The sequence below is a fragment of the Herpailurus yagouaroundi genome, unplaced genomic scaffold (assembly GCF_014898765.1).
Source record: "Herpailurus yagouaroundi ecotype Mexico unplaced genomic scaffold, PumYag 100, whole genome shotgun sequence".
Lineage (NCBI taxonomy): Eukaryota > Metazoa > Chordata > Mammalia > Carnivora > Felidae > Herpailurus > Herpailurus yagouaroundi.
The window spans coordinates 5529883-5601971 of NW_024412391.1; the positions used below are offsets into that span (position 1 = coordinate 5529883).

Consider the following 72089-nt stretch of genomic DNA (forward strand, 5'->3'; position numbering starts at 1 on the left):
AAGGAGCAAATCTTATCCCTTGTGTTCTGTGCAACATATCTCTTCTGCCCACCTGCCTCAATGCACTGGATGGGGTTGCAGTTTTCCTTGTGAGAACCCCCTATACCCACCTCTCCTCTCAAACAATCATCTTCCGGACCTTGGAGGAACTCTTACCACTTCTCTCCCAGCTCATAAGCTTTTCCTCTCTTCTCCCTCTTAGCTGTGTTTTTCTTCACTACCCATTCCTTCTTTCCTTCTCTTCCTTCCTACACCTCAGGATCGGATTCCTTTATCTGTAAAATGAGAATAGTAATCTGCCCCAAGGTCTGATGATTGTTCTGAGGATCAAGTATATATGAGAATTGGGAGCATGAGGATTGCAGTTCATATTAAGTATAATGCATGATATTAAAGTGAGAGATTAATCTAATTGTATTCATAACTAAGGAGTCAGATTTGTCTTGAGTTCACCCCCTACCCCAGGCCTCTACTTACCACCATACATTCTCGCAATTCTGTTTTAACATTCATCTTCACAGTGATTTCTTCACTTGCGTTTGCTCTGCGGGGCATCTGTACCTCCATTTTTATCACTTTTCGACCGCTTTGGGGAACAGGGAAGGAGGATAGAGATCAGAGATCTGTCCCGTGCACGAGAGGAGCACACAATGAGCAGAGCGTAAGCAACAGGGAAGGTGTAAAGCAAAGGGGATAATGAGAGCTGAATCAATTGCTGAGCATCAGAACCCCTGGACTTTTTTTAATTTTAATTTTTTAATTTACATCCAAGTTACTTAGCATATAATGCAATAATGAAGAACCCCTGGAAATTTTTGATCCTTGTTTGCTTTGGTTGTTTTCTACAAGACTTTGTTTTGTTTAATATAGCAGCTTTGATGCTTTATTTAAAATTGAGCATTGTCTTTCTTTCCACTGACAAAAAAATGAATTTAAAAAAAGGAATAGAAGTATAATATTACATGTCATTTCTTAATAAAATCCTTCAGGTTCTGTTGACTGTCCACTAATGTGGGGTGGGGGAGGCTCAAGTCATCATTACTAGAAAATTCCATGTCAACAGAATCGTGTTAAACCAAAAACATCTCAATGCACTGGAGGAATTTTTAGAGTCATCCTTGAGATCATCCTTCTTTGATTCCTGGTGGGGCCTAGGTATTTGTATTTCTTTAGCACTGCAGAGAATTTGGACATATGGCCATGTTTGAGGCCTTTAGATGCCACCATACTTTTAAGCCACATATCACAATCTGATGGGAAAAGGAAATGGAAGCAGAGAGAAGTCAAGGATTTCTTCATCAGGGAGACCTGGGTTCAAGACTGGGAGAGTTACTTTCTTTCTCCCAGAAACTCCTGGCTGAACTCCTTGGTATTGGTGGGACAGGAGGGAATTTACGGTTTTGGCTACAATGCTTCACAGTCCCATTTTCCTAGGGTAAAGCATCTCAGATTTTGGAGATATTGCATTTCTTGTGCCAGTTGCTCTAGTGCTCAGTGTACAGGAATTCCAAAATTCCTCCAAAATTCCTCTCATTTGTAAATGAATTTAGGAGTGATAAGATGACCAGCTTAGCTAGAGTGAGTGATCAGATCAGCTTGCCCAGGAGTGAGGAGCTTCCTGGGATGACAGCCTTTTAGTGCTAACACTGAGAAATTTCTGGGCAGACGGGAATTCTGATCACCCTAATTAGTACAGCTTATTTCACCAACTTGCTGCCCCCTAAGGGCTACATGGGGTGATATCTGTGTCTGAACCTGTCCCCATTCAAAATTTCTTGGGACATTGGGCTCCATTCTACCAACTTGTCAAGACTCTGAATGTTTTACTCCAGGACAGGACATCTGGTTGTGCCACAGAGGGTACCATCAGAATCACAATCCCAAAACCCAGCATTCAAAACCCTGTTCTTGTTGAGAAAACCCCCTAGATTTGCTGAGTGTCCCTGCTTCTCCCAGACTCTGGCTCCATTTCCTACTTCATTTCCCCCAATTTTCCTGCTTCCTTCAAATATGTACCCTCAATGATTTGGCTTCTGAGCCTGTGTTCCCAGGTCCTAGTGTAGGTGGTGGGTGAGTGTGTACTTGCTTTTTTCTTTGAGCTTCAGAATAGGAAGAATGTCTAAGCTGCTTGGCTGGCTCAACCTTGGACCATGGGGTCAAGGATCAGTGATCAGAGCCTCTGATCCTTTAGTGAGTCCTACTAACATTGCTTAAAGCTATCGCTAGAACTCAGACTTGCTAAACCTGCTGTTCTAGGAGGCAAGGTGTGAGAATGTAAAGTTTACTGACCAGAAATCTGACAAAGGTGTAGACTATGGACAGGATGTGGATCAGAGCCATAGAGCAAGACTGATTGTTACTTATAGCCTATATGCACACTGGGAGACTTATTTCCATGGACAACCTAGAAGAACCCAGTGGAAATATGAGTATAGTTTATGAGACTTCCTAAGAGGAGAAAAGTGGAACTTGAAATGGGGTTTAGGACAGTCTCTGGGACCAGAGTTCTGGAAAGTTGAAAAGTTTTCAGGAAAGGATGTAGAGATTTTCAGGCTAAGATAAGATCCTTCCCTGAAAGGATTTTTGTGAGGAAGAGAAAGGCTTGGCTCACGTGTTTTCCTGAGCTTTGTTGGTCCCCAGCTGCAGACAGAGAACCAGGAGCAGGGCAGCAGAGCTGGCTCTGAACAGGAGCTGGAGAAAGTGCATGGTGGAGGAGACAGAATGTGACGTCTTAGAGAACACAGTCCCAGGTGCCCAGCATACTCCTTATATGCAGATCAAGCAAGTGAGAGAGCTGCCAAGCGGATCCCTGTGGTCAACTACCCAAATACCCTTCCCACTCATGATCTTTCCTTGTTGAGCTGAAGTTTGTTTTCCTATGGAAAAAGTCAACATTCGTCTATAGTGTTAGTGTCTGAGAAAAGAGATTATCCTTCCTCGTTTACTTGGTATGTCAGAATTTCACAGAGTGTCCAGGACCTCAAAAGACCTCAAAAGCTCTTCCCTCTTATGCAAATGTTTTCTTTTCCCTCACAATCATATGCCTGCTGTATGTAGCTTTAGCTACAGTCTGCTCCCCTAGTCTCTAGAGGCAGAGAGCCCAGCTGTGGGTAGCAGGTTTCAGATCACAGCTGTAGGAAACTTTTGGTATCCCCTTATGGTAAGTTCAAGAGGAGATGTTCTTCAAAAAATTTTGTAGGGCTGCTAGGGTGATTAGGATTCTCCTAGGGGGTTACCACCAATCATAAGAGAGGAGAAAACTAGAGGTGGGCTGCTCTGGATGATGGGGAATTGAGGCCATATAACTGGGTGACATGAAGATGCGTGTGATTGTTGAGTTCTTAATTTCAGAGACTGTAACACACACACACACACACACACACACACACACACACACACACACTCTATTGGTTCTATTTGAGAATCCTAATACAGCTGGTGTTTGGGAAAGGACAATAAGTGTTGAAAGGGTTGGAACCCATATTGGTTGCAAGTGTATTTGAAACTTTGGGGTGAAATCAGGTTCTAAACCCACAATATAGCAGGCATTTCAGATGGGAAGGACAAATGTGGAGTAGAGAAGATATGGCATCTAGGCAAGTTGTACTGAATTCTTAATGTCATTTTTGCTGGGCTTCAACATTCTTTGGTGTCACTTCACTAGGTTGTAAAATCCCGGGGTATAAGACAGATTATTGCCTATTGAACATAATTTGAAGAGGCACTTCATGATGATATTTAAGTATATATTAGTTTAAAAATCATTATTTTTTAAAGTGATGGTCACATATTGGTCAAGGATATCATGGAAAATGATATCCACAGAATAATGGAACATGGTGAAGCTGCCTTAAGGCTTAGTAGGAATGACCACATTTTATCTTTCACTCCATCATGTATGTCCAATTATAGGACTCCAGGGTATTTTAGCTTGATGTAAATGTATGCAGATATTGGTTAAGTAATTTTGACTAAATCAGCAATAGATATTTATTCTAGAAACTGATATGATTTGGGGGCCAATAAGCCAATAAATTGCTGTAACATAGTTTCTTCAATGGCTACCCACATTGCATCAAAGATCTGGATGGAGATGAACAGTATCAGGCAAACCTTGGTTTTAACTTGGTTTTAGGAATGAAGCAAGTCCACCAGCAAAAATCCATGTGTCTCCCCAGTTGACAAAGAGGCGTCAGTATTCATGGGGTTTAATATATCTGGAAAGACCAAGTTTTCTGAGGGAAGATAGAATGTAAGTAATTGTTGCAGTTCTATAGATGGAATGCAGGGAAGTGTTTAGAATGTTATTTATGATAAAAGCTTGAGAATAATATCATCTTCTTCTCCATGCTGTTGTTCAGGAAACTGATCTAGTAGATGGCTCCCAGGGGGAGAAAAATGAAGCTGAAATTGTCGTGTCCTCTAAGTAATGAACAGGTCCAGTAGGTTTCAAAAAACAAATAGAGATTGATAAAATCAGATTGTAAACAATTCAAGAAGCTCATAAAAGAGAATGTACGGGAGCAAGGGGAAGGGATTAAGGATTAAAGAGAAACTTGCCACAGGCTAAATTTGTGAAGAGAAAGGTGATCCTAGGTCTGACAGGGCTCACACAAGAGGAAGATAAGGAATGACCACAAAAGGGAGTTAAAGAAGCCAATACATAGTGAATGCGTACTATGTGCCTGACACTGTGCTAAACATTTCACATGTATTAACTCAATTTTCAAAACAATGCTATGAAGTAGATGCCAGCTTATTCCATTTTACAAATGGAGAAATGGAGGCACATAGCAAATAAATATATCAAGCCCAAGTCACAGAACCAGTAAGTGGTGGAGCCAATGTTGGATCCACGTTTTGTAGAATCTGAAAGTTTTATTTTACAATATTGGGAGCCTGTTTGAGAAATAGAATGCAAATTCTCAAATATGAAATACATACACAGGGCTTTGGAAGAAGTTGTAAGTAAGGGGCCCTAAGACTTCACATCACTAACTTTATGGTATATGTGGACAAACCAGAATTTGAATGCAGGCAGTCTGGCTCTAGAACCTGAGCTTTTAACTACTCCACTGCCTACTAGTGAGGACAAGGCCACAATGAGGCATGCCCAAATACTAATAGAGTCCCAAAGTAGGTAAGTACAAAGCCTACTCTAAGTACACATTTATCTTCTATGGCTGACCATTCTAGGGTATTTTCCCATAAAGTTGATGTAACAATCTTAGCATTCATCCTTTCTTTTATGAATTCATCTCTCTACCCATCATCTACCTAGTTCCTTCAGTTGATGTATTCTACAAATATTGATTAAGCACCTACCTTTACAGAGAGGCTTAAGGTGATGGGCATACAGAAATGAATGAGACAGAATATAATGGGGGAGGCAGTCAAAATAACAAATTTAATAGGCTGTGATCAGAATTCTAATATTAGTTTCTATTTATTGAGGACTACTAAGTATGTTATAGGGTTAACCTAAATGGAGCAGGCAGTCATGAGACCTATTTCTGTCTTCCCATAGATTTTAAAAAGCATCCAGAGCACCTGGGTGGCTCAGTCAATTAAGCGTCTGACTCTTGATTTCGGCTCAAGTCATGATCTCATGGTTTGTGGCTTCAAGCTCTGCGTCAGGCTCTGTGCTGTCAGCACAGAGCCTGCTTGGGATTCTCTTTTTCCTTCTCTACCTGCCCCTTCCCTGCTCTCTCTCTCTCGCTTTCTCTAAAAAATAAATAAACATTAAAAAAAAAAGCATCCAAGCAAACACACCTAAAAATGAAAAAATACAAATTTGATTCAGAAGTTTTGAATAATATAAAAGTTCTTTACTATAATTATACTTTGGGGGTATGGAGAAGTTTTACACATTACAGTCCACAGACACATTTCTTAGTGTCTTCCTTGATCCCCACATTTTCCTCTTAAAGGTAGCTGCTAGAGATTTCTCCTGTCTCTCTTGTCAGTGTACTGTATTCAACACCATGGTGTTTCCCCATTCTCAACACTTTTTGTACACTGAGTACTTTTGACATACGACCCTCCCTTCTGCTATACAAGATGCAGAAGTAGAGCTCTGCTCCTTTTGTCTCCTACTGCCTTGAGAATCACATACCCTAGGATTATTGTATACAGCTTCTTTAAATAGCAAAAACAACAATGAGAGCAAATATTTATACAGTGCTTACTATAAGTCAGACTCTCTGCTAAGTGGTTAACATATTAATTCATCTATTGCTTAAAAAGATCATATAACTTAAGTATTATCCTCATTTTATGGATGAAGAATTTGAGGCCTAGAGAGAGAAAGTAAATTGCTCAAGGTTGCAAAGTTAGTAACTGGCAGAGTTGGGGTTAAAAATCAAGTAGTCTGGGAACACCTGGGTGGCTCAGTCGGTTAAGCGAACAACTTCAGCTCAGGTCACGATCTCACGATCTCACGATCTTATGATTTGTGAGTTCGAGCCCCACATCCGGCTCTGTGCTGACAGCTCAGAGCCTGGAGCCTGCTTTAGAGTCTCAAAAATAAATAAACATTAAAAAAAAATTAAAAAAAGAAATATGCCTTATTTTCCAAATATAAGATTTTTCTAACTGCTGCTCTAGTGAGGTATGTTTCATCTATAAAAAAACTTCACACATTTAAAACACACAATTTGATGAGTTTTGGATATATGCATATACCTGTGATATACTATCACAATAATCAAGATAAAAATATAGGATTTTTAAAATTATTGATTTTAGCTTATTTATATTAAGTTTGGAGGATATATTCTGAGTAGTAGACAGAATAATGGCACCTCAGATAGTCTGTGTTCTAATCCCTGGAGCCTCTATGTTACTTTATATGGCAAAAAGGACTCTCTAGATATCTTTAAATTAAGGGTCTTGAGATGGGGAGATTATCCTGGGTTACCTGGGGTTGGCCCATTGTAATTATAAAAATTCTTAGAAAGAGAGAGTCAGGAGAGTTAGAGTGAGAAGAGATATGATGACAGAAGCAGAAGTCAGAGAGATACAAGGAAGAGGCTGCAAGCCAAGGGATATAGGTGGCTTCTAAAATCTGGAAAAGGAAATAGATTCTTTGCTAGGGCTTCCAGAAGGAACAGAGACCTGCTGACACCTAGATTTAGGACTTATGAGCTCTGGACCTGTAAGATAATCCATTTGTGTTGTTTTAAGCCACTAAATTTATGATAATTTGTTACAGCAGCAATTGGAAGCTAATGTATGCTACATAATTCCCATCATTTTATCCATGTGGAAATGTGGGTTTTTTTCCCCCCTAGCTTCTATGAAGTTATGTGTGTGCTTGAAAAGAACATATATTTTTTGAATATCATGTTTTTTTTTATATATCTAATAGGTCAAGTTAAAAAATTGTGTTTAAAATAGTCTATATTTTTACTAAATTTATATTGATGTTTTCTATACATTATTATTTTTTACATCACAACACTATAAATTATTGAAGGGTGTGTTGAAATATTTTTACAATTGAAGATTTATAATTTCTCTTATTTCTTCTTATTCTGTAAAAGTTTATGTATTTTGAGCTTATGTTATTATGTGTATATAAATTCAAGATTTTCATATTTTCCTGATGAAATGAACTTTTGTCACTAAAATAAAAATCTGTCTCTTTAGTAATTTTCTTGGGGTTAAAGTCTATTTTACTAATGTTAATATAATGAAATCAGCTACTTTGGATTATTTTCTGGTAAATCCTCTAGCATGCTTTTATTTTCAGTTTTTCATACTCTTAAGTTTGAGATGCATCTTTAGTAAGTAGCATATAATTGAATTTTGGAATTTTTATACAGTCTGAAAATATTAGTCTTTTAATCTAGGCATTTATCCAATTATCATTGGCATAATAATTGATATATTTGGGTTTTAATTACTGTCAAAGTATATAATTTATATTTTCCCTGCTTCTTTTGTTCTTTTTATATTCTTTCTTGCCTTCTTTAGAATCAGTAATTTTTTTACTATTCAATTTTTCTTCTATATTATTAGCCTTTGTATTATACTGTCTACTACTATTTTTTTGTGGTGAGACTAGAAACTTTAATATTTATATGTAACATGACAAAATCTAATATTAATTACATCAACTCTGAATAATACAAAACCTTAGATCATTTAATTCTTTTATCCTTATCCCCAACTTTTTATGCCATTGTTGCTGTGTATTTTAATTCTCTTTACATATTTTAAATACATTTTAAAAAATTTAATGTTTATTTATTTTTGAGAGAGAGACAGAGACAGAGTGTGAGTGGGAGAGGGCTAAGGGGCAGGGGGAGACACAGAATCTGAAGCAGGCTCCAGGCTCTGAGCTGTCAGCGCAGAGCCTGACATGGGGCTCTAACTCAGAAACAGTGAGATCATGACCTGAGCTGAAGTGGGACACTCAACCGACTGAGACACCCAGGTGCCTCTAAATAAAAATTTTTTTGTAAAAAATTTTATTGAGGCAAAACATACATAAAATGCCTAGATTTTAAGTAAACCTCAATGAATTTTTACAAAGAAATACCCCTCTGAAACCATCACTCAAATTAAGATACAGATTATTTCTTGTGCACCAGAAATCTCCTTCATGCCCTGTCAAGTCAATACCACCAATGTTAAACCAAAATTTCTATTTCTTTTTAAAAAATTTTTTAACGTTTATTTATTTTTGAGACAGAGAGAGACAGAGCATGAATGGGGGAGGGTCAGAGAGAGGGAGACACAGAATCTGAAACAGGCTCCAGGCTCTGAGCTGTCAGCACAGAGCCCGACATGGGGCTCGAACTCACGGACCATGAGATCATGACCTGAGCTGAAGTCGGCCGCTTAACCGACTGAGCCACCCAGGCGCCCCCAAAATATCTATTTCTATCACCAAAGACTATTTTTTCATTTTCCTGAACTTCATATAAATAAAATCATATATATTTATATGCATAATACATACATACATACATACATACATACATACATACATACATACATATACTAGTTGGGTTCTGACTGCCTTCTCAACATAATTTCTGTGGTATTTATCTAGTTTGTTGCACTTAGCAGTAATTAAATCTTTTCCATTGTTTTTAAATATTATATTATCTAAATATGCCATTTTTTAGGAATACTGTATGGGTTTTGTGTGTGTGTGTGTGTGTGTGTGTGTGTGTGTGTATGCTTTTAGTACAAATGTCCACTCATTTATTTTGAGTATTTACAGTCAGTTCTGTCATAATATAACATACGTGTTCTTATAAATCACTGCTCTAAGGAAAATGTCACAATAAAACCCATAACACTTATGAGAAAAATGGGAGTAAGGACATAATACTAAAAAATATTGTCAGTGATACAAAAAATAAAAAGAAGGACCTAATGTTTAAAAAATAGTGTAATATTACACGTCAGATAATTACACAAACACTAATGAATATGATACTTTACCTTGAAGAAGACATGACATTTCATTGTGGAAGGTATTAGCTTGTGGGTTATTGTGAAATGGTGGGCAGAGGATTATCTGAAATCAGGTGAAAGGTAACACCAGATATGAGTAGGTGTGACTTTCCTTGCTTTGATATTGGCCTCTGATCTTCCACAACCTTTAAATACTTGGGCATGTTTTGTTTTGTTTTGTTTTTGCCTTTGGATTGTGGGTCTTTCAAGGTTTTCATCAAAATTGCAATTGTTATTTCAGTGTGTTGCTTTCCTCCTCAATTAACTTTAGGATCATGGCTGGAAACTTTTTTGTGGCTTTCTCATCTGCATGTGTGGTTTCCCCCAAGGGCTGAAGGCTTTGGAAATTATAGTGATGTTTGAAATCACTAAACCAGCAACTAAGAGCACTAAAAGGAGCCACTTCTACAGGATTTGGTGATTTCTTTTAAGGTCCTCAGATATAAATAGTATTGTCTTTTTTTGTTTGTAGTCCTTGGCATTTGAACCAGGACACTTAGATATATTTGGGATGTTGAGTGTGTGTTTGTTTATACAGAAAAGGTTGTAGTTACAAACAGATAATAAAATACAACTTTGTAGGATAACACACCCAGTGGACTGAGGTACCTGGTGGATGTTTGAGTGTATTTTGGGTACTACTTAGTGGATTGTTTCAGCTGGGTACAGGTTCTATTATTCCATCTTGTGTTTCTTTTTTTTTTGTTGTTTATTTACTTATTTTGAGAGAGAGAGAGAGAGAGAGAGAGAGAGAGAGAGAGAGAGAGAGTGTGTGAGCAGGGGAGGGGCAGAGAGAGAGGGAGAGAGAGAATCCCAAGCAGGCTCTGTGCTGTTAGTGCAGATCCCCACACTGAACTCAATCCCATGAACCGTGAGATCATGACCTGAGCCAAAATCAAGAGTCGGACACCCAACCGACTGAGCCACCCATTGCGGAACAATGTGCAAATTGTTCCCTAATAAATCAATCAAACTGAAACAAATTCAAATTTTCAAAATGAGTGTTATTGCAGAATTGACTGCAAGTGGGAATGGAACTGACTGGTCATGAGGCATCCAGTGTTTATAGGGTACCAGTTGTTCATCTTTAGCTAGTGCCAAAAAATCTTCCGATATTCATCCCGCCAGCGGTATGTATGAAGTCCAGTCACTCCGCATCCTCACCCACAACTCTATTTTGTCTGTTTTTGTTGTTGCTGTTGTTGTTTTAGTTATTCTGGAATGTGTGTAACTGAATCTCATTGTAGTTTTTATTTGTATTTACCTAAGGACTAACGATAATGAGGCCATTTTCACAAGCTTATTTCCTGTTTATATACACCCAATGTGAAATACGTATGTAAGTATTTTCCATGTAATTATAAATTATTCCTCATTTGGAAGTAGGCAAAGTAGCAGAGTAGTCACAAACACAGGTCTTAACACCAGGTAGACTTGAGTGTAAAGCCTAGCTGTGCCTCTAGCAAGCAGTGTGATTCTGTACTAATTTCTTTGCCTTTCATGTTAAGTGCTCAAAAATGGCGTTTATTACTATTTTCAACTGAAGCATGTACTTTCATCACGTGGATGTAGCTTAATTTTCATGAAGAAAATATACTGGGGGAATTTATCTGAAGTTGGAACCAGAATAGTTACTATAGTGAACGGTTTTTTGGAGCCTTTCTCAAATTTGGATGTTTGGCCAAATCTTTATTTTTTTAAGGTTTTTTTTTTTTTTTATTTTGAGAGAGAGCACATGAATGGAGTGGGGGGGCAGGGAGAGAGAGAGAGGGAGACAGAGAATCCCAAGCAGGCTCTGCACTATCAGTGCAGGGCCCGACTCGGGGCTTCATCTCACAGACCATGAAATCATGACCTGAATGGAAATCAAGAGTCAGATGCTTAACCAACTGAGTCACCCAGGCGCCCCTGGTCAAATATTTAGTAGTGGCTGGTGTTACAGGATCCGAAGTGGGAAGGAGTTTGTAGGCCTGAATAATGAGGAGATGTCCCTTGGTAATGAAATCAGGAGTATCTGTTTATTTGTCAGTAGAAATTTGTGCTTCTATGAATATTTTACTAGACTCAGCAAGATTTCTTCTTGCAGATTTTTTAAAAGAGTGTAAGCTGTTGTTCTCAACGCACCTGACTCACACAGACTAAAACATTCCACCCGGCTATTGACTAAGTCAAGGCACTGGTTTGCTTCAAGGATTTACATTTTCCTGAGTGTGGAAATGACCTTTCAGGATTCTATGTCTGGTACTGTGTGAGAATAGGGTACCTTCCCACTCCACAGACTATGTTACACCTGTTCACTCTTCAATTATTAAGAAGGAATTTAAACTGCCACGTGTTATATTTTGGTTCAGGATGATTTTCAATCTTCTTGACCTTCCCTTGGAGTAACAACAGCTCCCATTCATGTGCTATTGCTGCTGGGTTAGTGATGCAAGAGTCAGAAGGGTTTAACATAAGCCCTGTGCTCCTCCTTGCCCAGGATGCCATATTTTTTGACTGGCTAACATTTCCCCCTCTCTGGGCCATTATACTTACACATATCTTTTGGCAGTGTTCAAATTCCTCTCAAATTATTATTTTTTTCATCACCTCCATGACATATGGTACTCCAATGTTGATGTTACAAAGATGTTCTTATATAGCCACATTTTTAATCATCCAGTTAGCAGAGATTTTAGTGCCCAAGGTTGAGAAAACTATTCCTCACATTGAGTTATACAAAGGTATCTGTTCATGAATGAATGAAAACCTCAGACCTACATTATCCATGGGGATGGGAACCTGGAGAGCACCTAGGTAGGGGAGCCTGGAGCAGAGGTTTAAGGTATAACTAGGTTATAGCAGGAAGGAAGAAGTCTGAATGGCTCAGGCCCAGAAGAACCTAAGTCTGGCAGAGACTTTGTAGACCAAAGGAGAAGCTGGTGACCTCTGTGTAGGCCAGTGTAAGCCAGTAGGCCAGTGTTAGGCGGGCTGTATCCAAATCTCTGGTGTAGCTATAAAAATAAAACAGATTGCTGAACTCTGGACCCAACAGTTTTGATTTAGGAGTTTCATAAAATGACATAGGAATGTGGTATTTTTATAAAGCCCTGTAGGAAATTCTGAGATGCCATCAATGGTATAGAGATCATAAAATACATTGGTTAAAGGCTAAATTCTTGGGGATCAACAGTTTGAGTGAAACCTGAAGGCTAAAGAGATATCCAGGAAGATGGTTGAAAACAAGCCTAAAGATATGGTAACCCTGCACTGAAGTGGGTTTTCAAGGTTTTTTTTAAAAATAATTTTATTTTTTTAATTTACATCCAAATTAGTTAGCATATAGTGCAACAATGATTTCAGGAGTAGATTCCTTAATGCCCATTACCCATTTAGCCCATCCCCCCTCCCACAACCCCTCCAGTAACTCTCTGTTTATTCTTCATATTTAAGAGTCTCCTATGTTTTGTCCCCCTCCCTGTTTTTATATTATTTTTGCTTCCCTTCCCTTATGTTCGTCTGGTCTGTGTCTTAAAGTCCTTATATGAGTGAAGTCGTATTGTATTTGTCTTTCTCTGACTGACTAATTTCGCTTAGCATAAGACCCTCTAGTTTCATCCATTTAGTTGCAAATGCCAAGATTTCATTCTTTTTGATTGCTGAGTAATACTCCATTGTATATATATACCACATCTTCTTTATCCATTCATTCATCGATGGACATCTGGGCTCTTGCCATACTTTAGCTATTGTTGATAGTGCTGCTATAAACATTGGGGTGCATGTGTCCCTTTGAAACAGCATACCTATATCCCTTGGATAAAAACCTAGTAGTGCAATTGCTGGGTCATAAGGTAGTTCTATTTTTAGTTTTTTGAGGAACCTCCATACTGTTTTCCAGAGTGGCTGTACCAGCTTGCATCCCCACCAACAATGCAAAAGAGATCCTCTTTCTCCGCATCCTCGCCAACATCTGTTGTTGCCTGAGTTGTTAATGTTAACCATTCTGACAGGTGTGAGGTGGTATCTCATTGTGGTTTTGATTTGTATTTCCCTAATGATGAGTGATGTTGAGCATTTTTTCATGTGTTGGTTGGCCATCTGGATGTCTTCTTTGGAGAAGTGTCTATTCATGTCTTTTGCCCATTTCTTCACTGGATGCTTTGTTTTTTGGGTGTTGAGTTTGATAAGTTCTTTATAGATTTTGGATACTAAGCCTTTATCTGATATTTCACTTGCAAAAATCTTCTCCCATTCTGTCGGTTGCCTTTTATCTTTGCTGATTGTTTCCTTCGCTGTGCAGACGCTTTTTATTTTGATGAGGTCCAAATAGTTCATTTTTGCTTTTGTTTCCCTTGCCTCTGGAGACGTGTTGAGTAAGAAGTTGCTGTGGGCAAGATCAAAGAGGTTTTTGCCTGCTTTCTTCTCAAGGATTTTCATGACTTCCTGTCTTACATTGAGGTCTTTCATCCATTTTGAGTTTATTTTTGTGTATGGTGTAAGAAAGTGGTCCAGGTTCATTCTTCTGCATGTCGCTGTCCAGTTTTCCCAGCACCACTTGCTGAAGGGACTGTCTTTATTCCATTGGGTATTCTTTCCTGCTTTGTCAAAGATTAGTTGGCCATATGTTTGTGGGTACATTTCTGGGTTCTCTATTCTGTTCCATTGATCTGAGTGTCTGTTTTTGTGCCAGTACCATACTGTCTTAATGATTACAGCTTTGTAGTATAACTTAAAGTCCGGGATTGTGATGCTCCTGCTTTGGTTTTCTTTCTCAAGATTGCTTTGGCTATTTGGGGTCTTTTCTGGCTCCATACAAATTTTAGGATTATTTGTTCTAGCTATGTGAAGAATGCTGGTGTTATTTTGATAGGGATTGCATTGAATATGTAGATTGCTTTGGGTAGTATCAACATTTTAACAGTATTTGTTCTTCTTATCCAGGAGCATGAAATCTTTTTCCATTTCTTTGTGTCTTCTTCAATTTCTTTCATAATCTTTCTATAGTTTTCAGTGTATAGATTTTTCACCTCTTTGGTTAGATTTATTCCTAGGTATTTTATAGTTTTTATTGCAGTTTTAAATGGGATCGATTCCTTGATTTCTCTTTCTGTTGCCTCATTGTTGGTGTATAGGAATGCAGCCGATTTATGTGCATTGATTTTATATCCTGTGACTGCTGAATTCATGAATCAGTTCTAGTGGGGTTTTTTGGTGGAATCTTTTGGGTTTTCCATATAGAGTATCATGTCATCTGTGAAGAGTGAAAATTTGACCTCCTCCTGGCTGATTTGGATGCCTTTTGTTTCTTTGTGTTGTCTGGTTGCAGAGGCAAAGACTTCTAATACTATGTTGAATAACAGTGGCGAGAGTGGACATCCTTGTCTTGTTCCTGACCTTAGGGGGAAAGCTCTCAGTTTTTCCCCATGGAGGATGATATTAGCATTGTGTCTTTTGTATCTGGCTTTTATGATCTTGAGGTATGCTCCTTCTACCCTACTTTCTTGAGGGTTTTTATCAAGAAAGTGTGCTTTATTTTGTCAAATGCTTTCTCTGCATTTATTGAGAGGATCATATGGTTCTTGTCCTTTCTTTTATTGATGTGATGAATCATATTGGTTGTTTTGCGGATATTGAACCAGCCCTGTATCCCAGGTGTAAATCCCACTTGGTTGTGGTGAATAAATTTTTTTATAAAATTTTTTTAACGTTTATTTATTTTTGAGGGAAGAGAGAGACAGAGAATGAGTAGGGTAGAAGCAGAGAGAGAGGGAGACACCAAACCTGAAGCAGGCTCCAGGCTCTGAGTTGTCAGAACAGATCCTGATGTGGGGCTCAAAGCTACAAACTGTGAGATCATGACCTGAGCTGAAGTCGGACATTCAACTGACTGACCCACCCAGGTGCCCTCGTTGTGAATAATTTTTTAAATACATTGCTGGATCCAGTTGGATAATATCTCGTTGAGGATTTTTGCATCCATGTTCATCAGGGAAAGTGGTCTATAGTTCTCCTTTTTAGTGGGGTCTCTGTCTAGTTTTGGAATCAAGGTAATGTTGGCTTCATAGACAGAGTTTGAAAGTTTTCCTTTCCTTTCTTTTTTTTGAAACAGCTTTAAGAGAAGAGGTATTAACTCTTCCTTAAATATTTGGTAGAATTCCCCTGGAAAGCCATCTGGCCCTGGACTCTTGTTTTTTGGGAGATTTTTGATTACTAATTTGATTTCTTTACTGGTTATGGGTCTGTTCAAATTTTCTATTTCTTCCTGTTTCAGTTTTGGTAGTGTATATATTTCTAGGAATTTGTCCATTTCTTCCAGGTTGCCCATTTTCTTGGCATATAATTGCTCATAATACTCTCTTATTATTGTTTTTATTTCTGCTGTGTTGGTTGTGATCTCTTCTCTTTCATTCTTGATTTTATTTATTTGGGTCCTTTCCTTTTTCTTTTTGATAAAACTGGCTAGTGGTTTATCAATTTTGTTGATTCTTTCAAAGAACCAGCTTCTGGTTTCATTGATCTGTTCTACTGGTTTTTGTTTGTTTGTTTGTTTTTTTGGTTTTGATAGTATTAATTTCTGTTCTAATCTTTATTATTTCCTGTCTTCTTCTGGTTTTGGGTTTTATTTGCTGTTCTTTGTCCAGCTTTTCAAGATGTAAGGTTAGGTTGGTTATCTGAGATCTTTCTTCCTTCTTTAGGAAGGCCTGGATTGCTATATACTTTCCTCTTATAACCACCTTTGCTGTGTCCCAGAGGTTTTGGGTTGTGGTGTTATCATTTTCATTGGCTTTCATGAACTTTTTAGTTTCCTCTTTAACTTCTTGGTTAGCCCATTCATTCTTTGGTAGGATGTTCTTTAGTCTCCAAGTGTTTGTTACCTTTCCAAATTTTTTCTTGTGGTTGATTTCGAGTTTCATAGCGTTGTGGTCTGAAAATATGCATGGTATGATCTTGATCATTTTGTACTTGTTGAGGGCTGATTTGTTTCACAGTATGTGGTCTGTTCTGGAGAACGTTCCTTGGGCACTGGAGAAGAATGTATATTCTGCTGCTTTAGGATGAAATGTTCTGAATATATCTGTTAAGTCCATCAGGTCCAGTGTGTCATTCAAAGCCATTGTTTCCTTGTTCCTAATAAAAAAATAGATGATCTGTCCATTGCTGTGAGTGGGGTGTTGAAGTCCCCTACTATTATGGTATTACTATCAATGCGTTTCTTTATGTTTGTGATTAATTGATTTATATATTTGGGTGTTATCACATTTGGTGCATAAATGTTTACAATTGTTAGGTCTTCTTGGTGGATACACCCTTTGATTATGATATAATGCCCTTCTGCATCTCTTGATACAGTCTTTATTTTAAAGTCTAGATTGTCTGATATAAGTATGGCTACTCCAGCTTTCTTTTGTTGACCATTAGCATGATAGATGGTTCTCCATCCCCTTACCTTCTTTTTTTTTTAATTTTTTTGTTAAGTTTATTTATTTTTGAGACAGAGAGAGACAGAGCATAAACGGGGGAGGGGCAGAGAGAGAGAGGGAGACACAGAATCAGAAGCAGGCTCCAGGCTCTGAGCCATCAGCCCAGAGCCTGACGCGGGGCTTGAACTCACGGACCGCGAGATCGTGACCTGAGCTGAAGTCATACGCTTAACCGACTGAGCCACCCAGGTGCCCTTCCATCCCTTTACTTTCAATCTGAAGGTGTCTTTAGGTCTAAAGTGGGTCTATTGTAAACAGCATATAGATGGATCTTGTTTTCTTATCCATTCTGTTACCCTATGTCTTTTGATTGGAGCATTTAGTCCATTGACGTTTACAGTGAATACTGAAAGATATGAATTCATTGCCATTATGTTGCTTGTAGAGTTGGAGTTTCTAGTGGTGTTCTCTGGTCCTTTCTTGTCTTTGCTGCTTTTGGTATTTATTTATTTATTTATTTATTTATTTATTTATTTAACCTTTTCTCCCCTCAGAGAGTCCCCCTTAAAATTTCTTGCAGGGCTGGTTTAGTGGTCATAAATTCCTTTAATTTTTGTTTGTCTGGGAAACTTATTATCTCTCCTTCTATTTTGAATGGCAGCTTTGCTGGATAAAAAAAATTCTTGGCTGCATATTTTTCTGATTCAGCACATTGAATATATCTTGCCACTCCTTTCTGGCCTGCTAAGTTTCTGTGGATAGGTCTCTTGCAAACCTGATCTGTCTTCCCTTGTAGGTGAAAGACTTTTTTTCCCTTGCTGCTTTCATGATTCTCTCCTCACCTGAGTATTTTGTGAATTTGACTATGATATGTCTTGTTGATGGTCAGTTTTTGTTGAATCTAATGGGAGTCCTCTGTGATTCCTGAATTTTGAGGTCTGTATCTTTCCCCAGGTTAGGAAAGTTTTCTGCTATGATTTGCTTACATAACCCTTCTCCCCCTATTTCTCTCTCTTCCTTTTCTGGGACCCCTCTGATTCTGATGTTCTTTTTTAATGAGTCATTGATTTCTCTAATTCTAAAATCGTGCTCTTTTGCCTTAATGTCCATCTTTTTTTCTGCTTCATTATTCTTCTTAAGTTTGTCCTTTATATTGCTGATTCTCTGTTCTGCCTCATCCATCCTTGCTGCCATGGCATCCATTCAAAATTGCAGCTCAGTTATAACATTTTTTATTTCATTCTGACTAGCTTTTACTTCTTTTATCTCTGCAGAAAGGGATTCTAATCTATTTTTGACTCCAGCTAGTATTCTTGTTATTGGGATTCTAAATTCTGGTTCAGACCTCTTGCTTGTATCTGTGTTGGTTAAGTCCCTGGCTGTCATTTCTTCCTACTCTTTCTTTTGGGGCGAATTCCTTTGTTTTGTCATTTTGAAGAGAGAAAAGGAATTAATGAGGTAAACAAAATTAAAATTAAAAACATTAAAATTAAAAAATTAAAAACACACACACGCAAAAAATCGAATAAATGATGCTAGACCCTAGGTGTGTTTTGGTCTGGGGCTTGATAGATTAGAGAAAAAAGGGGAAAGAAAAAAAAGGAAATCGTTTGAAAATTTGAAAAAATGAATACACTGAAATGATGGAGGTAATATAGAATTTGAACATTTTAAACAAAAGTAAAAAATAGTAGAAAAAATGTTAAAGAAAAATATTTTTAATAAAAATGAATTTTTCTCTCTCTGTAGTCAAGAAAAAGAAACAAAAAAGAGAAAAAAGTGAAAGAAGGAAAGAAAGAAAATTGAATAGAAGGACCGGCGAACAGACCAAAATATGACTGAAATAACTGAAATAACTTTATTTTCCCCTAGAAGTCAAAGTTTGAAGCACTTTATAGTCCATAAACTCAGCAGGCGGAGAGACTTGTGTTCCTGAAGAGGGAGGTTGGCCCAGTTGGGCGGGGCTTAGTGTAATGGCTCCATTCTCCACTAGATGGTGCTAACACTTGCTGGGGTGGATTGTTGTGGCGCTTGTAGGTGCGTGTGTGTATGCCCGGCAGCGGTGAAAATGGCGTCTCCCAGCTACCCAGTTTCTAGTATCAGAACTCTATTCTCCCCAATCAGCAATTGCCCACCCATCCTTTGTCTTTGGCTTCCATCCACTCCCAACTTCTATACAGTCCATGACCAAGCCCCAAGCACACCACCTCTCTCCTGAGTTTTGTCTCAGATGTGGCTGTTTTTCCTGACCCCTTACTTCTGAGGGACTGCAGCTTTGACCCATTCCGCCCCCCCCCCCCCCCCCGTGGAGGGTCTCAGTGAGCTATGGCCGGGTGCTAGCCACACCCAGGAATGTTTGCAGCTCTGTGCTACTGCTGATGCCCAGAGACTGCGGCTGGGTGCCAGCCTGCCCCAGAAAAAGTTTATGAGATAGTGTAGCAGCAGTGCCTTAGGGATTATGGAAAATCACAGCACACACCTGGCACCAGGCTTCACCCTTAATGACCTTGTTCCAGCACCCACGAATGTGGTTGTTCTCCCGAGTCCACTAGGGTTTTGTCTTTGGGGGACCACACAGCCTCTACCAGGTGTCTTCCCAGCAGGGGAACCACCTCTCCCTGTGTGGCCTGAAGAACACGGACTCCACTCTGCTCCTGGGATTCACCCTTCTCACCAGAGCACCATGAGGTATTGAGCTGTGGAGTTTTAGACTCTGTGCTCCCCCTGTTTATAGTCCTAGTGGAATTTAAACCCTCTCCTTTCTCTTTTCTCCTTTCTGCCTTTTAGTTCAGCCCCTGTGGCTGTTTCCACTTTTCCACTTTCTCTCTAGCTGCTTTGGTGGAGGTGCTTTTCCCATATTCTGTAGCCCCCATCTCTCTCTGCATTCAAAAGCAGCTTCCTGCCCTCTGCAGCTTCTCTCTCCCCAGTTCTCCTCTCCATGCCATGTACCTGCTGAATTCTGTGGTGCAGATTGTTGTGTTAATCCTCAGATCAGTTTTCTAGGTGTGCATGATGGTTTAGTGTTGGTCTGGCTGTATTTCATGGATGTGAGACACAAAAAACTTCCATGGTGTTTTGCCTTCTTGGCTCCTCCTCCTCAAGAATTTTTAGTAATGAATTTCAACTGAAGCCCTAATGAGCTTGGAGCTTTAGAATTTAGTAGACCATGGTTTCTCACATCCCCATGTAAATAAGAACTGCTTGAACAGGTAAAAAACAAAAACAAAAATAATGGGTCCATCTTAGAAATCCCAGATCAAAATCTCTGGGTATGCAGGGCTTTGACATTTTAAAATTTAAATGATTTTACTTATATTTCAAATAAGTATACTGTTTGTTAAGGAGATAGTTGAACATTATTATTGCATTATTTTGATGATCTTGGAGGAAACAGTATTGAAACAAGACGCCGAGAGATGTAGGGAGGGTAACGAGGGAAGCATTTTTTTTTAATTTTTTTTTAACGTTTATTTATTTTTGAGACAGAGAGAGACAGAGAGAGACAGAGCATGAATGGGGGAGGGGCAGAGAGAGAGGGAGACACAGAATCAGAAGCAGGCTCCAGGCTCTGAGCCATCAGCCCAGAGCCTGACGCGGGGCTCGAACTCGCAGACCGCGAGATTGTGACCTGAACTGAGGTCGGACGCTTAACTGACTGAGCCACCCAGGCGCCCCACAAGGGAAGCATTTTTACACATTTTCCTCCACTATCCCACACATAGACCTCATCCTCAGACAACTACCTGGGAAGTGAGGAGTAGGCTGTGCATGTGCCATATACAGAATGGCAAATTTTTGTAATTTTCTGAACACATCCCTGTGACCTGCTGCATCTGTGAATGTTTGCCTGCCCAGGATTCTACACCCACCCCCATTTCCACCCACAGGGCTCTGATGCACAGATATCATCTTCTCCAGAGAATCTTTCCTGATGGTCTTAGCCAAAGTGATCCCTCTTCCTTCTGGGGTCTCGCTGTAGTTGAAATTCATTGCAAAATTATAAATGCTTATTGTAGAAAAAAATGTAGCCAAACAAAAGAAAACAAAAATCATCATAATTTGACCACTGTTCTTATTCTAGTTCAGCTTTCAACTCTATTTTTCTTTCTCATTCTTTATTGACCAAAATATAATTATAAACTTATAATTGTGTAAATTTTATAAATTTATGATTTTCATATATATACATATACATATGCATGTATATCTATATACATATATATGTGAGGGAAATTTTTTTTTTAATCTCTCTAAATCAAATATATTTGGAAATACATCCTAGCTACTAGACTTTTCTTCCTAGCTAATCTTCCTTTTTGGTGATGAACTTAGATTCCTATTATGTAGCTCTCCCAGTATACCAGCCTCCTTTGGGTCTATACACTCACTCTTATGCCCTGATCTGTCGAATTCCTAAGAGATAACATAATTTGTGGACCTCAGACTCAGCACACCAACATATATAAGAATGGGGAGGGAATGATATCTCATAGTTCTTCCTATAGCAGCAGAAGCAACAATAAAAACTCACAAACCAGTATTTCATTGAATTGTCTTGGCACATGTGTGCTCATGTGCATGTGCCCATATACACATGACATATGATTTATAAATGAATCCATACTGTATATCTTGTTCATATTACCACTGTTTGCTGTGCAATAGTTTAGAAATATTTGCCACTATAATTGGATTTCTTCTGCATTAATTAATTAATTGTATTGATTTATTTTTAATTTTTTTAAATATTTATTTATTATTGAGACACAGAGAGACACAGAGCATGAGCAAGGTAGGGGTAGAGAGAGGGGGAGACACAGAATCCGAAGCAGACTCCAGGCTCCGAGCTGTCAGCACAGAGCCTGACGCAGGGCTCAAACTCACAATCTATGAGATCATGACCTGAGCTGAAGTGAGTCGCTCAACCAACTGAGCCACCCAGGTGCCCTTTTATTTATTTTAAAGTTTGTTTATTTTTATTTTGAAAGAGAGAGAGAGAGCACTAGTGGGGGAGGGGCAGAGAGGAGAGACAGAATCCCAAGCAGGCTCCGCACTGTCAGTGCAGAGCTCGATGTGGGGCTCAAACTCACAAGCCATGAGATCATGACCTGAGTCAAGATCAAGAGTCAGATGCCTAACCGACTGAGCCACCCAGGTGGCCCATCTTCTTCATATTTTAAAGGCTACCTAACATATAAGAACAGAACTTATTTATTTAACCAATCCCTTACTTAAACATTTTAAAAAGTTTTTAAGTTTATTTATTTTGTGTGTGTGTGTGAGAGAGAGAGGGCACGAGCTGGGTAGGGGTAGAGAGAGAGACAGAAAATCCCAAGCAGACTTCACACTGTCAGCGCGGAGCCTAATGCGGGGCTTGAACTAATGAACTGGGAGATCATGACCTGAGCTGAAGCCATACCCTTAGCCATCTGAACCAGCCAGGCACCCCACCCCTTATTTAAATATTTAGTTATCTTCAATTGTAACTCTTTCAAGGAATACTGTAATAATTCCCTGACTTGAATATAAGAACCATGAGGGTGGATATAGGGTGTGTGTGTGTGTATGTGTGTGTGTTTATTTCACTGCCGTATTCTCAGTGTCTAGAGCAGTGCTCAGAGTGAAAAAGTCTCAATAAATTGTAGATGATAAAAGAATAAGTAAATCATTATTCCTGGATGTGGAATTACTAGGTTAAGAAGTTCCAGTTCCAAAGTACTTTTTCCAAAATGACACCTCCTAGAACAATGTATTGCATTGCCAGTTACCCTACATTCTTACCCACATTGAGAGTGATTAATTCAAACAACAAACACCATCTTTTCCCCATTACATTACATTATGCCATGAATTGTGTTCTGACTTTTATTCTTTGCTTGAGTATGATAATTGCATCTCCTTTGCAGGTCCTCCTCGTCCTTAAGCTTTCAATCTTGGATGACCCTCACTTGCTAAGATCATCTATCCTAATGGTTTTTATGTGGTAATGACTCCCAAATTGTATCTCCAGCCCTGACCTTTCCCCCTGAATTCCAGACATGTTCATTTAATAGCCTGCATAACAGTTCACTGGATGTCATAAAGCATCACAGATTTCACACATCCGGGTCAAAACTTTTGATTCTCTGCATTCCCAAAACACTCCTCCCACAGCCTTCCACACATTTTAGCAAATGGCATCTCCAAGTACCCAGATGCTTAGGTCAAAACTTTGGAGTCATCAATGATAATGTTCTTTCTCTTGCAACCCACATCCAATCTCCCAGCAAATCCTGTGGTTTTACCATAAAAAGTATTTATAATGCTATCTCATTTCCCATCCCTAATTCCAACCCTTAGTCAGATCCCAAGCACCTGTCACCTGGACCACTGCCACATTTCCTAACTGTTCTCCTTGTTTCCACCTGTACCCTTATATAACCTATGCTACAGATAGCAGGCAGCATGCGATCCTTTAAAAACAAAGCAGATTTTATACTCCCGCCTCCAAAAACAAAACAAAACCCTTCCTGATGGCTTTCCATTATCTGTGGAATAAATTTCATTGCCCCTCCCCACTCATGGTCTAGGGAGCCCTAAGAGATCTGGTTTCCACAAAATTTTCTGATTTCAGTTTCTATCATTGTTTTTCTCCCTATTCTGCTTCATTTGCCTTGGCCTTCTTCTCGTCTTTGAAAACACCAGAGCAAACTCCTGCCTCGGGAGTTGTACTTGCGGTTCCTGCTTGGTAACCTCTACTGTAATGTACTTGAATGGTAGCCTCCTCTGTTCAGATGTTTCCTTTCCAGGGAGCTCTTCCATCATCACCTTGTTCCAATGATTACCCTCAGACTCTTTTTATCCCTTTGGCTTGCTCCATTTTTCACCATAGCACTTATAATCCAGCATTTTACTATATATTTCTTTATGATTTGCTTGTCTCTCCAAGAGGATGTAAGTCTCAAGGGGCAAAGAATTCCTATCTCCCATTTTCTGCTTTATCCAGAAGGCATAGAACAGTAACTCTCAAATAGGTGATCAATAAATATTTGTCAAAAGAACAAATGAGTGAATAAATTCCTTTCAGAATTTCAATTTCTTGAAACTTGGAAGCAATTTTCTTAGTTTGGGAGAAAGAATGTGTACATCTTAAAATTCCCATGTAACCTGGCAGCTTTTTAGCACATCCCGGTGGTGTTTGCTGAAAACTCTGTACACCCTGCAGCTCAGCTCTTGGCTGGGAGACAGTCTTCCCTTCATTTATTCACACCAAAGGAGGACAGCAGTGACAAGGAACTGAAGTCTAGGAGAGGTGGTCCTGTACAAATGTGGAAGAATCAGGAAAGCCTGAAGTTTCCTGCCTTTCCAGCCAGTCCAGCCCAGGAGAATAGAACCTTCCATTAATCTTGTTCAAGTGACTGGGCTTGCCACCTTTGGTGGTCATGAAATGACCACCTCTTCATCCCTCTTCCTGTCTAGATTCTGGCTCTTTTTAGGTATCTTGGGTCAGTAACTTGGGAACAAAGGTTTAACACTCTAGAAACCCATAAAGCAGATAGTTCTGTATCATGTCTTATCCATTTCCCTTTGCTCAGCAACAAAGAGCCCAGAGGACCAGGAGAAGTAAGAGGAAATGGAAAAATAAAGTTCTCTAATTCTAGGGGCTCCTGGGTGGCTCAGTCGGTTAAGCGTCCGACTTCAGCTCAGGTCATGTTCTCGCGGTCCATGAGTTTGAGCCCCGTGTCGGGCTCTGTCCTGACAGCTCAGAACCTGGAGCCTGTTTCAGATTCTGTGTCTCCCTCTCTCTCTGACCCTCCCCCGTTCATGCTGTGTCTCTCTCTGTCCCAAAAATAAACATTAAAAAAATTTTGTTTAAAAAGTTCTCTAATTCTAGACTCCTCCTTTTTGGAAGGCCTCAGAGTTCCTTCCCTTTCATAGATTTATGCTGGAAGCTTATATTTTTAAAGAATTCTTCAAACATTTCCAGACACATGCTAGTCCTCTACTGTGGGCATCTTTCTTTGGGGTCTTTCATGGTCCCTGATGAGCTCATTGTGTATGGAGCAAAGTGAAGATAGGGGACAGAGGTGAGGATTGAGACACAGCTGGGAGCAGTTGGAGGAAACACTGTGGTTTGTTTTTGTCACAGGAACTATCTCTGGGATTAGGGGAGGGGATCATTTCTGACTCAGTTACCCAATCCTGGTAGAGAGAGGGTTTTGGAGCAGAATATCTCAGAGGTAGAGATAGCTTCATGTCCCTCCAAAATTAGAAAGAAATAAGTTCCAGGGCCCTTTTTACAATGATATGGAAGCCACTGGTGTGTTTTTGAGCTGGAAGTCTGTGAAAAAATGGAGAAGTCAAAACTTTCTGGCTTTGGAATGAGAGCTACAGCATGCAGTTAAAGTATAGCTCCTGAGGAAGGATGAGAAAGAAGAGAGGACTTCTATCCGCCGGTTACAATTCTAAGCCAGAGGGCCACATGAACACACACACACACACACACACACACACACACAGCACCACACATAGTCATACACACAGTCACATACACAGTCACAGTCACATACACAGTCACACAGCCACACATATACACAATCACACATGCATTCATACACACACACACATACACACACAGGGAGCTGGGTCACTCTGTGCGGGAAGAAGGGAGGTTCCCTTTCTCATGTATTGGCATGTGCTTGGCATTTTCATATGGTTATGTCTCTGTCTCACAAAACCCCTTATGTAATACCTACTATTAAACCAATGTTACAAGTTAATTTGACAGAGGTAGTAAGTGGCCAGACTAAATCAATGTCTAGGTGTCTTGACTTGCAAAAGCCATCCCCTTCTCATTGTACTGTGCTGCCCCTCACAATTTAAAATTATGGTTTAATCTTTGTGGCCAACGTCTGCTCCAGGAATTCAGGACTAATATCTAACCTGGTAGCTCAGTTAAGTACAGGAGAATGAGTAAGCATTGCCTGCTGGGTTTTCTGAAGGGATGGAAAGGAGGAAGAGTGGTTTGTGAGTCTCTTAAGGCCACTTGACAGGGCTTCTTAGCACATCCTCTTAACCTTTCCAGGTACCCTTTGTGACAGAGTCTGCTTCTATAGGAAAAAGTCAACAGGATCTGCCCAATGGCACATGTCATGACTACATTGCCAGGACAGGAGGTGGGCTGTTCTTCCTGGTTTTATAGCCTAAATAATGTCCTTGTATCAGAGGTCAATTTAATCGACCTGTCTTCACTTGCTTGCCATATCAACCACTTCACTCACATGAAACAATGGTTGCTGACTTCTCTTTTGCCAGCCTGGCACTGTCCTTATCCAAGTCCTGCCCTCTCACTCTTAATCCTCTCTTCTGCTTTGTGGTATCTGCAAAGATTGGACGCCAGATACTTTTCCTGGTTAAGTCTTGGAGCTCTGGTTCTATTTGCAAATGGTTGCTGATACCGTCCTCCTCCCTCTGCATCCCGCACTGGGCCCCCCCCCCCCCCCCACCAAACTAGGAGCTTCGTCCATCTGGCTTGTACTCACTTTACCTATAAATTTCTGCTTCCCAGCCCTGGACACATTTTCAGAGAACTTAAGGAAATAATCAAAATGAGACTTATGGCATTTTTGCCCACTTTCTTCATCCCACCACTTTGGGTGAGACCAACTTACCCTGGTTTGCCTAGAACTTTCCATTTTAGCACTGAAAGTCTTTTAAGCTCGGAAACCTCTCAGTTCTTGACAAGTCAGGATGGTGACTACCCATATTCCTCTTCTTCCAGATCATCAGCTTCTGGATTAGCATGTCCTTCAGGTCTTGGGATAATTTAAGGGGACTCTATTACACTGGGAACAGGGCCAAGCAAGTACTAAAGTAATCCATTCCAGAGTGCTCTCTTTCTTTGAGATACTGTCCTTTAAATCTCCATTAGAATCTTTGCTATTGGAGACTTTCAGCTCAAGATGGCAAAATTGAACCACTTGTTTGCTTTCTTCTCTCTGTGAAATAAATCAGTGAAACAAAAACAAACAACAACAAATACACCATAGCAAAAAGAGAGGGATCGCTTTGTTATAAGATGCTTCTCCTCTTTTTTTTCCTTCAAATTTTTGTTTAAATTCTAGTTAGTTAACATATAGTGTAATATTGTTTCAGGAGTAGAATTTAGTGATTCATCACTTAAGATACAACTCACAGTGTTCAACACAAGTCCCCTCCTTAATACCCATCGCCCATTTAGCCCATTCCCCACCCACCTCACTCCACTTATTAGAATACGAGCTCAGAGATGCACATTACATTATACTTTGAGATCCTGGAGGTCAAGTTCTGTGCTATATTCTCCTTTCTATCTCCAGTTTCTGGCACAGAGTAGAACTCAAAATTCTTTATGAAATAGATGACTATGATTGGAAAATCTGAGAGAACAAAAGGAGCTCTAACATTGAAAACTTTGAGACCTGAATCATCACAATTTGAGACCTGAATCATAATTTCTTACACTCAGCACTGGTCGGGCCACCTGTGAAGAGTCGTGCTGAATTCTGAGAACTGATTCTCTCCACTCCAGCCTGGACCTCAGGTAAACTGTAGGCAACCAGTTGTAGAAGGTGGAAAGTAGGAGACACAGAGTGGGTCCTAACTTCAGGCAGCCTGTCCCAAACTACACAATTCACCCAGGCTCTGGAGAAAAAGAGAGGTTATCTTAGGATATTGTCCAAGTCCAATTCCTGGAATTACTTTGGCTGTGTCCCAGCTCTAGCCTGCAGGCATAGACATGTGACTGATGCCTGCTCAGGTAAACTTCCTTGATCTCTGGGAGACCTTGGAGAGGGGTGAAAGGAGAGGATAGGGCAGCTTGCCTATAAGTACTGTAGCAGTCGCCAGTTCTCGGAAGCAGTGGGTTGGATGAAATGACCTTTGGCAAACAGAGCAATATGAGGAGAAGGGTGAAAGGGAGAAAGGTGTGTTGAACTAGTGTTCTCAGCCCTCCGTGGTGACCGCTGTTTCTGTAGTGGCAGGTATGAGAATTTGAGAAAAAACTCTCATCATCAGAATGTCTAAGCCTTGCTTCCTGCCTTCACTGTGTGGGTTTACATTTGGGCTCCCCCTCTTCCACTAGGTATGGAGAAGAGCAGTGAGATTGGCTAGCTCATCTCCTTAAGGAAGTACACTTCCTTTTCCACTGGCAAAGGCATCATATCCCTGGAGGTATAGGGTGATATCTAAGGAGATGAGAAAGGAGGGGAAGTAGGTAGTTTTAGCTGCTCGCCATATTCTCCTTGGATGTAAATATCTGCAGGTATTGATAATGAGTCATAGGTATCAGAAGGGGAATGATGTGCAAGTTACATGTGCGTGTGACCTCACATGTTAGCCAAGCGCTGGTGACCACGGTCTGTCTGGAATTACTTTGCACATGTGTCTCTGTGTTGGTATTTACAATATAAGTCAGTGTCTTTCTGTGGGTCTGTGAGCTCCAGTATATGGGTGCCAAACACGTACATTCCCAGAACTGTGTGTGCACTGCTTTGCCTTATTTTCCTATTATAACCTTGGAAGTCCAAGCCCGGAGTAAATATCTAACTGCTGGCATAGGCCAGAAAGCCTTGGGCTACATCACTTATGACATTGGGCTCATTCTGCAGTGTTGTTTTTGGATGATTCAGGAGACATGAATCTTTGGGACAGAAAATTAACCTTGTGACTGCTGGTCAAGGAATAGGCCGGGCAGGACTGAGTCACTGCACCAGCTATTGAAGAAGGAACTGCTTTTCTAAACTCCTGAGGGATGTACCCCAAGAAACATATCCTTATAGTATATTCCAAACAGGCAGATGATTTAGATGGAGAAATGACTACCTGTATCTGTGTTTGTTTTTTTTTAACTACCTGTATCTTTAATGTTATGACCATTTTAGGGGCTGGGACAAAGCGAGATAGGAGATGTCCCCTCACTGAACATTGGAGGAACTGACTGAACAAAAAAAAGGGGAATACACTTGGAGGTGCGGTGTTGTAGAAGAAGGGTACTATTTGTTAAAGTCAGCTGCATCAGGATCACTGCATACATGATATACCAGTGTCACCACCCGTTCATAGAATCCAGGGATTCCAGTGAGAATGTAGCTTATTATACACCGTCTTACTTTCTCCATGAGCTCATTCCCTATTATGTATATTCTCATTCTGGAATTCTGCAATTCTGAAGGGAGAGATATAGGTATGTGGGAATAAGCTACTTCCTTCCTTTGAGCCAATACCGTCTGTTTTTGGCAACATAGGCCTAAAATATGGAGGATTAGCTGAGTGTTGTCAGAGAGCATCTGTGCAAGTAGCTGATGCTGATGACAAAAGCTGGAAGGATGCCATTAGTCATAGGCTCAGGAAGCCACTCATCAATTCTCCCAACAGTGCACTAAGAGCAAGTCTTCATGGTTTTTTGTTTGTTTGTTTTTTGTAGTTTTATGGTTTTATTAACACAAATGTGATGTGCACATAAGCTGTCTGTCTATTCATTTTCTTTGCTGTGCAGCCTGGCATTGGGATTCACGACTCTGATAGCCAGCTGAGCTTCTCGTTCCACTATGGCTTTACAGTTCTTGGAGGAGACATTGTAAGCAATCTCTTCACAGTAAGATTCATTGCACATCAGCAGCACCTCAAGCTCCTTGACTTGTGGACTAGAAACTTCTGAGAGCCACTGGACAGCATGTGTTTTGTTTTCTTGTTGCTCCCATAACCCATGTTGGGCATCAGGATCTGGCCCTTGAATCTTCTGCACATCCTATCATCAATGCCTCTGTGTTTCTGCCAGTTGCACTTAATTTTGACATACTGGTCTGACTGGTGCCAGATGAACTTCTTTATCCTCTTTTTAATGATCTTGGGCTTCACCAGAGGTCTGAGGGCAGCCATTATGCCTTCAAGAAAGAAGCAGAGATGGTATCATTGAGTCCTAGAAGGAAGCTTTCCTGCTCAGGCCTTGAACATTGTTGCAGACTGTCTTCCAATCTCCAGCTGCTGAGCAAACTGGGAGTAGAATGGGTACCTCTGCAAGGTTCGCTTTCTCTCCCATTTCCGAAGATGGCAGAATATTAACCACTCCCCAGACACGATCCTGGGAGAAGTCTTCATGGTTTTTGATGTGTGTGCACAATAAAATCACCTGGGAAGCCTCACCCAATCAATTATATTGGAATTTCTGAGGATGGGTTCTTGGCATCAGAATTTTAAAATATGTCTTAGAAGTGGTTGTAATATGCAGCCAACGTTGCAGAATACCTAAATTCTGGAACCCCTCAGTTCAGAAACATGAAACCAGAATATTCAACCAGGCACCTAACATTGAAAGAGGAATCACAAGGGAGACTGTTTCCTTTGTCCATGTGAGATGCGGGGTTAACTGCACACCATGTGACACTTTTACAATGTTCAGTAGACATGTCTAAAAACTAATCAGCTAGGCTGATTAGATATTCTGTCTCAGGGACTTGAAGGGGGACACAAAAGCTGTGGTGGATGCCTGACCTGAAAGTTCGGGTACGTTGGGGCGTGGGATCATTATGGTCACAGATTTGTCAGGTAGGGCAGACTTGGAGGAAGTTGGTCAGGAGAGGGAAGAGAATGAAAGAGCAGCTGGAGAAACAGAAGGATGACACAGGTGACACAAGCAGGGGAGGATGGCCAGTCCCCACGGATACCTTGACTCCTTAGCTTGCTGAGACAGTTGCAGTGCAATCTGAGAGAACCGTAAGTAGAACTCTGATTTAGAATTTTAAGTGAGAAGGATGCGGTTTCCTCTCAAGTCTTCAAGTCTGGCGTATACCTGTCTTGAATGCACTTCCTTTTTCTCTCTGTCACTCAAACACCTAATCCTTTCTCAAGAACAGTTTGGATGTCATTCCTACTTGGCCTCCCAGAACATGCTACAATGCATACTCTGCTCCCTTAAATGAGATTTTGCTCATACCTTTATTTATTCCTTTCCATGCTGAATTATCATTTTCTACTTCCTTGTCTCCTCTACTAGATTTTGAGCTCTTTGAGGCTAGAGGTTGTATGTGACTTACATTTTTCATCAGTGTCTAATGCAGTTTTTGGCACATAACAGTTGTGAATAGAAGCTTGAATTAATTGAATACACTCTTAAAGATCAGATGGGCCTGAGTTTGTGGAACTTTCTGCTTCCTCATACACTCAGAAAAGGGTTAGTATACATAAAAATCTTTCTAGAATTCTAGATTGTAAACTTCCAAGGAATTTGTCCAGTAAATTCTTATGTAAAATATCTAATAAATAAAATAAAATAAGATAAAATAAAATAAAATATCTACTAAAAACCCTTAGCAGGAAATTCTCCCCTTCGGTCTTTAAACATCAAGCCTTCACAGAAAATTTAAGAGAACTAAGACATAAGAATAAGATTAGTTTGTAAACTGAACCTATTTTGTTATTTAATGGTACTATGCCTGTACAAATGAATTATCCGAATAATTACAATGAGCCATTTAGCTTAGCTGCCCCCAAGATAGGATTTTGAAATGCAAACTTAACTGCTGTTATAGTGACGCCTTGATTTGAATTTCATCTGCTGTTGTGTAAATACTTAACACCTGCAATCAAAAGGGAACCATATTTTGCCTACCTTCCTGAGCCAATTACATGAGGCCTGTGGCTATATATGGAGCTCCGTGGACATCCTATAACCCTCATATTATAGAAGGATTTTTTGTGTGCGACCCCTGATCTATGACTTTGGATGCATTCAATAAGGAGTAATGGACTCTGTGCTACAATCCATCACTGGCTGGTCAGACAAATGTGAACCGAGAGCATTAAAAAAAAATTTAAGCTTTGTCTGCTATTAGCAAAATATGTCCTTTATTCCCATTGCTCACTCCCATTCTCCTCGCATTCCCTACCAGCAAGCAGTCCCTCTGATTTCCTCAGTGTCTATTTTCTGCATGTGTTCTTGGAAAACACATAATGATGATTTGTATGCAGATGCTTTTATTTTTTCTTAAAAAAATTTTTATTTGAAATAGCAGTAGATTTACATGAATTTGTATAAAATAGTGCAGAAAGATTCCATGTACCCTTAACCCAGTTTCCTCCAATGGTAACATCTCAAAGAAACTAGTACATATCACAACCAGAATATTGACATTCATAGTTAGGATAGGGAACATTTCCATTAGCAGTTGTGTAATCACATGGCACCTGAAGTCAAGATGGAACTATATTTTGCATATCTACCTAGCCAATTATGGGTTTCTTATGACTATATCTGGAATTCCATGGGCATTGTATGAAATTCAAATCGATGTTCACATTAAAGTTCAACCAGGATATTGACTTAGACAGTTAAGATACAGAACATTCCTATCCCCACAAGGATCCCTCATGCTGCTTTTGCTTAGTCAAACCTACTTCCATCCTCTCCACCCCTTCCTTAAACCCCTGGCAAACCCTAATCTGTTATAAAAGTGGAAGAATCATGTAGCATATAACCTTTGGGGATTTGGGGATTTGCTTTTTTTTTTTTTTTTTTTTTTTTTTTGCATTCGACATAATTCTCTGGAGATTCATGCATGTTGTGTGTATTGGTAGATTTTTTTTTAAATTGTGGAGTAGTCTTCCACAGTGTTGATAGATTACCATTTGTTTAACAGTTTACTCTGAAAGACATCTGGGTTTCCAATTTTTAGCTACTTTAAATACAGTTACTGTAAACATTTGTGTACAGGCCTTTGTGTGAACATCTCTTCATTTCGCTAGGATAATACCTAGGAGTGTGACTGCTGAGCCCCATAGTAGTTGCATGTTTCCTTTTTAAAGAAACTGCTAAACTGTTTTCCGAGTGGCTTCATCATTTTACCTTCCCACCAACAATGTATGAGTGATGCATCTTCTCCACATCCTCACCGGTATTTAGTGTTGTTACTATTTTAACTTTAGACATTCTGATAGGTAAATCTATGAGATTTTATATCCCATTGTGGTTCTATTTTTCCAATAGCTAATTTTGTTGAAAATCTTTTCATGTGCTTTTTTTTTTTTTTTGCCATCTTTATATCCTTTTTTGATTGAATGCCTCTTTATGCCTTTTGCCTATTTTCTAACAGGACTGTTTATGGTTTTAATGTTGAGATTTGCTAGTACTTTATATATTCTGGAGAATAGCCTTTTCGGATATGTAGTTTGCAAATATTTTCTCTTTGTCCCTATCTTGACTTTTCATCCTCTTAATAGAGTCTTACAAAGTAAAAATTTTACATTTTGGTCAAATCCAACTTATCAGCTTATCAACTTTTCCTTTTATGGATTTTGATTTAGTGTCAAGTTTAAGGGCTCTTTTTGCCTAGCCCTAGCTCTTAAAGATTATCTCCTCTGCTTTTTAAAAATATATTTTATAGTTTCATGTTTTACATTTAAGTCTATGATCCATTTTGAATGAATTTTTGTATAAGGTGTGAGACTTAAGTCATGGTTACTTGTGTTTGTTTGTTTGTGGCTGTCCAATTGCTTGCTCCAACACCAGATACTTGAAAAAGCTCTCTTTTCTTCATGAAATCACTTTGTATCTTTGTAAAACATCAGATGGGCATATTTGCATGGATTTATTTCTGGCTTCTGGGTTCTGTTTTACTGATCTGTGTGTCTACCACAATGCCAATATCACATAGGCTTTTTTTTTTTTTTAATACTACATAGTGTTGATTTCTATAGTATCTAATAAGGCTTGAAATTGGGTAGATCCATTGTTTGAGCTGAAATTGGGTAGATCCATCCAAAATTGTTTGAGCTATTCTAATTCCTTTGCTTTCCCATGTAAATTTTAGAATAATATTGTTGATATCTATAAAAAGAGAAAAGAGTTCCTGGAAATTTGACAGGATTTGTGTTAAATCTGTATATCAATTTAGAAAGAATTGACATCTTTGCTGTGTTGAGAATTTCCACCATGAATACGGCATGTCTTTCTGTTTGTTTAGATCTTTTTGATTGTTTTCATCAGTGTTGTGTAGTTTTCAGCATACAAGTCCTGTAAATATCTTATCTTGTTAGGTTTACACCTATATATTTTACTTTTTAAAGAAATTATACATGCACAATTTCATTGATTCCTTCCTGACATACATGACTTTTATTGCCTTTTTATATTGGTTTATAACTTCTAATGTTGAATAAGTGACGATGAGAGCAGACATCCTTGCCTTGTTCCCAACCTTAGGGACAAAGCATTCAGACTTTCACCAGTAAATATAATGTTAGCTGTAGGATTTTTCTGTAGCTTCTCTTTATCAAGTTGGGGTAGTTTTATTCTATTTCTATTTTTTCTGAGAATGTTTTTAAAATTATAAATGAGGGGCGCCTGGGTGGCGCAGTCGGTTGAGCGTCCGACTTCAGCCAGGTCACGATCTTGCGGTCCGTGAGTTCGAGCCCCGCGTCAGGCTCTGGGCTGATGGCTCAGAGCCTGGAGCCTGTTTCCGATTCTCTGTCTCCCTCTCTTTCTGACCCTCCCCCGTTCATGCTCTGTCTCTCCCTGTCCCAAAAATAAATAAACGTTGAAAAAAAATTAAAAAAAATAAAATAAAATTATAAATGAATGTTGAATTGGTCAGATGTTTTTTTCTACACTGTTTGGTATGACAATGTGATTTTTCATCTTTTGCTTGTGATGGGCTACATTGATTTTTGAATACTGAATCTGCTTGGTATCACTGGAATAATCCTCACTTGGTTATGGTGATAATTCTTTTTACATATTGCTGAATTGTTTGTTAATATTTGTTAAGGATTTCTGTGTGTATATTCAAAGACATATTTGTTTGTAGTTTCCTTTTTTGCATTATCTTTATCTGGTTGTGGTATTAGGGTAATATTAGCTTCATAGAATGCATTAAGACAAATTCCCTTTCCAGATAGAAAGGAAGAGGTTATGTAGAATTGACATTAATCCTTCTCTAAATATTTGGTAGAATTATCCAGTTAAAGTATCTTGGCCTGAAGATTTCTTTTTAGAGAGTTTTAAAATTATGACTTTACCTTTCTTGATAGTAATGGGGTATTCAAATTACCTTTTTGTATGGGATGGCTTGTGCTAGTTTGTGTCTTTTGGGGAAGTGGTTTCTTTTGTATAAGCTGTCAAATTTATGTGTGCAGAGTTGTTCCTAGTACTTTCTTATTATCCTTTTATGTGTTCAGGGTCTATAGTAATATCTCTTCTTTCATTCCTAATGTTGGTAGTTTATATCTTCTCTTTTTCTCTCTCTTATCTGTATTGTTAGAAGTCTGCCAGTTTTACTGATGTTTTTCAAAGAACTAGACCTTTGTTTCATTGAGTTTTTTTCCGTGTTGTTTTTCTGCTTTCAATTTTATCAATTTCTGTTCTTAGGTTATTATTTTCTTCCTTCCTTTGCTTTCAGTTTATTTTACTTTTTTTCTTTTCTGTGTTCTTGAATTGGGAGCTTAGATTTTCGATTTAAGACTTTTCCTCTTACCTAACATATTCATTTTTTTTTTTTAATTTTTTTCAACGTTTTTAATTTATTTTTGGGACAGAGAGAGACAGAGCATGAACGGGGGAGGGGCAGAGAGAGAGGGAGACACAGAATCGGAAGCAGGCTCCAGGCTCTGAGCCATCAGCCCAGAGCCCGACGCGGGGCTCGAACTCACGGACCGCGAGATCGTGACCTGGCTGAAGTCGGACACTTAACCGACTGCGCCACCCAGGCGCCCCAACATATTCATTTTTAATGTTATATAAATTTTCCTCTCAACACTGCCTTAGCTGTGTGTCTCATATCTGGTTTTTTTTTCTGTTTCTATTAGCATCTCTGGAGGGTTTGAAAAAATAAGAGTATATTTAGAGATACAGTTAACACCATGTCCATCAACAGCAGATGCTTCTGATAGCTGTCCTCTGGTATTTGTCCTGAAGTAGTAACACAGAATTATCTGCTTAGAAAGGTATATCTTCTTTATGAGAGGGCTAAGTATGAAGATACGTGAGATATATAATCTAGGTGATGCTGTAATAACAAACATCATAAAAATGCAAGTGGGCAAACATACCAAAAGTTTCTCACCTGTGTAAAGTTCACTGTAAGCCCAGGGCAGCTATCTTCTCTCTGGCCGTGGCTCAACATTTTAGGCACCTTTAATGTGCGTCTCCATCCAGTTACATGCCTCTGTAGACAATGTGGAGAAGAGCAGACATGGAGTCTTTCAAATGCTTCTGCTACAATTGACTCATGACATTTCTATTCATATGTGACTGGCCAAAGCTAGTCATATTATCATGCCCAAATTCAAGGGTGGGAGAAGAGTGTGTGCATGTGTATGTATGTGAGAGAGAAAGAAGGTGTGTGTGTGAGAGAGACAGAGAGACAGAGAATTCTAATATGCATCTTGTTAGGCAATTGTATACATATTACAGTGCATATCACTTTTTTAATGTTTATTTTATTTTGAGAAAGAGAGAGAGAGAGAAAGCATGCAGGTGAGAGGCAGAGACAGAGGGAGAGAGAGAATCCCATGGGATTTGACACGGGGCTTGAACCAATGAACTGCGAGATAATGACCTAAGCTGAAACCAAGAGTCAGATGCTTAACTGACTGAGCCACCCAGGCACCTCAGTGCATATTACTTTTAACTTATACAACGTCTTTGTGAATATTTATTGCCTTCAATTGTACAAAATAAGGAGTAGAAGTTCAAAGTAATATATTGTAAAGTCAGAATTTGAACTCGCTTAAGGCTATCTGACTTCAACATTCATGCTTTCTTTTTAACATATACAGTGATAAGCAGCCTATAATGCTAAATCCAACATCTCTATTAATTCTGCTTTGTTTGAACATTTGGAATAGTCTAGGATGATGAGAAAATAATCCAAATAAATCACCCTGGATGGAGGCAGTTGAATATTACAGAAGAGTTCAGTTTAACAAATTTATAGTTGGCCCCTTCTGTGCCATAAGGCACCAGGAAAGCTCATAGTCTAAAAGACATGTAAACTAATAGATACACTTAGTATGTGATACCATAGAAATTTGCAGAGGGCCATAGAAATACTCCAGTATTCATCTAATAACAATTGATGGGAGAAGAGTCCAGGTAGGCTTTTTGGAAAAGATGATGTCTGAATGAAGTCTTTTAGACCTCAGTTATCTCTGCTATTTTGGGGCTGATATCACTGATTATCTCCTGCTCTACTACTCCTTTTCCCTGTAACCGATTGCTCTCCTGAAAAATCCCCTTCACTCATTGAAGACTTTGGCGTCCAGCTGAGAATTATCTCTTTCACCCTCGCTTATGTCGTCCGTCATTCCAGGTAACTCCTATGTCTGCGTCAATAATCCATTAAACATCTTGGCCTCTCTTGATCGCAACTCTGTTTACTTCTACCTAAACTCCCCTCCAATGACTTGCTTCCTCTGTTGTCATTAAGTATTCAGAAAGGTGGATATTCAACTTATAGATTCAAGTCTGTAGAATTTACCATTCTAATCCTGCTGCCAGTTAGCTGGCCATTCGGATCCTGTCCTCTTCTACCTTTTTTTTTTGAACCCCCAATTTATTATTCTAAACAGGTACCTGTGGGGCAGAAGGACAGAGAGGTTTATGAGGAAGGCTGAAGCTTGAGGGTGTGGCCCCTACAGAAGCATACATTTATTTAGAGACTGCAAGCAAGAAAGATGAGGGAGTTGATGAGGAATTTAATCTGTGAACTGTAGGGGCTGTGGTAGTTTCGATTTCAGTTCTTTTTTTTTTTTTTAACGTTTATTTATTTTGGGTGGGGGAGGAGAAGAAAGAGGGAGACAGAGGATCTGAAGCAGGTTCCGTGCTGTGAGCACAGAGCCCATTGTGGGGCTCAAACTCATGAGCCATGAGATCATGACCTGAGCTGAAATAAAGAGTTGACAGCTTAACTGACTGAGCTATCCAGGCGCCCCTCAGTTTCACTTCTTTACACTATAATCTTCTGAGTTGCTTACCTAGTCCAACCTTAAATGGTTTTTGCTCTGGCTAGTTAAAATGGCAAAGGAATGTATAACAAATTATCAAAGAATGAGCAATAATAAACAGGCAGCACAAATTGTGTTTTTAAAATTTAGACCACACCTCCCTAGAGAAGAATGGGGTGAAGTTCCCCATACTGTCTCAGCTGCTAAGTGAACCTAGAACTGAACTGAAAGCATATTCTATTTAAAAGTTTTTTTTAATGGTTATTTATTTTTGAGAGACAGAGAGACAGAGCATGAGTGGGGGAGGAGCAGAAAGAGGGAAACACAGAATCTGAAGCAGGCACCACGCTCTGAGTTGTCAGTGCAGAGCCTGATGCGGGGCTTGAACTCACAAACCATGAGATCATGACCTGAACTGAAGTTGGATGCTTAACTGACTGAGCCACCCAGGCACCCCTATTTTTAATATGACATTTGTAATTAAACAAAACTGAAGAATAATCATTGAATCTAGGAAAAAAGTTTTCCATGTTGAAAGCTGATGCTTTGAAAAGAGTAGATTAATAAATAGAGAATGAGGGCAGAGATGGGAAAATTCCTGGTTCTCTGCAGGCATCTTCTGCACATGTCCAAGGGGCTAGGGGATAAGTCCTCAGGTTCTCTGTCATTTCTAATTGGAATCAACACCTGGGGCACCTGGGTGTCTCAGTCGATTAAACATCGAACTTTGGCTCAGGTCATGATCTCACAGTCTGTGGGTTCGGGCCCCTTGTCGGGATCTGTGCTGACATCTCAGAGCCTGGAGCCTGCTTCAGATTCTGTGTCTCCCTCTCTCTAACCCTCCCCTGCTCATGCTGTGTGTGTGTCTCTCTCTCTGTCTCAAAAATAAATAAACATAAAAAAAAATTTTTTTTAAACCAATGATTTTCCAAAACGGTAACTGTCATTTTTTATAACATCATATTTACTTCTATCTTCTGGTAATCAGAAAAAGCACAAGTTATTTCTAAAAGAAATTTTCTTTTTTCTTGTTAACATGTTAACTACCATCAGTCGTAGACATCTTGGTCTTGACTTCGGTGGTTTTAGACAAATAGAAAGGGGATAGAGAAGAGAAGTGCTATCAGAACTCAGAAGCTTGGGGTAAAAGACTCACATGTGAGTGTGACAAAAAATGCCTAAATTCTATAAGTGGTGAGAGAGGAGGTAGGGAGGTGGGAGGCAATGGTTCACACATAGCTCCTCTGTGCAAGGAGAAAATAGGTGGCTGGAAAGGTAACTGTCAGATAATTTTTTATTTCCACTCCTACATGAGGAGGGTGGATGTGTTAGGGAGGTAGAGTATCAACGGGCCCTTTATATTTATAAGACATTTGTGAATTTTGCTCACAATCATGGTCTTCTTATCCATAGCTTGTACTTTTATGGTTTGAACCTAAATATCCTGAACTAAAGCTGCTATTGCCTTCAATTCCTGAACTTCCCATTTATTTCTAAGTGTATTTCCTACATAATGTTCAATTATTTGCTAGGAAGCTACAGTCAGACACAGAGAATTTTGCTGTGATAAGTGTTTAGCACCCTTTTGGGAAAGGGTGCTACAGCAATTTTGCTGCAAGGCTGTAATATATGGTGATAATGACACTTCACTCCTTTAGAAATGGTACCAGGGGCCGATCCCTGAGAGCAGAGTGCAGAGCTGCCGAGGCCTGCCTCTTTAGGAGGTTCTATGGATTGCTTGGGATGAGTAAATGTTTAATGAGCACTTTATTCTCATTACAGGGTAATGTTGGAGATCTAAGAACAACAGCATACCAACTCCTTTGTTAATTCTCATCGATTTATAATTTCCTTCTAATTGTGTTTTCTTCTTTCTTCCCAGTCTATATTAAAGTGAGTTTGACTTGGGCACCTGGGTGACTCAGTCGATTAAGCATCCAACTCTTGACTTTGGCTCAGGTCATGATCTCACAGTTCATGGGATTGAGCCCTCTGTTGGGCTCTATGCTGAGAGAGTGGCGCCTGCTTGGGATTCTCTCTCTCTTCCTTTTCTCTCTGCCCCTCCCCTGCTCGCACATGCTCTCTGTCTCTCTCTTTCTCAAAATAAATAAATTAAATAAACAAACAAAAAAAGAACTCCTGTGGTTTGCCTCCATCTCTGTTTTTATTTTATTTTTCCTTCCTTTCCCCTATGTTCATGTGTTGTGTTTCTCAAATTCCACATGAGTGAAATCATATGATATCTGTCTTTCTCTGACTTATTTCACTTAGCATAATACACTCTAGTTCCATCCATGTTGTTGCAAATGGCAAGATTTTATTCTTTTTCATACCGAGTAGTATTCCATCATATAAATATACCACATCTTCTTTATCCATTCATCAGCCAATGGACATTTGGGCTCTTTCCATCATTTGGCTATTGTTGATAGTGCTGCTATAAACATTGGGGTGCATGTGCTCCTTTGAATCAGCATTTTTGTATCCTTTGGATAAATACCTAATAGTACAAAGTTCCATATTTCAGACCATTTCAGCCCTCAGAGTTCGTAATCAGTACTTGGTTTGTACAGATCCTAAGTTACCTAACTTTTGTATTCATGGAGACTTTGAGAGTGGTCTGTATTCCTATCAAGAATTATATCAGGCAAGAATGATGTGTAGGCCTCAGCAAAGATAATATTTCAAATGGTGGGAGAGAAACAGAGGAAAGAAAAGGAAAATTGTATGTAGATCAATTTGGATGATTAAGCTTTTTATCTTCAAAACACATCAAGTTCTTTACAATGAAAGGGAATTAGAAGTCTTGCCTATTTGCCTTCATAATTTGATTCTATTTTAACATCAAACTTCAATAGTCCTAATGTCTTAACAATAATTGTTACATCAATTGAGAATTACTGTCATGGAAGCTAATGCAAAAAGGAAATCCAAGTGGATGATAAAACAAACTGTTATTGGATCACATCGTGCAATCAAGATAATCTAACAAATAGTTTCTGAAACACTGAAAAAAAATGAACTCCTTAAAAAAAAATAAAGTGGGCTTGATTCCTGTGGAATCTAAGTCCCAAATGCTAAATGGAAGATCAAAATGAAATGATATTAGCAGTTAGGATTTTATGATAATGGAGAGAGACTGGTGAGTTGTTTTATGTGTGGTCGGATGTGAGGTGTGGGAAGACGGGGTGCAGCATTCCTGGGGGGAGCAAATGACTAAGTAGCAGGTCCAAGGAGAGAGAGGCTGTCAGGATACAAAGGGTAACTAATTTTCTTGAATAACAAGAAAGATTCTGCTGGTGTGTGGAATGGGAGCATGGGTGAGGGATGTTATTGAATCAGGGGGTGTTAAAGAGGCAGGTATAACAGAGCTTCTGCCACTGTGAGGTTTGTGAATTTGATCAGGGGCTAATATGGAACCTAAATCAGTTTTGAGATGGTGATGCTGCTGTGTTACTTGGGGTCAAACCAACCATTGTAGGTGAAAGATTTAGGGTCCAAAGGGGAAGTTTGTATCGTGTGTGTGTGAGTGTATGAGTGTGTGTGTGTGTGTGTGTGTGTGTGTGCGTGTGTGTACACACACACAGATGCACAGATGGAAGAGTGGTCATTGGGTGAGACTATTATTTCAGAAGGGGGGAATATAAAAAGGCATGTTCCATCTCAGAGAAGATCATTACTTCCAGTTACTTCTTTAGGCTCTAAATCCTCCAGAATGTAGAGTAATTAGCACCATGAGAATCAGAGCATAAAAACTGCACCCATTCATGCGCCTATCTCCACCATCCCCGGCTCTCTGAAATTCCTGAGGTAGCATTATCATGACGTTCACCTGACTACCAAGTATTCCCCTCAAAGGAGGCCAGAGATTGACCAAACCATACCCAAATAGCCCTAAATCCAAGATTCTCTTCCAGGCAAATTTTTCACCCTATTGGCTTGGGATTATTTTCTATTGCCTATACAAGAGAAAGGGGAAAGACATCAGAAGGGCGATTTTCTTTTCCTAAAACAATGTCCTGCAATTCTCCATTTCTCTTCTCTACAGGTTATCCAACCATCTACCAACCCCCAGGAAGTGCAACAAACTCAAAATCTGCTCACAGGGAAAACAGCAGAAGGAAAATATAGGAAGAGTTTACATACAGGTGGGATAAATTACAGGTGCCTCCTGTTTACTAAGTACAAGCTTGCAGAGGTAGACAGTCCCTGGTGGACTCTCCCGATTTCATTCTCCCTTTAGCAGCTCTGGGGTCATTCATTTTTCTGGTTAGGACATCTCACCCTCACACTCAGAAGAGTTGCTTTACCTGTTCATGTATTCTCTCTATTGCTTTCACTCTTTGCCCAGCGGTCACCTCCTCCGAAATCAATGAGAAAAAAAGTGTTTCCCGCCAGAGCTGCAAATACATCCATGAGCTCTGCCCTGAGATGTTTCCTCAGACTTTTGAGCAGTGTCTCATCAGATTCTGGGCACTCGGAGCAGTTATATATGTTCTGTTTTCCAAGTACCCTATCTGAGTCACCACCACCAGAATCTCTCTGGTGGGTTTTCTCCATTTCTTCTACCATTCCGTGTTTGGTGTTTTTCTTACAGGATGATTAGCACAGTACATCCACTTCACTCAGCTCTTCCGGTGTTCTTTGTGATGACTTTCTAAATCCAGTTCCTTTAAACACAGTCTCCAAGCCCCCAGTGTCTCCACCTTACCTCACTCTGTCTCAACCACTATTCCCTTGGTCTCAGAAGGGTCACTGACAGCTTCTAAATACAAATATGTTATAAAACTGCTTATAAGTGATTTGGAAATTCAAAACCCTTCTCCATTTTTGCTACACTTTATCATTTGAACATTAAAGTTTTGTTGGTTGTGCCTGTCACCATATTTAACATGAACTTAACCAGGTATTTGCAACTCCATCACAAAATAAACTTACTTTCCCCACAGTTTGGGGAAAAGGATGAGAAGTCTAGAAAAAGAGAGCAACAGATATCTCACAGAAACATGACAGTCATACCTCCTTTATTTTTTAAAAATTATTTATTTAAGCAATCTCTACCCCCAAAGTGGGCCCCCAATTCACAACCCCCAAGATCAAGAGTCTCATGCTCCTCTGACTGAGCCAGTCAGGCACCCCTGTCATATTTCCTTTAAATTCTACCTTCATATCCTTTCTTTCAGAGCTTAGAGACTTGTACATGGGACTTTATCCTGGGATCAGTCTTTGAGATAGATGTACTGTATATTTTTTCCCAAAAAATTCTTGTGTAAATTCACTATACAAATAGAAGTTCACCAAGCTTGGGATATTTGCCTTACAGATAAATGGGGAACATATTCTGTAAAACAGATCTTTGGATGGGAAGATCTGTATCAGGTGATGGGGAGTTAAAAGAGCAAAAAGGATGAAGAGGGGACTGAGAGAAGAGAAACAAAATAGAAAAAGGAAAAGAGGATGGAGAATGAAGAAGAAAAGGCAAGGAACATGGGAAGCCTGGCAGGGAATTCTGATTATCAACAGTACACCCCAAAGTAGGATTCCTAGTGAAAAATCAGTGAGTGTATTATTACCTGCAATCCAAAGCCATGTCATTGTATGTGTATAGAATGTGATATCTAGGTGCAACCGTTCTGTATCTTCTGGATATATGTAAAACTTAATAATGGAAAAATTGGAAGTTCCTCTTTGATTCTGCCAAGAAAGTCCAAAGAGATCTGGAATAAGAGAACTGTATCAACGAGGAAGAATTTGAGAAAAGTTGGAGAAAGAGAAAATGTTAAGTCTCTAGTAGCTGTTAAGTACCAGGATTGAAAAGCTACACTGGAGAACACCTGACTGGCTTAGTGGGTAGGGTATGTGTCTCTTGTTCTCAGGGTCATCAGTTCAGGCTTCATGTTGGGTGTAGAATTTACTTAAAAAAAAAAAGAAAGAAAGAAAAAGAAAACCTACTCTGTTCTTCTGATGAAATGGAGGAGGACATCCATAAATGACTTCTCAGTGGTTATCCCCAATTCTTAGGGTGGGGTTGAGGGTGTTCTATAGTCTTTGGTTGGGGTGTAGCAAGCATAGAGAAGCCTTCCCATGGACATATATCATGATCTTGCCTTCGCTTCCTGCACTGTATGTCCTCTTAACATCATGGCCTTAACAGCATCATGTCTACACATTTCCTTCTTAAAAATGTTATTAGAGGGGCGCCTGGGTGGCTCAGTCGGTTAAGTGTCCGACTTTGGCCTAGGTCATGATCTCGTGGTTCACGAGTTCGAGCCCCGTGTCGGGCTCTGTGCTGACAGCTCGGAGCCTGGAGCCTGCTTCCGATTCTGTGTCTCCCTCTCTCTCTGACCCTACCCCCATTCACGCTGTCTCTCTCTGTCTCAAAAATAAATAAACGTTAAAAAAATAAAAAAAATGTTATTAGATTCCCCTTTTGTTGCGTGGGTTCGGGGAAGTGTACTCTCCTGCTTCTCCTTAGTTATGCTCCTGATTTCTAACCCCTGGGAAGGTAAGAAGTATGTGGGACATTCTTTTCAAAAGCTGCAACCTGGGCCACAGTGTTTCTTATTGTTGGGCTCCATCTGCATAGCAGTTAATTCAAATAATAGAAGTTAATAAACTGCTCTGATGACAGAAGAACTTTAGCTGAATATGAAGAGATCTGGGGACAAAGAGTAAGCTTAGCTTAGCCATTGAATCCAATTAGACTTGCCTCAGAATTCAGTGGTTAAACCTTTTGTGATTCCAACCACTCTCATCTGCCATCTTCCCAAGACTGACACTATCCCTCATTCAGCTCTCTGTTGAGTTTTCTTCTCCCTGACAACCTACATCACTCTTTCCCCTTATTTGGTTTTATTTTCTTTTCACCTCTTATCATTACTTTAAATTTATTATATATTTGGTTACTTATTACCTGTGACCTTCATTATATTGCTAGCTCCATGCAGGGAAGAATTTGTCTTGTTCACTGCTCTGTGTTGGGTACCTAGAATAGCACCTGGTACATGGTTGACGTTTGATAACTCTTTATTAAAGGAAGAAAAGCACCTGGCTACTCTTTACCAAGGTTCTAGGAGATCCTTTTTTTACTTAATATGTCCTTTGATTCCAGATTTAAAAACATATACACATACAGTATGATTTTATTTTATTTATTTTTTTAGAGCATGCGCACGAGAGGGTGGGAGTGGAGAGGGGCAGAGGGAGAGAAAGACTCTTAAGCAGCCTCCAAACTCAGTGCAGAGCTCCACACAGGGCCTGATCCCACAATCCTGGGATCATGACCTGAACCTAAATCAAGAGTCAGATGCTTAACTGACTGAGGCACCCAGGCATACCCCTCCTGCCCCCCCACAGTATATATCTCCAATAAAACTCACGGTTTTGGCTTTTCCTGTGTTCATCTCAGCACATCTTTAGTGTGATGTCTTTCTCCCTTTCTACCTCTATTGATGAATCCACCCAAAAGATACTCTCTGCTCTCAAGCTATTTCTAGCTGATTTATCCCTGTTCAGGTAATGTATCCCAAGATTTCAAAAATATTATTTAATTTTGTTCTTTTCTCTTATTTGAGCATACAATCAACCAACTTCGGTTCAGTGAACTGTGGATTGAAGCTAAAAGATGCCCCATTCTTACCATGCCTAATGATAACCAACTTTGTTTTGTTTGATTACATTTACGAGACTTACACTTTTTTTCTTAAGTTTATTTTCAGAGAGAAAGAGAGTGTGAATATAAGTGGGGAGGGGCAGAAAGAGAGGGAGAGAAAGAGAATACAAGCAGGCTCCATGCTACCAGCGTGGAATCTGATGTGGGGCTTTATCCCATGAACAGTGAGATCATGACCTGAGCTGAAATCAAGAGTCAGACACTCAACTGACGGAGACACCCAGGTGCCCCTGAAACTTATACTTAAAAAAAAATACAGACATCATTACTTTTCATTTTCAATTTTCACTTTTTATTATTTTTCATTAAGATACTTAAATAATAGCACAGACAAAACTGAATATTTAGGTGGCAGGGGATGCCATATGTGATACTTGAAATGTTCATAGATGAGCAAATATATGAATTCAGCAGTGTGAAAGGTGAATTAGGTATGCCAGCATAGAATGTGCACAAGGTCGTGTACTACAAAAGTCTAAAGTACACAAATCAAAGGTCATCTGTTCTTTGCAGTTTGGGGTTCAAACCCAGGTACCACGAAGTAGGTGTGTGTCCTAGAGTAAGGGCTTCCTCTGTACCATCAGCAGAGAAATGGAAACCTCAGAAACAGCTATTCACAGGGTTGTTTAAAGAATCAAATGAGACAATGCCTGTGGGAAGCACGTGGTAAAGGTGTTATTGCTATGAGAGAGGCAAGGGACAAGGAAGAAGGACTATGTAATTTCCTGAGTCCTTAGGCACTGGAGGTGAAGCATGTCCTTGGCTGAGTGGAAAAGCCAGGGAAGCTGGTCTTGCTGATAAAGAGATATAAAATACCTTTGGCTTTGGTATTGATGACAATGGAATGATAACTCTATTAGTGTTTCTTTGCCATAGTTTTTCATTTCTTCATAAATTTATGTAATATACAAAATTACAAATACTATGTGTGCGTGCATATGTATAATTACTATTTCATAACTGTAAACAGGTCCTCAGTATTTCATTTTGGTTTCAGTTAATATCTTTCTCTAGTGACCATGGCCATGATTCCTTCATCAGTGGGTCCCCCTTCCGCTCAGGAATGTACGTTTAGATTTTGAGTCCCCTGTTATATGTGGGCAAACTGAGGCCCTGAGAGAAGATGCTCTGAAGATTATTCTTAAGCAGGAGAGTGAACCCCACTCAATATCTTGATGCTTGGGTCCTGGTGATTACTATTTTTTAAAAGAAATGTTTTTACTACTTCAGCATTTCTCTGTTTTGGACCCTGTTTTTCCCTCCAGGGTGACCAGAGACAGGGAGATCTCTTAGCCCACTGTTTTTGCTCCTCTACTGCCTGTGTCTAAAACATCTGGTGCCCATCTCCTTGTCCTCACTCTCTCTTCTCCTGACCGCCCCCCCTGCAGAGCCCAGATCCTAGGACTATTGGGGCACACTGAGCTCTATGCCCACAGGAGACAGGAGAGAGTGAGAGAGAATAGTCATGGTTCCTCAGGAGGACCCTGTGGACTCACAGTAGTCTGCCTTTTTCCTCAAGCTCACGTTTCCCAAACTGAGTATGATGCTGGGATGTGCCCAAGTGTCCAGCGGAGACAGCTGCTCCTTGGGAACCACTATCGTGCTCCTATTCAACCCTGCAGGAGCACACCATCAGTGTGTGTGAGAGGAGCTGGAGGCTTCCACCTTTCCCAGTGCCTTTTGGTTTCAGATCTAACACCAGTAGTGCCTAAAGAGGAGGAGGAAGGGGATATGGAGAAAGGGTCCCAGGTAAGGTGGAGTGTTTCCGTCCTGGTGTTGTGTTATCTTCATTTACTGCAGACTGCCCCAGAGATCCTAGGTTTGGAAACTGTGCCTACAGAGAGTTTGCGGGGGACCTCTTGGCTCCATTCAACCCATTTCACTTGCCTTGTTGTCCCCTGTGTGCCACCCACCACTGCCAAATTTTGCATCTGGACCTGGGTGGCAGGATGAGACCTACCACTGGTAAGTCCCCTACCTTTCCCTCAGCCTCTTTCATGCTCCTTTCATTGCCATCACAGCATTTGTCACGGGTTGTCATTTAAAACTTATTTATTGTCTGTTTTTTTCAACTTGGCTGTAAGGCCTGGAACTATTTTGTTCACCACCATATCCCTTGAACACCAACATTATCTGACACTGTCAATCATATTTTTCTGAGTGAATGAGTGCATGAATGAATGATTTGAGTTTCCTGTGTCCTCTTGCACACTGGGCTATTGCTGATTTCAGTGCAGCAATGAATCCCATGACAGGACCCCACTCCCTGCCTTGGCCTCATTCTGTTCTCCCTCTTGGGGAAGACCTAGGGGTCTTCTTCCAACCCCACTCCTTCTGCCCCACCCTAAGAGATCCGGGTTCAAGGGAAGCTCTGTCTAGGTTCCTTCTTGATGCATCTCTGTCTTCTTTTTGAGCCTTTAATTCTTGCTGCCAGCCGGTCTGGCCCCAGTGTGCTGTTTACTCTGTGCCCTCCCTCTGTCACCTGCCCTTGCAAAAGCCTGTGAACCATAAGGTGATATTCAGTGACTTTCTCTGCTTGCCCCTCTGTCCCATTCCTCACCCCTGCTCTTTCATTCCCTCCAGAAGCTCGGCATGTCCCATGACACTGGTGACCAAAACCACTGGTACAAACAATCATGGTGATGGTATGCTAATCCCTCTGAATTCCAAGTTGTTAAAGAAAGAGTTATTTCCAGGGTGGGAAAGTTGTTTCAAAAGTCAAAAAGCATGGGGCACCTGGGTGGCTCAGTCGATTAAGCATCCCACTCTTGATTTCAGCTCAGGTCATAATCTCATGGTTCATGAGTTCAAGCCCCATGTCAGTCTCTGTGCTGACAGTGTGGCACTTGCTTGGGATTCTCTTGTCTCCCTCTCTCCCTGCCTCTCTCTCGCCCTTCCTCAAAAACAAACAAACAAACAAACAAACAAACAAACATTTAAAAAGTCAAATAGCATAGGAATAATTCAGTCAGAATAACTGAGAGGGTTGATGTGGAGAGACAGTAAGATGCATAACAAGGCAGGGGGGATTTCAAACAGGTTTCATGTCTCTGGGGGATTATTATACAGAGACAGGTTAGCTCTCTACTAGGTGACACTGTAACAGAAATCTGAACAGCAAAACCTATAGCACGACGAATTTGGATAGGGATGAACAGGATCTCTTACCAGAGAGAATCTTTACCATAAATGTGTGAGGGAAACTGAGAACATACCAGGGAGTCCAGACGATTGAGGACAGGTAATGTGTGGCCCAGTCCAAAGCATGTGCTGCATAGCCAACCAAAGCCTTGGCCAGCCAACTTTGTGAAGGTTAAAGCTGCCATTGGCCTGTTTTGATGGGACACTGTATTGTCTTCTGATTGGAGAAACCAGGAGGATGTGAGACCCCTAGGTCTGAGAAAAGATGTATTCTGTAGCAAGGGAGGGAGCGGGATGCTCCAAGGGGTATCGCAGAGGCTGCACTGAGGAAAATCTGGTCTGCAGCAGACCCTGATGCAGAGGAAAGCTAGTTCTATGTTCAAGTTGAACCTTACCTATGTCAGTTTTGCCTGTGTTAAACAATCAGTTTTGACAAATAAGAACTTGAGATGTAATATTATTCAATAAGTACATCAGGTCCTAAAACATACTCCAGGGGGCCTGTCCTGAGCTGTGGGCCAGATGGCTGAGTTGGACTTGGGGAGGAATGGTGACTCAGAGTCTGGAAGCAACATGAGGGAGATGGTAGTCCATCATGGACAAAGGGGAGGGTACCAAGTTATCCAAGCTGAGCGGGGAGGCAAGATCTTGAACAGGAAGGGAAAAGTCTGAGGTGAAATGTCCAGTAGTCTGGAGAGGGGTTGGTGGGAGGAAGGCAAGAGGGGTTTGGAGGAAGGTGTAGTAATGGGGGCTGTGCTGGAGGCCTGTTTGTGAAGGACACTGCACTGAATGGAGTGTTCCTGACTTCAGAGTCACCTCTGAATCAATGTTTTCATCCCTGATTGCAGGACTTCAAATGTTTTAGACTGTGGAACTGCAGGATGCTATGTCACAGACACCTGTCAGGTAAGGAATATGTTGCCCTTCAGGTGGCAGTGATGGTGAATAAACCATAATAGGCCCATGGGTTGAATTTCTCATTCTTGCTCAGGCATTTATAACACCCGCAGAGTATGAGCCATGTCAATATGGGAGTGCATAGGGAGAGATCACAATCAGGAAGGTTGTCGTGGAGGAGCAACCCCCCTGTCTTTCAATGAGAGACATTGAAGCCCAACCCCCCTGTCTCTCAATGAGAGATGGAGTATTGAGGGCTGAACCTCTGACTGGTCCTGTGGTAGCGTTAGAGATCACGTTCGATCCTTTCTGTGGGGAAAGGACACCCTCCCTGTCTCCTACTCATCACTGCTAGTCAACAGCTGGTCATGGGAACTTACTCTTTAATATATTGCTTAATTTACCATTTACTAAATACTTTCTCCATTTGCAAATGTAAGTAATAGGCTTTGGATTCTGTGTCCAGAAATTGATAGGGCACTGTGTTCAGAAATTTTGTAGATTCCATGGATTTGACATTGTGGTTAAACAAATAGGTACTTGAGTCAGAAAACCCTGGGTTCAAATCCCAGATGTACGTTTATTAACTTGGGACATGGGACTGAGATCCTTAAACATCCTGAGCCTCAGTTTTTATCACCTGTGATGTGAAGATAGCCACCGTCTCACAGCCTGGTTATAGCACAGAAACCAGTGCATGGTGGCACTGAGTGAGTGGGGTCTCCCCATTCACCACTCCATGTCCACAAGTCTGTGTCAAAATGCTTTGACAACTGAAAGTTCTTTCTAATCTTGTGTATATGCTTGCCTTAGAAGATAAGAGAAGGAGTAGATGTTGTTGTTGGTGTTTAAAAGAGTTTTTCCCGATCACTGATCTGAACTTACCAGTGTGAGGCTCTTTGTAGCCTCTATCTGTTCTGTTAGGTGTGAATATTTATGTATTTTGCTGGAGAAATAGTATTGTACAGTATTTGGTCACAGGGTGCTACCTAGACCCTCTGGGAGTGGATTCTGAAACACACCTGGTCACAGCTTCCTTTTTCTGATAAGAAATTGGCAGGTCATGATTGCCTCATTGCTGTCTGTTAAAGCCCACAATGCACACGCATGAGTAATCATTAAAGAACATGTATTTCCATTTGTCAAACTTTTCTTCTCAGGACTTGGAATGAAAACTCGATAGAGGTACTCATTGATTTGTTTAGCTAAGATGTACTAAGGACGTACATTGTGTAAGACATGTTGCTGGGTATTGGGAGGACTATGAAGATGACAAGAGAGCCCTGCCACTGAGAAACAGGTGTTTGGAAGAAGGCCGGCACAAGAATAACTATAATGCAAGGGAGACAGGCTAACTTCCACAGGTGGGAATTCCAGGAAGAGTGAGTTCACATCTGAATGGGGGATGAAACTTCATAAAGGAGGGATATTTGAGACAGTCCCTGAAGGGGACTTCATTCTTTAACTCAAGGGGTTGGTAAGAATTTGTCAGGCAATGATGGCAGGACAGGGTATTCCAAGCATAGAGAACAATAAGGAAGAATTTGTGAAAGCAGGGTGGAATTAACATTTGGAGAATAGCCAGTGGTCCAGTCTGGTGGTAGTGTGAAGTGTGTGGCAAGAAAGAGGTAAGGGTGAGGTTGGAGGGGTAGGTGGGTAGAGCTGTGTAAGGCTAGGATAGCCAGGAGGAATATGTGCCTGACTTAGCAGATAAGAGAAGGAATAGATGTTGTTGTTGGTTTTAAAAAAGTTTCTTCTGATCACTGAAGTAATATGCATCTAAAGGAAAAGAATTTGGAAAACAAACAAGATGAAGATTGGTATAGATATAGATACACATTGAACTGTCTATAATCCACACCCAAGATCGCCCGTTAGTGATTTAAAATACATCCTTCTAGCCTTTTACTGTATGGATACAAGGTTGATGGCTAACTAGTTTGATTAATTGATCTTGAGAGTAATGTATAAATGAAATCACATTGCCTTAGATTTTTACAAAAAGAGCCTGTGGACATAATACCTTAGAAACATAAATATAACAGTAGTATGTGGGTAGGTCAGATACAGAGAAATCTATAAATGAGAAAGCCATGGGGCGCCTGGGTGGCTCACGTCAGTTAAGTGTCTGACTCTTGATTTTGACTCTGGTCATGATCTCACAGTTCATGAGAGTAAGCCCTGTGTTGGTCTCTGTGCTGACAGTGCAAAGCCTGCTTGGGATTCTCTCCCTCTCTGTCCGTCCCCCACTTGTGCATGCGGTCTCTCTTTCTCACAATACATAAATAAACAATAAAAAAAGGGGAAGCCATTAAGAATGCTGTTGCAGTGATTAAGAGGAAACAAGTTCTTGAACTTGGGGGCTGCAGGAAAAAGAAAGGGGGAGTGCAGATTAAAAAAATATTTCTAAGGATGGCAGTTCAAGTGGTTTAGAAGAAGGTAGGGAAAACCAGAGATCCCTTCCAGATGACAAGCCTGGATGACTGGGGGATTGCAGAATGATGAACATGATCTGGGCTTTGGGGAAGGGGAGGATTATGTGTGTATTTTTATACATAGTATGTTGTGGTGGTTAGCAGACAATCAGAGATGTGGGTCGAGAATAAGAATGCAGATTTGAGATTCATTTATATTTTCAAGATTGTTCTAGTTAAGGAAGAAGAGAGATTTCTGAAGGAGGAAATAGATTAGAGAAGAACACAAAGAGCAATGGCGTAATGTCTACATTTAGAAAGACCAGGAACCAGACAAGAAAAAGTCAGAATTGTTGGAGAACTTGGAGTGGGCAGTCCTTGTAGTCAAGGGTGGAAGTAGTTTCAAAAATGGGTTATTCATAGCCTGAAATGTCACAGAGACCACAAGGAAGATGAGATTGAGCACAAAAGATGAAAAGAAGTCAAATATAAGGTTCCTAGCACAGTTCCAAGCACATGGAAAGAACTCCACGCATAACAAGTATTATTACAAGGAAATGACCATTAAATATGGTAGTTTTTTTACATTGATAAATAATTTTATTTTATTTTTTATTTTTTGTTTTTTGGGTTTCTTTTATATGAAATTTATTGTCAATCTGGTTTCTATACAACACCCAGTGCTCATCCCAACAGGTGCCCCCCTCGGTGCCCATCACCCACTTTCCCCTCCCTCCCACCTCTCCATCAACCCTCAGGTTATTTTCAGTTTTTTTTTTTTTTAAATTTTTTTTTTTCAGCGTTTACTTATTTTTGGGACAGAGAGACACAGCATGAACGGGGGAGGGGCAGAGAGAGAGGGAGACACAGAATCGGAAACAGGCTCCAGGCTCTGAGCCATCAGCCCAGAGCCCAACGCGGGGCTCGAACTCACGGACCGCGAGATCGTGACCTGGCTGAAGTTGGACGCTTAACCGACTGCGCCACCCAGGCGCCCCTATTTTCAGTTTTTAAGAGTCTCTTATGGTTTGCCTCCTTCCCTCTCTGTAACTTTTTTCCCCGTTCTCCTCCCCCATGGTCTTCTGTTAAGTTTCTCAAGATCCACATAAGAGTGAAAACATATGGTATCTGTCTTTCTCTGTATGACTTATTTCACTTAGCATAACACTCTCCAGTTCCATCCACATTTCTACAAAAAGCTGTATTTCATTCTTTCTCATTGCCAAGTAGTATTCCATTGTATATATAAACCACAACTTCTTTATCCATTCATCAGTTCATAGACATTTAGGCTCTTTCCATAATTTGGCTATTGTTGAAAGTGCTGCCATAAACATTGGGGTACAAGTGCCCCTATGCATCAGCACTCCTGTATCCCTTGGGTAAATTCCTAGCAATGCTATTGGCTGGGTCATAGGGTAGATCTATTGTTAATTTTTTGAGGAACCTCCACACTGTTTTCCAGAGCAACTGCACCAGTTTGCATTCCCACCAGCAGTGCAAGAGGCTTCCCATTTCTCCACATCCTCTCTAGCATCTATAGGCTCCTGATTTGTTCATTTTAGCCACTCTGACTGGTGTGAGGTGATATCTCAGTGTGGTTTTGATTTGTATTTCCTTGATGAGGAGTGATGTTGAGCATCTTTTCATGTGCCTGTTGGCCATCTGGATGTCTTCTTTAGAGAAGTGTCTATTCATGTCTTCTGCCCATTTCTTCACTGGATTATTTGTTTTTTGGGTGTGGAGTTTGGTGAGTTCTTTATAGATTTTGGATATTGGCCCTTTGTCTGATATGTCATTTGCAAATATCTTTTCCCATTCCATTGGTTGCCTTTTAGTTTTGTTGATTGTTTCCTTTGCAGTGCAGAAGCTTTTTATCTTCATGAGGTCCCAATAGTTCATTTTAGCTTTTAATTCCCTTGCCTTTGGAGATGTGTCAAGTGAGGAATTGCTGCGGATGAGGTCAGAGAGGTTTTTTTCCTGCTTTCTCCTCCAGGGTTTTGATGGTTTCCTGTCTCACATTCAGGTCTTTCATCCATTTTGAGTTTATTTTTGTGTATGGTGTAAGAAAGTGGTCTAGTTTCATTCTTCTGCATGTTGCGGTTAAATATGGTAGTTAGGGAGTGTTTACAAGACCCACCAAAAGTCTTACACAGAGTTGGAGTTTAACAAATGTGTTGAATGGAATGATGACTGATGGAATACAATAGAGGAAGAGTGTAGGAGTTTGATAACACCTGTCCAACTCCTACTTAATAGAACTTGTTAAGAATACTACTTAATTAGAACTTGTTAGTTCTCACCCTTTGGGAATATATCTTCTGGACTCTGAGATTAACCATGCATGCTGGTTAGTATGCTTGAGGGGCCAGGTCAGCCATCAGGGAGCATAGTCAAGACAGGCATTGATGGCGACTTCCCACTAAGATTTCCTGGCTTCTCATAGGTAGTACAGAGAACTGGCATCAAGTGCGATGAGTAACTTCAGTGTGGTTAGGGGATTTGTACTGCTGGGATTGTCACACCTCCATGAGTTCCAGGTCCTACTGTTTGCATTCATCCTTTTGATATGTGTGCTGACAGTGCTGGAGAACCTGGCCATTATTACCCTCACATGCCTTGACTCCTGCCTCCACTCACCCATGTACTTCTTCCTCTGTAACTTCTCCCTCATGGAGATGCCAGTCACCTCCACTGTGGTTCCTAGGATGCTGGCAGACCTGCTGTCCCTCAGAAGACCATTTCCCTGGCTGAGTGCCTGATCCAGTCTCTCTTTTACTTCTCCTTGGGTTCTACCAACTTTGTGATTCTCACAGTCACGGCCTTTGATCACTATATGGCCATCTGCCACCCTCCGCACCACCCAACCATCATGAATGGTCCAGTGTGTACGAAGCTGGTGGCAGTCTGCTGGGTGGTTGGCTTTGTCTCTATCATCTCCCTGATCTTGCAGAAAACACGGCTCTGGTTCTGTGGCCCTAATGTCATCGACCACCACTTTTGTGACTCTTCCCCACTTCTCAAGCTTTCCTGCTCTGACGCCTGCCACGTTGAGTGCATGGATTTCTTCCTGTCCTTGCTCTTCATGCTGGCCACCATGCTGCTGATCATAGTGTCCTATATCCTCATTGTGGCTGCAGTGCTGCACATCCCCTCTTTCTCTGGGCACCAGAAAGCCTTCTCCACCTGTGTCTCCCACCTCACTGTGGTGGTTCTGGGCTATGGTAGTGACATCTTCATCTATGTGAGGCCAGGCAAGGGCCACTTCACACACTTCAACAAAGTGGTGGCTCTGATGACTGTAGTGGTGACCCCTTTCCTGAATCCCTTCATCTTCACCTTCTGGAATGAGAAGGTCAAGGAGGTCATTGGAGATATGACCAAAAGTCTCCTCCTCAGAGACCCAGCAGCCCGTGGATGAGAAGGCCAGACAACACCTGTCAAGTCACAGGAGTAAGGACCCTCCACTGCAGGTGGGCACCTGGGCACCCATGCTGGAGCTCCTCAGTCTCCTGCTTAGTCTCTCCTTCTCCCTTTATCCCCCGCTCACTCACTACTGAGAACTAATGAGCCTACATCATCTGAATGATTCCAAGGCAAGTATATGTGAGCCTGAGATAAACAAGGAGGAGATGATTTTGAGGAAGCTGTGGAGTGAAAACAGTATGATAATATCAACTGAAAGAGAGTATCCAAATAAAACCCTCAGTCCTGGGTCTGGTACATAGTAAAAACTCTGTAGACGTGGCTACTATTATAAAAATGTGCTATTAAAATCTCTCCTTCCCAGTCTGGCTGTATGGTTTTGTTTACATTCCTTTACATTTCTTTGTCTGCAAATTCTTTGAGGGTGTATTTCTTTCTCATGAACTGGCTTAAGAGTGTAGGATAGGGTTCTGAAAACAGGAGTTTCTCTGAGAAGAGCAGAGTGGCCTGGCATCCCCCAAAGAGAAGAAACTCCATGCCTCTCGTTAGGACCATTTCTTTGGGGATTATTCCTGAAGCAGAAGCACTACTTATACCCAGGAGGCCCACTTCTGTCCAGCCCCTCAAAATCCCTTGTTTTTAAACAGAAATGACTCTCTAGGGGCCACTTTCTCAGCACCTTCCACAGAGAGGTCCCGAGGGCTCCAGTCTAGACTTTATCCTTTTTATGCACTCAAGAAAGAAAGGGAAGCTGGACCATTGCTCCCACGCTGGCTGCTTTCTCCTTCACATGCATTAGCAACTGTCTTCTCCCACAGAATCTTAGGTCCATGTCCCAGAGCAAGGGCCCTCTGTGTTTGGCTTTCCCGGAAGCAGCCCGGACAGGAGGTCACCAGGGCCCTGGTGGTAAAGCAAAGATAGTGCAAGCCAGTTGAGAGGGAAGAAATGGGGTGGTATTGGGGTTATGAATAACAGGGGGGTAGAGCAAGGGGGGGAAGGCTTTCCCTGGCAGTTTGGGAATGGTTTAGGAAGTCGGGGGAGATGTGGGAGTGGGAGTAGTTCTAGTGTCTGATTTCTTGTACCAGGGTGAATTTGGACTTGGGCTGGGATTTGCAGAACAGGACAAAGAGTAGATGGAAACTTCTTCCTACTTCTGAAGCTAGGTCTGCCCGATGAGGGAGCATAATGCAGGCTGCAGGCAAAGTACAAGCTAGAGTGCGCGTATGCGCACGGGCATGTGCACACGCGTGCGCGCGCGCGCGCACACACACACACACACACACACACACACACACACCAGGTGTAGGTGGGATATGTGTGATATTCCTCAGGCACTTCTGGCTGCCTAAGATCAAAAGAAAGGAAAGAAAACATATGGTTAACTGGTAGAGATCACAGTCATACAGGACATGGGTCTCCATCTGTTTACAAATATCTTATTAAATGACAAGAAAAAGGCAATCTTATCAATAGCCTAATCTGCAGAAACCTGTGGACTCAGTTTCCTGGAGCCCCAACGTCACCCCTCCATAGTGATATGGGGAACAAAGGCAAGAAGGAAGAAGTAGATTTTCTTATAACCTACAGCCCATTGACAAATACTTGAGGCAGGCAGAGGAAAACATTCTTCCAGGAACTCCCACTGTCTTAATGTTAATGCTTTGCTAGAGGGAAAAACAATTTTAGCTTGACCATAGCTTGGCCTCCAGCATCCTGCATATTCTTTAACATATGCAAATCTCCTTGGAAACTTCCCATTTGCCTTTACCTCCCCAAATCCATAGTATGTAACCAGTCACTCTTCACGACCCCAGTGCAGCTCTTCCTGCCCACGGGTCCTGTCTCCATGCTTTAATAAAATCACCTTTTTGCACCAAAGACATCTCAAGAATTCTTTCTTGGCCATCAACTCCGAACCCCACCACCACCCCAAAACCTCATCATGCCCACAGGATACCTATAGGAGAGGTCATGGTCCTAATGTGTAGCATAGATAGGCCCACAGAGAGGCCATCCTGTAGAGCCACAGCTGTGAAGAAAGGGGTGGCAGAGAGGAACACGTCTGGGGGCCCCACCCAGAGGCATGAGTTTCTGGTTATTACTGGGGAGCTTGACATCCAATTAAGCTCTTTTTTTTAACTACCATAGGAAAAATTACTGTTTGTGGGTCTCTCCAAAAGGGGGCAGATACTTTTGATTCTGTGGTAAAGGGCAGCAGGGAAAACAGTTTTTCATCTTTAGAACTTTCTCTCCTCCACCTCTCAAGGGACTAATTGCTTACTCTCCTTGCAAACTTCATGAAAAAACTTAAGAACTAAATGGGAAGCAATTATCTCCTTCTGATATGCAAATACTTTCCTTCAGCTTTTCCTCCTAAAGTAATCAGCACACAAATCCGCTCAGATTTGCCTCCTGAGAGATTCCTTCCTGCTGCTACTCTCTCATTTCTGCACATTCCCTTAAAAAATTAAAAATAATCAACAGTCTACAGCCATCTATTGCCTCTTTTTCATGGTGTGATCTTAGCAGTGAGATATCAGATTGGTCAGATTGGGAGGGTATATCTTGCCTTGGGGCTCCACAGTAATCACCCCCTCATACAGCATCACACAGTCATGATGATGAGGGAGCTTGGGGCAAGCTGAGGGCAAAATACAGGCTGGCACCCTGCCCTCCACCCCCTCAGGTAGAATATTTGTGATATTCCTCAGACACTCCTGGCTACCCAAGAACAAAGGAACAAAGGAAAGGGGTTTAAATGCTTGCTGTGGTAATGTGGGAAACTAAGACAAATGAAAAATTAAATTCCCTTACTGCCTATAGCCCATTGACAAGTCCTTGAAACCGGCAGAGTGACCTCCCTGTAGGAGCTCAGCTGCCTCAAGGATGACAGTTTGCTGGGGGGAAAAGGGAACCTTAGCTTAACATTATCCCAACATCGAGGATCCTGTAAGTCAGTTTCCTTTATCTCAACTGTCCCAAGATATATGCTGGCAATCACACTCCAAGCTTATGGCCCCCTGATATATATCTGAAGGGTCTCATGACCGAGGTTGTATTAAATGGTAATAAATGGCATTTCCCTAGCAACAGCTAGCCTCTCAAGGTCCTGGAGACCTTGCTTCCAAAATTCCTTAGAGACATACTCTATCCCTGACCCCCTCCCAACCTGAGGGTATATAATGAGTTACCCATCATGACCCCAGTGCAGTTCTTCCTGCCCATGGGTCCTGTCCCCATGCTTTAATAAAATCACCTTTTTGCACCAAAGACGTCTCCAAGAATTCTTTCTTGGCCTTTGACTCTGGACCCTATGAAACCCCCATCACCCCAAAACTTCATCAATGACATTCCCAACAAAATTACCTGTGTGATGCTTGGAACAGCACTGTCCTCTCCCTTAATACAGAATGCTGAACCTCGGGCCCCACCCTAGACCTGCTGAAACAGAATCTGCATTTTTTAAAAGTTTATTTATTTATTTATTTGGGGGGGGAGGGGTAGAGAGAGGGAGAGAGAATCTCAAGCAGGTTCTGCACTGTCAGCACAGAGCCTGATGTGGAGCTTAAACTCACGAGTTGTGAGATCATGACCTGAGCTGAGAGTCAGACCTGACCAAGAGTCAGATGCTCAACTGACTAAGCCACCCAGGCACCCCGCAGATCTGCATTTTAACAGACCCCCTGGATGATTTATATGCACCCTAATATTTGAGGAGCACTGATCTAGACAATCTGCTGGTGGAAGTTTCAATCAGGAAATTGTGTACGAAAGTCCTTGTCTTGGTGGCAATACTGTGAAAGGCACTGGAAGGGGGCATGTGCTTGCGATTACCGGAGCTACCCTCCCTTCAGGACTTTTATCCCAGGGCCTATTTCTGGAGATGGTAACCAGGATTTAAGCCCTGAGACTTTTATTCTGGTCTGACTTTAAACTACTTCTCCTTTTCTTCTTCCTCTTCATCCTCCTCCTCCACTTCCTCCTCCTCCTCTTTCTCCTTCTTCTTTGAAAGAGCTCGAGCTCGAACTCATGTGAGTGAGGGAGGGGCAGAAGGAGAGGGAGAGAGAGAATCCCAAGCAGGCCCCGTGCTGTCAGTGCAGAGCCTGAGGCATGGCTCAATGTCATGAACTGAACTGTGTGATCATGACCTGAGCCGAAATCAAGAGAAGGATGCTTAACCAACTGAGCCACCCAAGTGCCCCATGACTTTAAATTTCTTGAGAGACTTAGGTCAATGGTCCAGCCTGTGATTTGCTGTTAGAATTCTGTGTGGCCTTGACCTAGAGATGTTTTGGTTCCATACATTTGTCTTAATGTGACAGGGACTCTCAGTGTGCACAATATCAGATAAGACATAAGCCTGGATAGACTTAAGCCAAGAAATACTGATAACAGACTTTTTCCATCTTGCTGGAAGGAATCTAAGGACACCAGTTCTAAGGCAAAGTGGGTGTATGCAAGTCTCCCCAGGTTTAGAGTCACGATGTGACTAAATCATTGCCTCTTGGAATTGCAAGGCAGTGTGTGGGCCGTCCAGGCACACCTCCTCTCACTGCAGGCCTCCCCGCTGTGGGACACTTCTCAGGTCAGCAAGGAGACCTGCTGGAGCCAAGTCTAGGCATGGCGCACTCCCAGCTGCGAGGCAGCCCCTGTATTTGCTATAGCGGTCTCAGTTTTAAGATGAGACCTTATGTCCAGCCATTGAACTATTTCTAGATCTCTCACCCACTGTCCACATTGCTTCCTCTGGTCCCTGTTGTTAAGTGGGTCTTGGAACTGGTTGTGGCACTAGGATAGACAACTAACTGGATAGAGTGCAGTGGGATAAGTTCTTCTTATGCGTTGTTTGCTTCTTTTTTTTTAATTATTATACGAAATTTATTGTCAAATTAGTTTCCATACAACACCCAGTGCTCATCCCAAAAGATGCCCTCTTCAATGCCCATCACCTACCCTCCTCTCCCTCCCACCCCCCATCAACCCTCAGTTTGTTCTCAGTTTTTAAGAGTCTCTTATGCTTTGGCTCTCTCCCACTCTAACCTCTTTTTTTTTCCCTTCCCCTCCCCAATGGGTTTCTGTTAAGTTTCTCAGGATCCACATAAGAGTGAAAACATATGGTATCTGTCTTTCTTTGTATGGCTTATTTCACTTAGCATAACACTCTCCAGTTCCATCCATGTTGCTACAAAGGGCCATATTTCATTCTTTCTCATATACATTGTTTACTTCTATTACTGTCATTGAGGATGGGTTTCTGTGTTTTAGGTTACAGTGTCTACTCATATTCCAAATTCATCTGCAAACCTTGTTCCTAAAGACAGCTAGCATTTATTGAACATCTGTGTCCTAGGCATAGGAGATACAAAGGCATGTAAGAAATGGTACCTAACTTGAGGAGCTCAGAATTTTGTGTGGGAAAACAAAACTATGTAGTTAGTTACTAAGATATACAAAGCACCCCGGAAATACAGGGAGGGGGTGCCTGATTTTCCTTGGTTAAATTGAAAGTATTCTCAAACATGGTATTATCTGAGTTGAGCTTTGAAGTATGAAGAGCCACTTCACAGTCTGAGGAGGGGAAATGTGAATTCCAGAGAGAAGCAGCCGATATGTAAAATAATGTAGACATAAAAATGGCATGTTACATGGGCAATGAAAGCACAGGGAGATGGAATTAATGAATGACTCTGGAGAATGGTCCTGGATATTTTCACAAAACAGATCCAGGTCTCTCAGGGGGAATTTGTAAGTGTCCTCTGAAGGATAATGCACTCACTGAACTCACAGGACACAACTGTTTTACAACGAACTTGGGAGCAGGTACAGAGGGCATTGATGTGGAAACCTTTGCACGCTTGGACAATTATACTGTATTCACAAAAGGCACTGTTTCTCTTCAGTGCTGGAATTTTATTGTTTGCAGTTTTGAACATGACCCAAGGAAGTTTAGAAAGAGCTTAGGAATAGTTCTGTGAAAGGACAGTTCCTTGAAGTTTGCTTCCATAGGACTTGGCATGTATCTGACTCAAGGGAAGGAGAATGACAAAGATTCTGGGTTGAATGGGGAACAGGATCCAAGAGAAAACCCAGAGGCAGAATGCTACAGTGATGCTCTGGAGCCCTTTTGAGAACTGACTGTTAAGTTTTCAGAAAAGTAACAGAACATTATTAAAAATTAAATAGTAGAATCTTACAATCAAACAGATTATGTGAAAACCAAAGGTAACAAGAATTCAAAACTCATAATTACTTCACTACATTTTACTTTTATCTATGCTACTGAAGGTGTTGGCCTCATGTTAGTAGTTTGAAACTGGACTGGATGGGGGTGAAACTGACACCAGGGAAATTGGCAAATACTGGAGGTCAGAAAATGCTACAATTAGAGAGAGGGTGGTTAAACATTTACCAGCAGACCACTGGACCACTGCCACCTTTCTTCAGTATCTGTGAGGCATTGTTGGAAGGACCATATTTATATTCAGAAAGTGAGAGCATAAATAAGTGATGAACTGGACTGATGTCAACATGGTCCCTATAGACAACACTGAAATTTCCCAACTTGGCCTTAGAGGGTTTTACACCTTACCAAACTTCCAAAATCCTGTGTATGCAGGGACTTCTTGCTACCTGCTGGCCACTGCAGGACCCAAGCCTGACTTGTATTTGAAACATGATTCAATTCCTTTATCTTCCTTCATCAAAATTCCCATACTCTTTCTTGCTCCCTTGTCCTGCCAACCAGACGAAATAATTTTGCTTTTTGGCTTCCTATTGGGATTTACATGTGTGACAATTGCTTTTAAGTTTATTTATTTTGAAAAGAGAAAGGCAGAGAGAGGGCAGGGGGAGAGAGAATCCCAAGCAGGCTCTGCACTGACAGTGCTGACTCGGGGCTCGATCCCACCAACTGTGAGATCATAACCTGAGCTGAAATCAGGGGTTGGCTGCTTGACCGACTGAGCCACCCAGGCGCCCCAACAATTGCTTCTTATGTTAGCCATTCAGAGTCCTGTATTTCTTCTGGTTGCTTACTGGAACATGGTGTCTCTGCAACTGGGATGCCAGGCAAATGGAGGTACCTTGGGATAGGGCAGGCATTGTAGAGTCCTGAAATCTTGCCTTGATTCTACCTATAATTAAATCAGTTCTGGGTGTTACAGTCCTGTCCTCCTACCACCCTGCAATTATGTTCCATTGAAACCACTTCTGTGGAGTGGGAAGGCTGTTGCCTTCTGTCAAATGCTCTTATAGCAAATGATCTTATGAGACTAACAATGAACTCAGTTGTTCCCATCTCCTGAGAAACATGGTATTACAGATATTCCCTGCTTTTTGAAAGCTTTTGTTGCACCGCTTCACTTTTCCAAAAGACCTACATTAGTACCTGTTTTCACTAATCTTAAGAAATTGGGGCACACCTGGGTGGCTCAGTTGGTTAAGCATCTGACTCTTGATTTCAGCTGGGGTCATGATCTTACAGTTAGTGAGGTCAAGCCCTGCTTTGGGATTTGAGGATTTGCACTGGATGCGAAGCCTGCATGGGATTATCTCTCTCTCTCACTCTCCCTCCTCCTCTCCCCTGCTTGTGCTCTCTCTCTAAAAAAATAAATAAACATTTTTAAAAAAGAAATTGGAAGAGGATTTTTGCTTTTACAAGAAAAGGAGAAAAGCAGAAATAGCGCTGGGCATTTGTTCTGCACAAGCTGTTGCAGAGGTAGCGCACACCCCAAGCAGTGAGCGTGGCACCACCGAACTTCTTTCCCAGGAACCACACTCAGCGTGTCAGCATCCAGCTGCCAGAGCTGTGACCTGAGTGAGCATCCACGCTTTCTCTCGATTTACTTTGTGCGTCTGTTAGCAAGATGTGTCCTAAGACACCAGAAAAGCCTATGAGATTATTTTTTGTGTTTCTGGGAATGCTCAAAAAATGTTCATACAAATTAATGGTAATTTCTTCTTTGCTTTATGCCATTTCCGTTTAGGAGAGGTTTCATAAGAATGCTGTATTTTTTTATGGTGGGTGGGGCAGGGGGATCCTGTGTAGCAAAGGAAGTGGGAATCTACCTGGCAATGAACGTAATGTCTGGGCTGAATGAAACTCTTTCTTGCACGTACAAGTGTTATCTGTTATCTTTCAAATGTTTGTGGATACTATTACAATAAATGGAATACAAATATTTAAAAGTGACTGATTCTATAATTGCTTTCTGACAGTATGTTTCTTTCAATTGATGGGTATGGAACATCCAACTATTGTTATGAAGGAGTTGCTAGAATTACTGCAATTGCAATTGTATACACCTGATGGGAACCAGAGGGATCTACCCTGAATTAGAGGCTGGAGGAGTCTACATGGAGTGGCTTCAGATCCTGGAGATTCCAACATTTAATTAACCCAACTCTGAAGAATTTCTGAGGATGAAGAGGTGGAAAAGAAGTTTGAAGAAACAGATTCTACTGTTAGCTCTGCCATCACTTTGACCAGTTCTTTTTTTTCTCAACTATATTTTTCCTTCTCTTGAGTGTGTCAAAGTACTGCCTAGCTGCAGCCCAAGAATTGGCATTTCCCTTCTGGGCTGTCTTTATGGCACTCATTTTAAGTGGGAGAACCCCTTCTCAAAACGTGTTAGAATTCATTATAGCTTTTCCTGTCTCTCGCAGGTAGAGAAAACTTTTGAGGTTAGAATCCACATTTCTTTGATCTCTAGTGACCAGTGCTAAGCAGAGTGCTTTGCTCATGGTGAGTGATCAGTGATTCTTTATTTAACTGAATTTTACTATGAGGATAAAACCAAATGGAAAACATGTATAAAGTGGTTTATAAAGTGTGAATATATATGTGTATATACACACATATATAAAAAACTCAGTCATTATCGGTAAATTTAATCTTACTTTCTTGTCCTCCTTCCACTTATTCTATAAATATTTACTCTCTGAGGTGGTGAGCAGAGGATAATTAGAGAAAATAAATCTGTTTGGGCAACAGCAAACATCAGTCATTGCTCTGATGTGTCATTGAGGAGATGCAAAACTTTCAACCAGAAACTGAAACCAGGAACGTAAAGACACCCTCTGATTTGGGTGAGGGCCAGCTCAGCAAGCAAGAAATGAGTGTTTTGGAAAGTCAGACAAAGGGACACTTCTGTTAGGAGGGGCTTAGCCTGAGGTGACACTGGAAGTGTATAATGAGAACCAAAGGACCACCAAGTGAGCCACATCTCCAAAGCTAGATGCTATGTGTCCACCAAAAGAGCGTACAATTCCCTGCCTTGTTTATTTTCACATAGGAGACTTGTAAAACTCTGGACATTTGTGGTAAATTAGTAGTTTTTGTTGTCTTTTTTTTTTTAATTTTTTTTCAACGTTTATTTATTTTTGGGACAGAGAGAGACAGAGCATGAACGGGGGAGGGGCAGAGAGAGAGGAAGACACAGAATCGGAAACAGGCTCCAGGCTCCGAGCCATCAGCCCAGAGCCTGACGCGGGGCTCGAACTCACGGACCGCGAGATCGTGACCTGGCTGAAGTCGGACGCTTAACTGACTGCGCCACCCAGGCGCCCCAGTTTTTGTTGTCTTAAAATAAGTGGGGCTAGGAGTACTCTCTTGATGAGTGAAGTCATCATCATTTACTGAGAAATGCAGTTTGGTAAATTAAAATGTATTTGTAGAAACAGGCAGAATATTTTAAATTGGGGCTGTTTTACAAAACCCAGGATAGTTACAAGCTAAGAGAAAACCATGAGTCTGAGTTCAAAGTAGTTGGAGACTTTTTAAAATTTCAGATTATAGTTGGGAGGGAAAGAGAGTGGAGCTGATGTTTCATCCCAAATCTTTCAGGAATTTCACACACACACACACACACACACACACACACACACACACACACAGTGGATAATATTTCTTGATCAGAGAATACTTCTTGGCTGCTGTCCTTGAATGGAAAGCCCATGTACTTCCTTGTATTGAAAGTCTTACCTCTGGCTCCCCAGGCTTTGAGCTACTTTCAGAGTTCTTGTAGCTACTAGTGGGTATGGGGAGTGCTTCCATGGTGGCCTGTGAGAGTCAGACAGGGTAGCACTGGGGACTCACTGTAGTTACCACACAGAAGCACAGAGGAAAAACCCTAAAGAAATTCAGGTAGTAGTCTTCTCACCCAGTCTGGTACTCTGCCTCCTCACAGACCTACTTGACTGAAGCTGGCCACGTTCCTCAGGCTCATCATAGAGCCTTGTGGAGGCCTTTAAGCCTCTGCATCTGCCCCCGTAGCACTGCCTTGACTGTCTCATTGCAGAGGGTAAGGATAAAGATATTGAGAAAGGGGGTGAGAACTGATGTCACCAAGGCTACGGTCTTGTTGACTTCCATAGAATGTTCTCTGCCAGACCTGACATGAAGGAAGATGGTGCCAGACCTGTAGCCAATGAAGACCAGGGTGAGGTGGGATCCACAGGTTGAGAAAGCCTTCTGATGGCCGCTAGCAGAGGGGATCCTCAGCATAGTGGTCACAATATAGCCATAGGAGATGAGGGTCACCAGGAAGGAACTGAGGACAAAGGCTAAGGCCATCACAAAGTCTCAGAATTCCTGCAGGCTGGTGTCTGAGCAGGACAGTTGCAGCAGAGGTGCATTGTCACAGAAGAAGTGGTTAATGATGTTGTCATGGCAATAACTGAGATAAGCCTGGGAGAAGACAGTGGGCACCATGGCTAAGAAAGGAGCTGCCCAGGAAGCCCCTGCCAACTGGATACACACATCCCAGCTCATCAAAGTTCCACAGCGCAGTGGATGGCAGATAGCCACGAAGCGGTCAAGAGCCATGTCTGACAGGATGAGGAAGGAGGTGGAACCCAGGGAAAAGTAGAAGTAGAACTGGGCCATGCAGTCATTGAAGGAAATGACTTTGCAGGGTACCAGCAGGTCTGAAAGCATCCTAGGCACTGTAGTTATGGTCACCAAGGTCTCCAGCAGTGAAAAGTTACCCGGGAAGAAGTACATGGGAGTATGTAGGTTGGTGTTGGCTATGACTGTGACTATGATGACAGTGTTTCCCAGGAAGGCAAGAAGATAAAGCATGAGGAAAGGCCCACACAGCAGAACTTGCAGCTCACCAAAAGAGGAGAAGCCCAAGAGCACAAATTCAGAAGGGTGGCTCAGATTTGTCATGATCCAGGAGCTGGGTGCCTGTATGGGAAGGAAATGAGAGAGAGAGAGAGAGAGAGAGAGAGAGAGAGAGAGAGAGAGAAAATCACTGATCATGAAACAAAATGAACAGGGAGAGCAAGACAAGTAGATGGTCAGCGATAAACAGAGAGGTAACAGAAAGTGATAAACAGAGAGAGAAACAGAAAGAAGGAGATAAACAAAATGAGAGTATGAGAGCATCATAGATTTAGGGAGTCTTAGAATTAAGAGCATTGAAAGCCATTGATATGGAGAGAGAAAAACAGAGAGGAGTGGATTAAGAAAGACAACACAGCAGCAGACATCAACATTTCTGGAGAAGGAAAGAAGAAAACAAAATGGGAACACAATTAAGAAAGGAAGACCAAATGTATGAGAGGGAGAAACAGAAAAAGATAGGGAGGGGAGGAAACATGGAAAGAAAGAGAGAATTAGTATAAGTCACCCCCAAGTCCTTAAGTATGGGTTGGTACTGGGGGAGGGGGTCTGTGTCATGACTAAGAGACTGTGCACCAAGATTCCTTTTAAAGGGTCCATTCAAGTCTTTCTGGGCTATGTCTCTATTGAGGACTCTCACTCATTCACATTTCTCTAGCTATGATCATGAAATTAATGGGAAGTCAGAGTTTTGTGTTAATAAATTAGGTTCCTTTGGTGGTGGTGGTGGTGCTGGGCTCTAGTATATGCACTCAAGATGGAAAGCAGAAAAGACATACAGGGTCATGGAGATAAACCTCAGAACCAGGTGGCTGCCCTGCCAGTGATGAGAAGATCATCAGCATCCTACCTCCTGGTGCTGTTTTGCTGCTGCAGTGTGTCCCTTCCCCTCCTGACTCCTCTCATTCTTGCATGGTGGTTTGGGGCACAAGCTATGAACCTGTGTTTGAATTCTGATCTGAAACTTGTTTGTGGAACATAAATCTTCTCTTTATAACATGCTCTCTGAACCTCAGTTTACTCAGCTATAAAATGAAGATAATGATAGTACTGGGTTTCTAGGATTTCTAGGGCTATTGTGAAGATTAAATGAGTTGAGCTACTTAGTATAGTGACAGGCACACACCAAGTGCTCCACAAACAACTGTGGTCATTGCTATCATTATCCTATGGCTGCCAATCATCTGCCAAAATTTTGTGTCCAAATCATCTCTCCACACTTCCTGAAGGCCAACAGATGGGGTGTGTGTGTGTGTGTGTGTGTGTGTGTGTGTGTGTGTGAGTATTTTTACAACTTTATGCTGCCTTAGAATTTAAGTTCACTGAAAGGATACCTTAAAATTTTTCCAATTGTCAAAGGAAATAAACACTATAATACAAACTATCAGAAGTGGAAAGAGCAAAGCTGTAAATAGTTATACTCTGGCCTACTCTCTGGCCCCATTAAAAGCTTCATCTGAGGCTGTGACCTGGCCACTAGCAATGGCCTTCCAATTTAAAGAAGAGGCTTTGTCCCTCCATTAGCTTCTATCCATCCTACTAATAAACCCTAACAGTAGGTCTAAAATCTACACCCAGAACTGATCAATTGAAACCCAATTTTGATGTCTGTGCTGCACAGGAGCTCAACCCATATGCAAACCTAAGCCACTTACTTTAGCCTCTGAGTGTTTTCTTGAGCTGCTCACATTAAGAAATTCATGTCTGCCTAATGGGTTCACTCTGTAACATGAGTGACATGAGATATGTGGTCCACTACCCTTGGTTAGTGTGTTACAGCTGGCAGGAGTAGTAAGGGGCTTCTGTACTGCTAGGTGAGTGGCTCCACAAGCTACAATATCTCCAGTCGTCTACTGATTTCCTAATTAAAGACTTACCCCGTGTCACCACAAAGCCCTGGGCAGCAACTTTGATGAGACCAGAGGAGAAAGGTGCTGTCTTTGCCCCTTTCCTCCCAACGATAAGTGTTCTTGATTCTCTCTACCCACCATGTCTCCAAGTCCCTGGTTTCTTGATGTGGTTTAGAGCTAAGCATACATTGGATGGGAAATAGACTCCAGCAGTGTTCTTCAGGGGAATGATGGGAAAACAAGGAATACTCTTGGGATTAAGAGGCACTATTGTTTTTCTTTAGAATAATGGGAACTCCTGTGTTCTGAGTAAGTCACATTTGAGAAAAAGATGTGAATGAAGAAAGGGATAGAGACCTAGATACACCTAAGCAGCTGATGGCTTAGGTTGGTCCCATGGCAGTGCTTGCTTTCTGACCCTTCCTGGATTAAAATTATGGCAGACTGGATAGATAGTGAGGGTTAGATACAGTTTTCATTTGGAGATTTTGTCTCCCTCCCAGATCCAGGATTTTGAGATCAGGAGAAGTAGGGAATGTAGGTATTGGACCACATCACGCTCTTGTCTGAACTCTCCAGTGTCATCTGTAGAAGTTGGAGAATTGAAACAGTAAGCTTAAGAAGAGATATCCTCCTCTTGGAGCCACGGCCCCTGATAGAAACATCTTGGGAGCCGAGCAACCTGAAGGGCCTGTCTCTGACTTTTGTTAGAAGATGTACACCTTAGGGAGGGATGAAGGTGAAGGCAACATAGCATAGATAAAGGATCAAGCTCCCCAGTTAACTCTGAGTAACATCCTTCACCTCAGAGAAGTTCAGACTTTATGGATGCCACCCAACTTAGCCCCACCCACAGACAAATAATAACAAAGGGATATGAAGCTAAAGCTTTCCCGTGAAGACAGTACAAGTGGATTCCAAGTTTAAGACCCACAAAGGCTGGACAGATGGCCTGGCAATCTTTCTGTAGGACCTGAGTCTAGAACTGAGTTTTTAGGGCAAAGCTTTGATTGCAAGGAAGATTTTATGTCTGGACAGAAATGGGGGATAATGTAGAAAGGAGCATATTGCTACTCACTCAACACTTAGTATATACTATTAAAATAAATTGAAAATACATGTCTGAGTCTGTGTCTGAATTCTCTGTACTATTTCATTGGTGTATATGTCTACTGATCTACATGATATTATGTCAATAACATACTGTCTCAATTATTGTAGCTTTGTAAGAAGTCTTTAAGTAAGATTTGTGAGTCTCCCAGCTTTGTGCTTTTTAAAAATTATTTGGCTACTCTAGATCCTTTACATTTACATATAAATCTTAGAGTCACCTTCTTAATGTTAAAGCCAAAATAACAGTTCTGGGATTTGAAAAAAAATTTATTTGAGAGAGAGAGAGAGAGAGAGAGAGAGAGAGAGAGAGAACCCATATGAGCAGGAGAGAGGGGCAGAGGGAGAAAGAGAATCTTAAGCAAGCTCCATGCTCAGCACTCAGTGCAGAGCCTGAAGTGGCGCTTGATCTCACAACACTGGGATCATGACCCGAGCTGAAATCAAGAGTCAGACGCTCAATGGACTGAGCCACCCAGGTGCCCCACGGCTCTGGGATTTTGGTTGAATTTGTGTTGAACCTTTAGACTAGATTAAAAAGAATTGGCTTTATAATAAAATCGAGTCTTCTGATTTGGAATATTTCTTCATCTATTTAGGTCTTTAATTTCTTTCAGTAATGTTTTATGACTTTATTTCTTGCACATAGTTTATTAAATATATCCTTTAGTCTCTCATATTTTTGGATACTATTGTATATTATAGATTTTATTTCCATTTCTAATGTTTATTGCTGGTGTATAGCAATACAACAGATTTTTATATACTTAGCTTTTGTCCTGTTACCTTAATAACAACTTGTTAGTTCTAGTATTTTTTTGTGGACATTTTAGGATTTTTTACATATAAGATTATGTCACATGTAAATAGTTTTATTATTTTTATTTTCTAATTCTATGCTTTTTATTTCATTATCTTGCTTTATTGCATTAGCTAAGACTTCCAATACAATGTTGAATAGAAGTAGTGAGAATGGATATCATTGCCTTCCTTCCCATCTTTCCTAAAGGGAAAGCATTCAGTCTCCCCACAGCCTCCCCACAGGCAAAGGTCCCAGTAGACCACCAGTTATAGCCATGTTTGCTGGTGTTGGAACAAGGATGCTAGGGTGCCATGAATCCTGATGCCAGATGTGTGTTGTGCTTTACCATAATCCCTGAACCACTGCTGATACATGATTGCATGAAATGTTTCTGGGGTGGACTGGCAACGGGATGCAGTCTCTGGACCTCTGCAGTGGCACAGTTGTGTGAGTGTTCCTGGGGGCAGGCTGGCACCCCACCCCACGATTCCTTGGTGAGACCCTCCTCCAGAGGATCAGAGCAGGTTCAAACTGAAGGGCCCTAGAAGTGAGAGGTTTAGAAACACAGCCCTATATGAGATAAAATTTGGGAGAGAAGTGCTTCTTGGCAGGCTGAAGGCTTGGTCATGGACAGTGTAGAAGTGGGGAGTGGATGGAAGCCAGAGAAAAAGGAGGGGTGCTTGATTGCTGGTTGGTGATAGCACAGAAAATGGGTGACGCCATTTTCACCTCTCCTGTGCATGTGCATACACGCATACATAGGCCAAACTGATCCACCCAAGTAAGCTAAACAGAGCCACCTAGTGGAGAACCGAGCCATTACACCAAACCCTGACCAACTGTGCCAACCAAGCCCTAGAGGACCATCACAAGTCTCTCCACTTGCTTAGTTTACAGACTATAAAGTGCTAAATAGTTTGACCTCTGGGGAAACTAGATGTAATTTTACTCAGATTTCATTCTGTTTGCTGGTCTATCCATTTTTTTTCTTTTCTTATTCTTGGATAGAGAAAGAGAAAAAAATTATTTTTATTTTCCATTTTTGTAAAAAACATTGTTCTTCATTTTTTCCTACTATATTTTTTATTTGTGTGTGTTGTGAAGTTTTTAGTCTATTTTAATTTCTTCATTTAATTTTACTCTATTTTATTGTATACAATTACAAAATTTTTTAAATGTTTTCTTACTGTTTTTCACCTTTATTTCTTTTTTTTTTTTTGCCTTTTTCCTCCTCTATTCTACCAAGCTTCTTTCAACAACCAGACCAAAACACATGTAGGATCCAGCTTCCTTTACTTTATTTTTTGTGTTGTTTTTAATTTTTTTAATTTACTTATTTATTTTATTCTTTTTCTTCCTCCAAAATGATGAAATGAAGGATTTCACCCCAAAAGAAAGAAGAGAAAGAAAGTCCTGACAGCCAGGGACTTAATCAACACAGATATAAGCAAGATGTCTAAACCAGAATTTAGAATCATGATCATAAGAATACTAGCTGGGGTCAAAAAAAACATAGAATCCCTTTCTGCTAAGATAAAAGAAGTAATATCTAGTCAAAACGAAATTAAAAATACTATAACTGAGATGCAATCTCGAATGGATGCCATGGAGGCAAGGATAGATGAAGCAGAGCAATGATCAGTGATATATATAGAAGACAAACAAGGAGAATAATGAAGCAGAAAAAAAGGAGGGGAAACTAAGGCAAAAGAGCACAATATAAGAATTAGAGAACTCAGTGGCTCATTAAAAAGTAATAACATCTGAATCATAGGGGTCGCAGAAGAAGAGAGAGAAAAAGGGGTGGAAGGTTTATGTGAGCA

The 72089-nt window shown here is 41.0% G+C and overlaps 3 protein-coding genes, 1 long non-coding RNA gene, 1 other non-coding gene and 1 pseudogene across 5 annotated transcripts in view; 2 read left to right on the forward strand and 4 right to left on the reverse strand.

Moving 5' to 3' along the window:
• PIP (prolactin induced protein) overlaps positions 1-2760 on the reverse strand; it is a 7466-nt gene extending 4706 nt beyond the window's left edge. The window contains exons 1-2 of the mRNA XM_040471719.1: positions 2612-2760; positions 478-586 (exon numbers count right to left, since the gene is read on the reverse strand). Coding sequence (XP_040327653.1) covers positions 478-586; positions 2612-2706 — 204 coding nt within the window. The 5' untranslated portion in view covers positions 2707-2760. The remainder of the gene's footprint in view (positions 1-477; positions 587-2611) is intronic.
• Positions 2761-29313: 26553 nt separating this feature from the next.
• LOC121028185 (60S ribosomal protein L32-like) lies at positions 29314-29959 on the reverse strand (annotated as a pseudogene).
• On the reverse strand, positions 29844-29983 carry LOC121029010 (small nucleolar RNA SNORA7). Its single transcript, XR_005789534.1, has one exon. It is a non-coding gene; the product is annotated as a small nucleolar RNA SNORA7 (small nucleolar RNA).
• A 430-nt stretch (positions 29984-30413) lies between these two features.
• Positions 30414-43757, forward strand: LOC121028189 (uncharacterized). Its single transcript, XR_005789109.1, has 3 exons — positions 30414-30605; positions 41878-41977; positions 43153-43757. It is a non-coding gene; the product is annotated as an uncharacterized LOC121028189 (long non-coding RNA).
• Positions 43758-54134: 10377 nt separating this feature from the next.
• Positions 54135-55787, forward strand: LOC121028178 (olfactory receptor 6V1-like). The gene is given in 2 exon segments (XM_040471714.1): positions 54135-54680; positions 54683-55787. Coding segments are annotated over 2 exon segments (945 nt in total). The 5' UTR covers positions 54135-54427; the 3' UTR covers positions 55375-55787.
• A 9205-nt stretch (positions 55788-64992) lies between these two features.
• LOC121028057 (olfactory receptor 6V1-like) lies at positions 64993-67779 on the reverse strand. Its single transcript, XM_040471610.1, is given in 1 exon segment — positions 64993-67779. A coding segment is annotated over 1 exon segment (1197 nt). The 5' UTR covers positions 66802-67779; the 3' UTR covers positions 64993-65604.
• Positions 67780-72089: the final 4310 nt, after the last annotated feature.